The 72,089-nt window shown below is 34.4% G+C and overlaps 3 protein-coding genes across 4 annotated transcripts; all 3 read left to right on the forward strand.

The window, feature by feature from the left end:
- The first annotated feature begins 11,497 nt into the window (after window positions 1-11,497).
- On the forward strand, window positions 11,498-24,170 carry LOC105709594 (beta-defensin 110). 2 transcript variants are annotated; one of them, XM_012441533.2, is made up of 2 exons: window positions 11,498-11,611; window positions 14,475-14,747. In XM_012441533.2, exons 1-2 carry the CDS (start codon window positions 11,557-11,559, stop codon window positions 14,621-14,623), a joined length of 204 nt encoding a protein of 67 aa, XP_012296956.1. In that variant the 5' UTR covers window positions 11,498-11,556; the 3' UTR covers window positions 14,624-14,747. The 2 variants fall into 2 exon arrangements, with proteins under 2 accessions (XP_012296956.1, XP_012296957.1); XM_012441534.2 differs by lacking the exon at window positions 14,475-14,747 and adding an exon at window positions 24,028-24,170 and having other exon boundaries at window positions 11,511-11,611.
- A 4,486-nt stretch (window positions 24,171-28,656) lies between these two features.
- Window positions 28,657-29,611, forward strand: DEFB113 (defensin beta 113). Its single transcript, XM_012441535.2, has 2 exons — window positions 28,657-28,714; window positions 29,421-29,611. Exons 1-2 carry the CDS (start codon window positions 28,657-28,659, stop codon window positions 29,609-29,611), a joined length of 249 nt encoding a protein of 82 aa, XP_012296958.2.
- A 6,752-nt stretch (window positions 29,612-36,363) lies between these two features.
- DEFB114 (defensin beta 114) lies at window positions 36,364-40,354 on the forward strand. Its single transcript, XM_021665429.2, has 2 exons — window positions 36,364-36,421; window positions 40,200-40,354. Exons 1-2 carry the CDS (start codon window positions 36,364-36,366, stop codon window positions 40,352-40,354), a joined length of 213 nt encoding a protein of 70 aa, XP_021521104.2.
- Window positions 40,355-72,089: the final 31,735 nt, after the last annotated feature.

Here is a 72,089-nt window from a genome sequence, read left to right on the forward strand (position 1 = left end):
CATGTAAAATTGTTAAGATGGTCATTTTTTGTTTTTCCATAATAAAAAATCTGAAGACAATTCTTATACCATGTTAGATTTTAGCATGAAATGTAACTGAGGAATATTAGAATAACCCTGCAGTATGAAGAGTTTTACTCTTTGAAAGAGCCCAGAAATAATAGTCTCAAGGCAAAGTAACTAGAGCCATAGAGAAGACCTAAGACGGGCTTTTGCTTGCCCTAATTTTGCTTCCAAATGGAATTGTGGAGACTTTCACACTTTGATTTTGTAAAAGGGAAGACAAGGTAAGATAGTACCTACTCTTGTCAAAAACTTTCTGGGCAGTATTACTCCAAAGTAAGACATTACTTTCTCGTTTTAATGTCTGTAATTCCACAGGTTATATCCAATTTTAATCATGTTATATTCTCCTTACTAACTATATCACCTACAAAGTTTAAAGAAACATAACATTATTTGGTAAAAAAAAAAAAAAAAAAAAAAAAAAGAATAAAATTGATTGAAGAGGAAAAGTGAAAATAATATGGCAGTTTGGGGCACATAATTTGTTTTCTGGATCATCAAAATCTACCTTAAGTTATAGAAAATTGTGTCTCTGAATGCATATGTGGAAAAGCTTTATTTTCTAAAAAAATTATATTAGTAAAAAAAATTAAGTCCGAGTCTTGACATTTGAGCTAGTCTTGACAGAAGATAATAAAGAAATTGAAACTCAAGATAATTCTGTAGGAGTTTCTTATTTGATTTCAGGAACAGAACTAACATATCAAAAGCTGTATACTGTAATACAGTGTTACATAGATAAAGGATAAATATTTTTTAAAATAAATTTTACCTTACTTCATTGTAAGGAACAGAGTTCTCTGTTCTATCACAAAATAAAATTGTATGGAAAAAGTAGAACTTGAAACATATGAATAAAAGTTGAATACATTCAGAATGGGAAAGAGTAATAGAGTAGAATAATAGAAATCTTAGTGAAAAGAGAGAATAGCAAATTGCAAGATATTCAGAAAAAAAACAAAACAAAACAAAACAAAAAAACTTGTTTCCCACAATGCAGCAAGAGTTGAGAATATAAATTATGTGAAATAGAGGGTAAAAATATAGAAGTCAGAACTTCTAACATAAAACTCACTGAGAGCTCAGAAGAGAAAAATGAAAAAAATAGGTAAGTGGTGGCAGTTAAAGTAACAATGACTGTGAATATTTCAAAACAGATCCACCAAGCAGAATATGCAAAAATTATTCCATGCTTACTCATTTTAATGTAGTAGTAAATTATTGGAGATAAAATATTGAAAAAAGTCATAAAGATGGTATATTTCACCTACCAATGAGTTATAATTAGTAGAGCATAATTCTCGACAAGACAAGGGAACCAAAATATAGGAAGACAATATCTAGTAATTCATGAAAGAAAATAGCTGCCAACCTATAAACATGTATCAACCTACCATTGTGTATCTGGTAATATTATCATTTAAGAAGAACCAAATGGAAATACAGATTAATAAAACATGAAGGTTTACCACCAACAGAACTTTACTAATGTGAATTCTAAATGTTGTACTTAAAAAAGAAAAATAATTTTTGTATATGGTGATAAATAGGGGTCAAGTTTTATTCTTCTGCATATAGATAGCCAGTTATCACAGCACCACTTAATAAATAGGGAGTCTTTTGCCCATTGCTTAGTTTTGTTGAGTTTGTGGAAGATCAGATGATTGTATGTGTGCAGCTTTATTCCTGGTTTCTCTAGGGGTTAAAGTACCATTCAATCCAGCAACCCCGTTACTTGGTATATATTTAAAGGAAAATAAACTGTTCTACCAAAGGATTACATATACCCATAAGTTCATCACAGCACTATTCACAATAGCAAAAATATGGAATCAACCCAGATGCCCATCAACAATAGATTTGATTTAAAAAATGTAATACGGCCGGGCGCGGTGGCTCACGCCTGTAATCCCAGCACTTTGGGATGCCGAGGCGGGTGGATCACGAGGTCAAGAGATCGAGACCATCCTGGTCAACATGGTGAAACCCCATCTCTACTAAAAATACAAAAAATTAGCTGGACACAGTGGCAGGTGCCTGTAATCCCAGCTACTCAGGAGGCTGAGGCAGGAGAATTGCCTGAACCCAGGAGGCGGAGGTTGCGGTGAGCCGAGATCGCGCCATTGCACTCCAGCCTGGGTAACAAGAGCGAAACTCCGTCTCAAAAAAAAAAAAAAAAAAGTAATACATAATGTTCCATGGAATATTATGCATTTGTAAAAAGGATGAAATGATATTATTTCCAGCAACATGGATGTAGTTGGGTGTCATTAAACTAAAAGAACTAACGCAAAAACAGAAAACAAAATACCACATGTTCTCACTTAAAAGTGGAAGCTAAACATTGCGTACACATGGACATAAAGACGGAAACAGTAGACACTGGCTACTAGAGGGGTGGAGGGGAGGAAGGCAAGGGCTGAAAAACAACTTATTGGATGCTATGCTTACTACCTAGATGACAAGTTCAATCATACCCCAAACCCCAGTGTCACGCAATGTACCTTTGTAACAAACCACACATGTACCATCTGATTCTAAAATAAAATCTGAAAAAGATAAATAGTAATTGCAGAAATTTGGTTTAAGATTTGTAAGGAAATATAGAACAAATAAAATTTTAACATTATAATCCAAAAGTTGATATAAAAATGATAGTAGATTAGTTGTTGACTTTAAGAATTATTCAATTATTAGACAAAATTACTTGGAAGTATACATAGGGTGTGAAGATGTTGTTGAACTGTTCTAAAATCCTTTTACTAACTATTCAGGAGCACATTGTGATATTAAGACTTTAAAATTAAATCTGCATGTTAACAATAATAATTAAAAGAGGCAGAATACATACATAATAGAGAACAGTATACAAAGTATTATATTAATTTATATCTGTAATAAGCAACACATTGATAAACCAGAAATAATAAAGTCGTTGGGCCCCAAGTGATTGATTGAATGAAATGAGATAAACATAATTAACAGAAAGATGGACTTTCACTGAGCATTTACTTTTTAATATAGCTTTTCTTTCTAGATATGTTAATATTTTAAAAATTTGAAACATGAAATTAAATCAACATGAATGACAAATAATTCTAAACTTGGATTTAATAAAATAAATATTAAAATATTTTATTAACATAATCATTACCTCAAATGCTCATTTTTTAATCTTGAGAACATTTGAAATTTACTCTTAATTTTGAAATGTATGATACATTAGATACATTTAAATAAGGTTAACATAAGATAACATTTTTGATAATTTGTTAGAATAGCAGTAGAAAACCAATAGAGGGTTGCCTCAGCTACATCTGTACTTATTATTATTTTTATTCATAACATTATTCATCTATGCATTCATTTTGTTTGATTAGTCTTAACAGTCTTAAATTTTATTATTGTCATCAAATAACCAAGATTTCATATTATAGTTTTTCTTATTCTTCTTATTATTATTATACTTTAACTTCTGGGATACATGTGCAGAAAGTGCAGGTTTGTTACATTGGTATACATGTGCCATGGTGGTTTGCTGCACCTATCAACCCGTCATCTACATTAGATATTTCAAAATGTATTTCTCCTAAATGTATTTCTCCTAATTCTATCCCATCCTTAATACCCACCCTCCAACAGGTCCCAGTGTGTGATGTTCCCCTCCCTGTGTTCATGTGTTCTTGTTACTCATTCAATGTAAGAAGTTGATACTGGCACAGTACAATTGGTGTATTGGTACAGTGCATCAATTTCTGGATGCACACTATCTCCCAATATTGAATCAAGAATTCAATATATTCTTGGTTCAATATTGGGAGATAGTGTGCATCCAGGAATTGATCCATTTCCTCTAGATTTTCTAATTTGAGGGCACTGAGTTCATGGTAGTCTCTCAGGATCTTTTGTCTTTCTGTGGGATCAGTAGTAATATTGCCTTTGTCATTTCTGATTGTGTTACTTGAATTGTCTCTTCATTTTTCTTTTTTATCTAACTAGGGGGTATATCAATTTTGTTTATTATTTTGAAAAGCCAAGTCTTGGTTTTTTGCATGGATTTCTGTCTCAATTTCTATCAGCTTTTCTCTAATTTTAGTTGTTTCTTTTATTCTGCTAGCTTATAAACTGGTTTCTTTGTTTTTTTCTAGTTCCTTTAGGTGCAAATTAGATTGTTAATTTGAGATATTTCTAATTTCCTGATGAAGGCATTTACTGCTATAAACTTTCCTCTTAGCTTTCCTTTAGCTACATCCCAGAACTTTCGGTAAATTGTGTTTCTATTTTCATTAATTTCAGAGATTTTAAAAATTTCCTGTCCTTATTTTGATGTTCACCCAAGAATTATTCAGGATTAGGTCTTTTAATTTTTAAGTATTTGTGTAGTTTGGGGAGATCTTCTTGATATTGATTTCTGTCTTTATTATACTGTGGTTCAGAGTGTGCTTGGTATGATTTCAGTGTTTTTAAATTTATTGAGAATTGCTTTATGACTTAGCATGTGGTCAATCTTATAATATGTTCTGTGTGCAGATGAGAAGAATGCATATTCTGTGGTGACTAGGTGAGGTGTTCTATAGATGTCTGTAGGTCCAATTGGGCAAGTGTCATGTTTGAGTCCAGAGTGTCTTTGTTAGTTTTTTGCCTCTATGATCTATCTAATGCTGCCAGTGGGATGTCGACCACCCACTATTATTGTGTGGCTGTCTAAATCTTGTCATAGGTCAAGAACAACTTGTTTTATGAATGTGGTTGCTACAATATTGCATTCATACATATTCAGGACCATTCAGTCTTCTTTCTGAATTGTACCATTTATTATTAGGTAATACCCTTTGTTTTTCTTAATTGTAAAACATTTAAAGCCCATTTTATCTAATATAAGAATAGTGACTCCTGCTCTTTTATTTTTTTCAGTTGTATAATAGATCTTTCTTCAATCCTTTCCTTTGAACCTGTGGGTATCATTACATGTGAGAGTACTCTCTTGAAGATGGTAGGTGATTGGGTCTTGCCTTTTTATCTAGCTTGCCAGTCTATATCTTTTAGGAGGGATATTTAGCCCATTTACATTCAGGGTTAGTATTGATATGTGAGATTTTGATCCTGTCATCCTGTTGTTAGTTAATTTTTATGTAGACTTTGTAGTTGCTTTATAATGTCTGTGGCTGTGTGTTTACGTGAGTATTTCTGAGTATTTGTGTGAGCAGGTGTCATTTTTTGATTTCAGGTTTAGCATTCCCTTAAGGACATCTTGCAAAAACTGTTCTAGTTGTTATGAATTCCCTCAGCAACTGCTTATCTGAGAATAATATTATTTCTCCCTCACTTCTGAAGTTTAGTTTTATGGAGTATGAAATTTTTGGTTGAAATTTTTTTCTTTAAGGATTCTGAAAATGGCCCCCATTTCTTCTGGCTTGTAAGGTTTTTGCTGAGAGGTCTGCTGCCAGTCTGATTGGGTCCCCTCGGTTTGTGACTTTACCACTCTCTGTAGCTGCCTTTAGGATGTTTTCTTTTGCATTGACCTTGGTGAATCTGATGAACATGTGCCTTGACGATAGTCATCTTATATGCAATCCATATGAGATTCTTGTATTCCTTGAATTTGCATGTCAACCTCTCCAGTGGGATTAGGGAAATTTTCATGGATTATATCATCAAATATACTTATCAAGTTGCTTATTCTCTCTCCTTGTCTCTCAGGGATGTTAAGAAGTCATAGATTTCTTCTCTACATAATCCTGTATTTCTTGAAGATTTTGTTCATTTTTAAAAATTATTTTTTTCTTTACTTTTGTCTGACAAATGATTTGAAGAACTGGCTTTTGAGCTTGAGATTCTTTCCTCAGTGTTGTCTATTTTGCTGTTAATATTGCCAATTGCGTTATGAAATTCTTGTAAATTTTTCAGCTCAAGAAGTTCAGTTTAGGTCTTTCTTAAAATAGCTATTTCATCTTTCAGGTCTTGAATTATTTTACTGAATTGTTCTGATTACTTGGATGGTGCTTCATCTTTTCATTTGCATCCCCATGAGCTTTCTTGCCATCTAGATTCTTAACTCCATGTCTGTTATTTCAGCCATTTGAGCCTGGTTAAGAACCATTACTGGGGAGCTAATGGGCTCTTTTGGAGTTAAGGGGAACTGGCTATTTGTTTTTTGTTGTTGCTGTTGCTGTTGTTTTGTTTTTTATACTTTAAGTTGTGGGGTACATGTGCAGAACATGCAGGTTTGTTACATAGGTATACACATGCCATGGTGGTTTCCTGCATCCATTCCCTGGCCCCCATCATCTACATTAGGTATTTCTCCTAATGTTAGCCATCCCCAATCCCCCCATCCCATGCTATCCCTCCCCTAGCCCTCTCAGCCCCCAACAGGCCCTGGTGTGTGATGTTCCCCTCCCTGTGTCCATGTGTTCTCATTGTTCAAAACCCACTTATGAGTGAGAACATGCGGTGTCTGGTTTTCTGTTCTTGTGTCAGTTTGATGAGAATGATGGTTTCCAGTGTCATCCATGTCCCTGCAAAGGACATGAACTCATCCTTTTTTATGGTTGCATGTGTTCCATGGTGTATATGTGCCACATTTACTTCAGCCAGTCTATCACTGATGAGCATTTGGGTTGGTTCCAAGTCTTTGCTATTGTAAACAGTGCCACAATAAAACATACATCCCAGAGGAGGTAAAATGTAAGCTTTGGAAAATAATGTAAAGTTAGCCAACCAAAGAAGAAGCATAGTTAGTGTTGAAAATATTTCATACATAGCATGTTCCATATGCTTAAAGAAATGTACATGAGCTGAGCAGAGTGGCTTACGTCTAATCCAAGCAGCTGGAGATGCTGAGGTGGGAGGATCACTTGAGGTCAGGAGTTTGAGACCAGCCTAGGAACACAGTGAGACTATATCTCTAAAAAAATGTAAATTTAGCCAGGCATGATTGTGTGTGCCAGTAATGCTAGCTACTCTGGAGGCTGAGGAAGGAGGATAGGTTGAGCCCAGAAGTTGGCCACTGAAGTGAGTCATGATGATGCCACTGTGCTCCAGCCTTAGCAACAGAACAAGACCTTGATCCTAAAAAATACAAAAATGTAAAACAGTACAGTCAATGCAGAAAACAATAGGTACTTTAACATGGCTGACACATAGATTATGCATTTGGAACCTGTAGGAAATAAGAGAGAAAAATTAGAATTAAGGTATGTTTGGGAGTTTAGATATTTCTTATAGATAATAATGGATAGCTTTTCTGGGAATATAAACAAGAAATTTAATGATCAAACAGGATTTTAATACAATCCATCTAGCAGTTTGAAGAATTCATTGGAGTGTATTGAGAGAAAAACCCAGAAATATAAATTCTGGTCATAAAGACTGCTCCTTAAATTCAGGAATAATGAGCACCATGACAAACACAGAAACGCTGGGAAAGAGGATAGGATGAATTTAAAGTCATATGGAAAGAACCTATTTCGCGATGTATTAGTTTCTTCAGGCTACCACAAAAGTACCATAATCTGGCTGGGTTAAAACAACAAACACTTATTCTCTAAAAGTTCTGGAAGCTACAAGTCTAAAATCAAGATATCAGCAAGGCTATGCTTGCTGTGAAGCTTCCAGAGGTAAAATACTCAGAATCTACCATATTCACACATTTCCAGCATGCCATAAAATAATATTAACTATAGTCACTATGCTAACATTAAAAAAAAAAAACAAAAAACTAGTGGAGTTTCAAGATGGCCAGGAGATTCAGCACAGAATTGCTGCTCCCACCAGAGGGATCAGGATTTCCACTGAACCAGCATAGTTTGAACAGATTTTCACTGAGAAAATACAGAATATGGACAGAGAAAAGTAGCAGGTGCTGAGGTTGAGGCGAATAAGCTGGGGACTCCACATGGGGTACATGAACACTAGGGCTAGTTCCCACCTCAAATAGCTTCTAGGGTAGGGGTGAGAGACTACCCACTCTCACCTTGGACCTCTGGGATCCTGTCTGCCAGGGATTCCACACCCACATGAGGTTTGAGCTGACAGGAGAATCTTCCCAGAGATTAGACAGAGATGGGGCTTCAGCAGGCATGAAGCCAGACTTTTTATGGGAGAGCTCCAGTTGAGCTTTGCTATGGATGCCCATCCCAGGGCTCCGTGTCACTCTGGGAGGCTCTGTCCCTAGCTAACCACAAGAATGGGAGATAGCAGAGCCAGCTTCTCCATGGGAATGGGCCTGTAGGTCCTGCAGCCACCCCGTTCCCCTCCCCCTCCCATCCCCCGCCCCAGGCCCACCAGTCCCTCCCAGGGCTCCTGCCTGGCCACCCTACAGAAATATAGACACAGCACATGCTCCACTGCCCGGCCTGGGTGCTTTGTTTCAACTGAATGCGTTTTGCCAGCCTAGAACCCTTCGGATCCCACAAAACACCTGGAACCCAAACCTGAGAGTTCAGAGGAGGGAGGAGCCGCAAGCAAGTCTTGGTGTTTCAGGGCTGCAGCTTGCAGCTAAGGAGTGCCTGGGATGTCTATCAAGCACTGGAGCCAGGGAGTAGCTCACATGCGCAAAAACTAAGACGGGTGAGTTATGCAGGTTGGCCGGCTGAATATCTCGGCGTCTCAGTTGTATTAAACTAAGGTGAATCAAATGCTTAGTCTTGAATCAATTATGATGTCAGTGAATTCCACGCACCATTTTACTCATAGTAATCATCCATGAATCAGAGTAGATTTATTTATACTCAAGATAATCTAATACACAATAGGGTGTTTTATAATGGCTTCTAATTGGAGGCAACCATCAATGTCAATTATACCATCCATCAATGACCAGAATATATGTTTTTATTGGGCAGTAAACAGTTCCTAACTTTTATAGTTCTAATATTTTATATAATGTAATTAATATTCAGTTTTCCACAGTTGTTTGTTTACTACCCTATTATAAATTGCAGAGCATATTTTATTATAGATAAATTTTTTCATTGCTATCATTTCTATAAATTAGTTGCTTTGGAAGCACCTATGTATGATAGTGTTTTTATTTTGGTTTCGTCCAAATTGCATAGGCAATTACTTTATACAAACATAATATTAAAAATCTTTTTCTCAAATATATTACTGATATTTTTTAAATCATGTATTTAGATACATTTCATTGTTTCACATCATCACAGATTGTCATCTAATTTCTTGTTGATGCTAAGCAAAATGAGAATTTTTTTGTCATAGAATGTAAGAATTGCAAAGAATTACTAAGCCCATAGATCATCTTATCCAATTTCCCACATGTTAAAGTATTATAAATAAAAATATATTTTTGTCAGATTAAAATTTCTTCTATTTTCACTGATTTGGACTTATACTAATCTTCTCAACTTTTACCCTAAACTGTTATTATAAAAACAAATGTCTAAACACAGATTTTATACTCTTCACCAAAATTAATTCAAAATGGATCAGATTACTACACCATATAGCCTAGCCTAGGTGTTTAGTAGGCTATTCCATCTAGGTTTCTGTAACTCTATAATGTTTGCACAATTATGAAATTGCCTAATGACTCATTTCTCAGAATGTATCCCTGTCATTAAGAGATGTATGACTGTATGTGTATATATGTATATATGTAAATATGCACACATACAAACATTTATGGAAATTGGCTCATGACATTATGGAGACTGAGAAGTTCCATCATATGCCTTCTGCAAACTAGAGAACTAAGAAAGCTAGGGCTGGAACTTAGTCCAAGTCTGAAGGCCTGTGAAGTAGGTGGGGTGAGTACTGGTGTAAGTTCCAGAGTTCAAAGCCCTAGAATCAGGAACTCCAGTGTCCCAGGGCAGGAGAAGATGGATACCCCAGCTTATGAAGAGTGACAGAAAATTAACCCTTCTCTGCTTTTTCGTTCTACCTGGGCTCTTAAGGATTGGATGCTTCCGCCTCACATTGGTGAGGACAGAACTTCTTTACTCATTTTGCTAATTCAAACACCAATCTTTGCTGGAAACAATCTCATAGACACAGCCAGAAATAATGTTCACCAACTGTTTGAACATTCTTTACTAGTCAAGTTGACACACAAACCTAACCATTATACTAAAATGTGAAATCAATAACTGAACTCTGAGTTTTAGAGTTCAATTATATTTGTTGAAAAAATGTTACATGGTGACATAAAGAAATTGTCTTCCTCCTATCAACTAATGCTGCATTTTCCATTTTTTTTTCTCTCCCAGAAAGGAAATATAGATAAATCAATTCCTCATTTTGATTTAATTCAAAAGTTTTTCTTTGTATTTTATAATATGAAGCATTTGTTGTAAAGGATGACAGTTACTAGGGAAATAAGTTCATATCTCTTGATTTTAGTTTTCTCACCAGTAATATGAGTATATTTCATTAGAAATTGTAAGCAGCCTTAAATTCCTTATTAATATATGCTGCAGATTCTATGATTCTGAAACATTTTTCTTAGGTATTATAGAATGAGTGAGTTAGGTTTCCTAGACTAATATGTGGCCCCTTTCAGCAGCATTAGCATTCAATTATCTTGTTAGAAAAGCAAGTTTTGGTCCCTATTCCAGACCTACTAAATCAGAAATACTGGGAATGGGACCCTGCAATCTTATTTTAGCAAACTTTCTAGGGGATTCTGATGCAGCTAAAGTTTAGGAACCACTGTCCTAAAAATTGTCTTAACTATGTGGTAGGAAATAATTGATTAATTGTTTTTCATTATAACATCAGCTTCTAGGTACTGGGCAAAACTTCCATCTCTTTCTCACATATCTGAAATAATAGGTTTTTTATAAGCATGCAATTAAATCAGATATGAAACTTTCAGTTCCATAAACAGAATTTAAAACATTGAACCTGAAATTTTGAAATCAGATAATTATAGAAAATGTATAAATCATACTTAAAGACTTGTATAGTATATTCCCCACACTTATTGGTAAATCCAGAATTTACTGATTATTTAAATAATTACATATTATATTAATTGAAATAAAGTCATTTAATCTCCCTGATTCTCATTATTTTATCTGCAAAACAAAACTGATCTCAATGCAGGCATTTTCCATAAAATCTTATGATTAAGGCATTGAACAATTTAGTACTAAGGCATTATAATATTTAATATTAAACATAACATAGAATAGAGAAGAAGATTACTAGAACATTTAGCAATCCAAATACATATCCTCTATAAATAAAAGTCTCTTAAAGACTATGTTTTTATGAAAGTCTAGTTAAGGTTACACAGCAGGTTTTACTTTTATGAGAAAAATTTAATAACACTTTTTGAGTCCATGTTCTTTGAGGGTGGCACTATTCAACCAAGCATATAAATGTTCCTGCTCTTGATAAGCCTCAGTAGTTTAAAGTACTTCCCAGGAGAATCTATAAATAAAAGGGATCTCTGTTTCCTTATTTCAAAACAACTGACTTGAAAAGGAAGGTCTATTGACACTTTTTTTTAAGAAGCGCTCTACCATGAAGATTCAACTTATTTTCTTTATTCTGCTCTTTTGGGTCACAGTTTTACCAGGTAATATGCAAATATTTATGGGGATTTATGCTAACAAATTTGAGAAGACATAAGTTGTTTCTTGGTAAAAGTACGATAATAATATAGGGATTAAAATATCATTTTACAAAAATATAATGTGGTATTTTGGATTAGACAGAACAGATAATATAAACAATAGTGAAAAACAGACAAAAACAACAAGTGTGAAAACTGGTGAAATTTGAATAAAGTGCAGTTTATTAAATAATATTACATGAATATTAATTTCTTAATCTCAATAAACATTACCAGATTATGCAACATATATCATAAGGGGAAACTGGCTCCTACCAACTTTGCTACTCTTCTGTAAATCTAAAATAATATTGTCACAAAAAGTGGTGTGAGAGAAATGGTGGGAGATTTTACTTTGCTGAAAGTGATGATCAGAGACTTCAGACAGAAGATTGGAGTTGAACAATGTATTTGAGAGCAGAAATAATAATTTTTGATTTATCACAGTATCTCTAGACCAGCGGTTCTCACTGAAGAGTGAGTTTGTGCTCAAGGGAACATCAGGCAATGTCTAGAGACTTTTTAGCTCATCACAACTTGTACTACTGGCATAGTATCCATTGTAGATAGAGGCCAGGATGCTGCTAGATAGCCTACAATGAACAGAACAGCCACTTAGAGCAAAAGATTATCCTATACAACAGGTTAATATTGCTTAGAGTGAGACGCTGTGCCCTTGAGCTTGGCATCCAATTGACAGGGAGTATATTTAATTGATACTATTTGAATGAGGAGCTGAATGCTTGCAAAGGAGATTAGCAACCCAAGGACACAAGCTGGAGAATACAGGTAGAGGTCAGAATGAGGAGAAAGAAGACAATAATGTTTAGAAAGGTGAAATAAGACAAAGAATGAAAGAGAAGGGGTAGGGTCTGTTCAAGGTGGAATCTTGGACAACAGTGCAAAATGTGACAGAACTCTTGCCAAAAGTGAGTATAATTCAGGTGTCTGTCACTGGCAATCACATATGGGTTTGTATAATATAATAATAATAACTCCTCTGAAAACATAGAATAAGTAGTGATCTTTAGAAGTGAATGTTTAAACTGTGCAGATTAACTATATGTTCTTCTATGCTTTGTTTAAGTTGCTTCATACTCTGAATTGCTTCGGTTACATTGGGAAGAAAGCAAACATTAATAGGGACTTGGCTTTATTGCCACTGTACCAACGACATAGATAATGTATCTCTGAGTCTATGTATTAGCTAACAGGCATTACTACTCACCATTACTTGTCAGCTGTTGGAAATGCAGACAGACTGCCTAGGCAAAAAGGCCTGGCCTTTGAGAAGACTGATTGGGACATCAAGCACTAATTAATTTCAGGAAACGGAGGCATAATTTATTTGCTTTTATATATGAAAATATGTAAATCTGTCCTTTGGTCAGCCACCTGCAAAACATAGAATTCTGCCAAACTAGTTCTCCTTAACCTTAACACATGATTAGGGTGATTACTTATGGAAATTGATTTGCATACACAAAAGAAGTCTACAAGACAAAGGACTTCTGAAAATGCATCAGCCAGGGTACAATTTAAATATAACCTAAAAATAATTGATTTGGAATAGATCACATAGTCGATCAAACCAATGTCCCCAAACCCCTAAATATATTCAATTCTAAATAAGAAACCTCAAGTGAGAGTTCATCTTTAAGCTAAAAACCACAACATATACATTTTCTTTCAGCTTTGACTGTTACAAAGTTATTTTTATATTTTGTGAAATGTTGTGTATCTTATGATGTGCAAATTTTAGTTACAGTTTTGCTCTCCTGGACATGTCTTCTTGTGACCTGGCTGCAAATCTCTCACTCATTCTTTCATGATTGATGAGAAAAAATAAATTCAGAAAAGGAGTTAACAAGTTTTTTCTAGAAGTAAGTGAGACAACCAGTAGTTTAGGCTTTGTGAACTCTATGATCTCAACTGCATTATTTTAATGCAAAAGCAGACACAGACAATGTGTTAGGAATTGGGGGTGTCTGTGTGCCACTACAATTATTTCCACACACAGGTGGCAGGCTGGATTTGGCCCCCTGACAATAGTTTATTGATTTATAGCCAAAGGGTTTAATAGCATGAAGAATAATTGGGAGAAATTCTTTGTAAGTTTTTACTATTTTAGAAACTTTGTGATGGAAAAAGAAAAAGGTAACACTAGTAATTTTAGAAATCATGCGACCGCCACAATGGCTGCACTTTTTTTTCTTTATCAATGTTGTTATTAGACACATGTCTGAATTAGATAATTTCTTCTGGGAAATAAACCCAAGATATTCAGGGGAGTTGCAGGAATTTAGACAAATTCTCTAGTGTTGCCTAACTCTCAACATTTTAGAGAAACAAAATCAAGCTACTTTGAAAATCACTTGAAGAAGAATTCATAAAGCACAACATTCAGACTAAATAATCTTAATGAGAGCAGAAAACAGGAGTCCAAATTCAATTAGATGATCGTAGAAAGAGAGCCTGACAAAGTATAAATTATGATCAGTTTTTTTCCATTGACTTTGGGAACCATCCCTGCCTGGGTGACTGCCCAGTTTCTTGTAAGGCAGAAAATAGAAACACCTAACTTTGGTCCAAGACCCTTTTTATTTCTACAATGTGCCTTGCACCAAGATAATGTATCTCTGAGTCTATGTACCTCTTGCACCAAGGTACATTATAGAAATAAAAAGTTTAAATTCACTTAAACTTTCCTCAGCAGGTAGGTGGACATTTTCACTCTATAATCTTTTGTTTTGTGGACTTTCTCCTTTTGAAACATGGATATGTCATAGCTAGGTGGCTAATTTTAGTCATTCTTCCCTTCTTACAGCCAAAAAGAAATATCCTGAATATGGTAGCTTGGATTTGAGAAGAGAGTGCAGAGAGGGTAATGGTCGATGTAAAAATCAGTGTCATGAAAATGAAATTAGGATTGCTTACTGCATAAGACCTGGAACTCATTGCTGCTTGCAGCAATAACGATGACAGAAGAAAAAAGTCACAAGCTCCAAGAAGAGAAGACCAATGTTACCAAGTTTTCCCAGCTCACCCTTCAAGGCCTTGTGTACACAAGAACTAATAAAAATTCATGTTAAACCATTCAGAAATGGTCATATGTCATGCTCATACCTGGTTCCTTTACATTACATTTTCTCCTGATTTCTTGGTACCAGAAGTAGCAGGACTTGTTTTATGCAAGTTCCTCAAGTTTTCTGTGTGTCGTGTTTCACACGTTCCACAGGTTTTATGTGCCTCGTGTTAGTTACCATAAGTAATGTTGTGGGAAACTCTAGGTCAAAGAATTGAGTAAACATATTTCTAAGATACAAGATTCCAGTAGAAACGTGCTGTTATTTCATTAGATACTGTTCCACAGATTCCCCCCATGTAAATATATAATTCCACTGGGCTTGGGAGACTGGACATCTTTATCGTGAGAGAGACAGAGTTGAAGTGAAAGAATCACGAGTATAAGAATGGACGAGCAGAGAAAAATCACAACCAGCTCCAACTTCTATTCATATTTATTATTTAGTAAAGAAAAATGTGTGTCAAGAAATAAGAGAGGGACTAAAAAAAGAAGAAAAGAATTTCAGAAAAAAGAGGAGACTGTGCATAACTGAAAATTTAGACCAATGAAGTAAAAAACTAAGACTAATAGTTTAATCCAGCTTTTCAATCCTGAGAGACAACTCTGAAGAGATACATGACAAAAGGAAGCAGCAGTAACCTTCATTTTTCAATTTTACTCTGCCTCAGTTTCTCTCCTACTGCCTCTGAGGATCCACAGTATTCCTCCCTAAAACATCTCAGTGATACATCTGTACCATTCGGTTTCCATTCAGAAGAGCTAATTCTGTTATTTTTTGAGTTTAGGAATACAATTTAACAATCCATATTAATTCAAAATTCTTAAGAAACATCATCAATACTACAACATAATAATAAAACTGAATCCTTTCTTCCTACCCCTCAAAATAAAATTAAATAATCTTTTGACAAATTAACCAAAGAAAAATGAAATGTATTAAATCATACATATGGGTCAGAATTAGACTCAAAAAAAAGATGATAAATCAAAAAATTCCAAGGACTTTCTACTCTTTGGTATTTTTATTATGGCCTCACTGTGGATCCATTCTATTTTTCAAATGTAAATAGAAGATCTAAGTGTGCTCATATTAAGCATTATCTACAACAAACTATGAATGAGGAAATAATTTTTCTCTTAGATAAAATTTAAATAGTCTTTGATTGTTCAGTGTGCTTTCTTGCAATGTAAATAACTTCAAAGGTATTTTTACAATATTTGTTTATAACAGGGTTTCTCAGCCTTGGCACTGTTGATATTTTGGTCCGTCCAGGTAATTTTTTGTTGTGGGAGCTATTCTGCTCATTATATGTTTTTCAGCATCCTTAACTCCTACCCACTAGATGCAAATAGCAACCCATCTCCCAACTGTGATAATAAAAAATATCTATCTATATAGCCAAATATCCTATATGGGGGAGGGGACAAATTTACACTTGACTGAGAACTTCTGATTTATAAAGTCAACCACCCATTCTCGAAAAAAATTAAAAATGAAAATGGAAACAATAAAAAAAATCAGTGAGATTTTTAGGTGACCAATTACATTTTCTGTTTTGTATAAGAAATAGCTAGCTATTTAAATTTTTTATATATTATTACACATGGGCTAGAGGTTATAGACATATTGGTGGCTCCAGAAACAATAATTGGCCTAACTTTCAGATAATGAATATATTAGCTATGTCAAGAAAGAGATTAGCAAAATAAATGTTTAAAATGAAAGTTATAAAAGTTTGATTTGTATTTATTTTACTTAAGTAGAGACTGAGCCATCTCTCCATCAAGACCTCTAATGCAGAATTGAGAGGCCTAATATACTATTAATGTGGGAAAAATAAGAGTTGAGCTTGTTAGGAGCCACTAAGAAGATGAGAAAACATCTGACGCATCTCTGCACATAAACTAGGCTGTGCTAAAACTACTGGTGCACCCCCTATCTTTCAGTGCTTGACAGAGAGCACCAAAACCATCTCAATTTCTAAGATGGTCTTTACTTGTGTTCAATACATTTAAGCCACCAGCCTCTGCCTTCAGCTCAAGGGACAAATTAAATAATTGAAGGAGAATGCAAACCTACGTGCATCAATCTCAAAATTAATATTTTCTTCCTGAGGAAATCTTTTAAGTCTTTTCTGCATGAAAAAAAGACTGAAAACTCTGGAAGCCCCTTTGATGAAGTTCTTCACCCTGCTTCCTTAAAAAGACAAGGTGTTACTAATTATTCTGCTCCCATTTTACATGTGTCTAAGTTTGTAATTTATTAACAAAAGAAAGGCAAAAAAAAAAAAGGAAATGCTTAAAAAAGAAAAGATTTCTGCTGATTTTCTTGCTGATATATTATAATCTTTATTGTGTAAACTTACAAAAGAACTAGATAATCTTAAACTAATTTGTTCTAAAAAACTGAAAGTTTTATATTTTTCCCTCATATGGCCCACAATATAAATTTTCATAACACTATATATTTTCCTTCATGTTCAGTTTCTTGTGAGTCTTGAGTAGTGAGTTTGATGAAATAGACACCACAAAATGTTGGAAATTGTTGCTGTTATTTGGTATTCAATACCCACATGAATCAATTAAAAGCATTATATTGAAATTAGATTTATCACCATCAAATTCCCACATGAACTAGGAAGACAGAAATTAGAGTTCTACCTGATATCACATATTCAAACCCAATCTATTTCCGTATTTATTTTACCTCAATGTCCTTGGGCAAGAACAAAATCTAATTCCAATTAGCAATTTACTTATTCAGGCAATGTTTTGTAAATGGCTTACTTCTTGCCAGGCTCAATGTAATGGGATTTGGATTTGGAGACTGAAAAATTATAGCTCCTGGCTTAAGGAACTGATATTGATGGACTACAAACTGATTTTTAAGTAATATCTAATTTGATAGAGTTCACAAATGAATAAAGCTTGGAATATTGTTCCAAAAAGATCAGTGTCAAGGTATAACATGGATAATACTTAGGTTAGACACTACATTCAATCTATTATCCCTCATTTATTTACCAATTCAATAAATATCTATTGAACACCTACCATATGTCAGACTGCAATATGACTGGGACACATAGAAAAACAAAGCTAACAATGTTGTCTGTTTATATGGAGCTCAGTATAGTGAGTGGATACAAATATAAACAGTTAATACAATAAATAAACAAATTATCTATTCTAGTAGAAGGTGATAAGTGTTAGAGAAAAGGAAACAAAGTAGAGTGTAGTGGCCCATAATCCTGGGCTACAGTAATTTTAAATATGATTTTTCACAGAGACCTGTTATAAAGATTGAAAAAAGTGTTCATAAGAGCACACCTGAAATGTGTAGGGAACATCTGAGAGTAAAGAATTGCTGGAAAAGAGTAACTCAGGAGGAGAGTCCTGGGAGAGGAAGTAGAAGAGAAAATATCTTGACAAACTGATTATCCAAGAGCTAGAAAAGATCTTGACTTTCATTCTGAAAGGAATTCAAAGGGTTATAGCCAGAGGAGAGACACAATTTGAATTTTTTAAAAGGTCTCTCTGAAGTTCTTTAACAAGTTCAAAAGTTATTAAAATAAGCAGTAAATAATATAGGTGATAAATTATAGTAGCTAATACAAACAATGAGGAATGGTAGAATTCTGGATCTGTTAAAGGTAGAGTTAGCCAGATTTCATGAGAGATTAAATTTTGGCCATGCAGAGAGAGGGGTCAAGAATGACTCCAGGATTTCTTGTCTGAGCAGCTGGAAAGATTGAGTTGTGCCATTGACTAAAATGGGGAGGATATTAGGTGTAACAAGTTTGGGTTGGACGATTGCTTCAATTTTGGACATGTAAAGTTAGTCATATCAAATAGATTTGGCAAGTGGTTACAAGAAGAGACAGGAAATGAGAGTGGAGACAGTAATCTTTTGAGTTGGCAAGACAGGGTAACATCTAATGCAGAGATTGAGAGATTAGCTTCTCATTAGAGCGTGAAGATGCTTTTTTCATTCATAAGCAGAATGTGTAGAATACACAGAGGTAGATGCTGACTGGTGGGTTAATTTGGTGGTGAAAGTCTGTCAAGAGTCTTAGGAATCTCCAATTGGATCATTGAAGTGAAGGGAGCAAGATCATTAGCTGACAGTGAAGATGAGAAGGATGTTTTGGAATTGTGAGAAGAGCTGAGAATTTGTAAAGGAGTTTTCAAGGAAAATGTAAGTTGAGTAGACTCTAGGTATTCTTCACAACTGTCCTGTTTCCGGCATCTTTCTCCTGTCATTTGTTGATGATTTCATTTCTTCTTATATATTTGGACACATATGACTGCCATTTTTGTGAGTCAAATTTTCTTAAAAAATTTACCTACGTTATATGGTTCTCATTAGTAAACACAAATATACTCAAGTCTCTTTCATCTTACAAAAAACCTCCTTTATTTTGTCTTTTTTCTTCAAGCCACTTTCTAATCTGCCTTATTCTCTCTTCACGTAATTTCTTGTAAAGAATCTTAGACTCATGGTCTCCACTTCCTTAACTCTTTTACACTCTTCTCATCATACATTTGCTCACATCAATTAACTGAAACTTTTCTTGATCATGTTGTAAATGTTTTCCTAAAGCAAACTCAAAGGTTTATTTTAGTTATCTTGCTAGACTTATGAACACATGCTAGAATTGACTGCTATTGTGACAATTATTAATTGAATTATCTGTTTTTGATAGTTTTCTAAATGTCAATGGTCTCCAGTGTTTTGTCTCTGAATCTGTTTTCCTTGTTTTTATGTGCTTTCTCTATATTGTTAATGCCAATGACTTCTCCTATCAAAAGACATTTTCTCAATCTCCCTCTTAAACCACAAAACTGTATTTACTACCACTTAGGGAACTTAGTGGATAGCCTCCAAATTCTTTAATCATGATTTGTCCAAAATGAACTCATGTTACACACAAGGGCTAAAATCTGTCCATTGCCTTTTATTCTATTTGACTATCAAACATACGTCTGAAAGGCCAAAACATTGTCATTTCATTTTTAGTCATACAGTTTTACAAGCTAAAACACTTCTGGTCATTGTTACTCTTTGTCCCAGTTCTCTTTACCCCCAAATCCAAAACTTATCAATTGTGCTGCTTCTCATTCAGAAATATCTTCTAGGTTCACTTTCTCCTTTTTAAGTCCCACTAACTTAATTATCTTATTCATCATTTCCTTATTTAGACTATTTTAATAAACTTCCACATAGATTTCCTGTTACAAAAATGTATCTACTTCCTCCCTTAAAAGAGAAAAAAAATGGAAGGTGCTTAAAATCTCACCAGTTTTACCACTTCATTTCTGATAATATACAACACCTTAGCTTGGCAGGGCCTTTTGTCACCTGTGCCCGGTTTGACTTTCTAAAGTTCACATCCATATAATTTCAATTATGCTAAAAGGTCATAGGATTCTGCATAGATCACACATTCTTTAAAACACAATATCTATATTTAGGATATACCTTTTTGCTTGTAAGACCTTCTCTACACTTTCAGAAATATATGCTTTTATCTTTTGAAGATCCAGCCACCTGTCATCTCCTCAGTGAAGCAATGAAGCATGTATTTATTGCCTTTGGGTCCAGCAAACCTAGCTTTGTTTCCTACTTCCTCTCCTACTCTCTCTGAAATCTTATGCAGAGTTAATTTCAGTTGTCCTTTTACATGAAATGGGAAGAGTTATTGGAGGAGTAAATCAGATAATAAATATAACTGGCTTAGAAAAGAATCTGAAACCTAGGGAACAGTTAATGAAACATAGCTATTAGTAGTGGCTGTGGTAGTAGCAGTTAAAGTAGTAATAGTCAAAACACACTATTCCAGGAAGAGTTTACACCTTTTTATTTTGTGATTTAAGGACATTTTGCTTATATTTCAGAATTGCCTTTAGGAGTGATACATTTTTTTTTCATCTATGTCATCATTTCCCAATAAATAGTAATTCTCTTTGAGGGCAAAGAGCTTAAATATTTTATTTATTTTCATCGCCACCTAGCACAGGACCAAGAATAACATATTTGCTGACTAAATGTGTATTGTATGAATCACAGAGAGCATTCTCTTCATTTAACAGTAGAAGTGAGAGAAAAATCTGTAAATTAACAAATGGTTATCTTAATCTGCCATAAATCTACAAATGACTCATTTATAGTGACGATGAAAACTTCATAAAATTATAGGCCAAACAATATTTCCTTATCTGTTTTCTCATTTGATTGCCACACAACCCTCTGAAGTATTATTAAATGCATTTTTCAGTTAAGGAAACTGCAAAAAAAGGTTAAGTCATTCGCTAAGTTGAGAGGACATAACTGATGAATAGCTTGTAATAAAGCATAGAAAGTTTTTTATTATATAATATAAATTAGGTTCCTATCTATAATAACATATGTATTCACTCAGTCTCTTTTTTTAGTTATTTAGTATATTTATTGTATATATTGTTTCAAGAATTTTCAGCACATAGCAATACTATTTGCTGAAATAAATTAGAGAATGAGATATACAGTGAGCCTGCAAACTGTAACTGTAAGACCAGAAGTATGTGCTTATCTATAGCAAAAATGATAGCAGGAGTTAAATACTAGTAACAATGTGATGGCGGGGCATAAATAGTGAGTAACTGATCCACTTAGGGTAAGGCTTTATAAGGTTTTACTATGAGATCCAAAAGACAAAGACAAAGTGAATGAGAATAATCCGATTTTTGAAGGCTTATTAATTTTTCAACACTATAAGAGCAGCTTGCATATTTTATCTCTTTATACCTTTTGAAATCTCACTAAAACCTCAGTTTAATGAGGAAACTGAAATCCAGCGATCTAGATAATTTGTCCTATATAGCAAAATGATAAATAATATATCTAAACATGAAACTTCCATCCAGCAAGAGCAAACATCCTCCAAAACATAATTCCTTTTACTTTCAGCACTGCCTCCCTCTACTTTCAACTCTGCAGGAGCATCATGAGGTGGGTGAAGCGGTCACCCTCAGAGATGTTATTTGCTAGGAGATAGAGAGATATATGCCAGACATTTCTCTTGGGAGAGTGAAAAACTGCCCAGGGGGCTTGGAAAAACTAACATTGAATCATGGAGAACACTGAGCTTTTAATCCTTAGTTTTCTAAGAGATTTGTCCGTATCTATGTGCTTGCAGGATTGTGTTGATGTCCACAGCACATCTCCACTCTATTTATGGTACCTAACTCTTGATAAGACTCCAAGAAATCTTTTGGAATATATTCTTGTGACTGAGGCCCTAAACTAGCATTTGGATTTCTCTCTTTTTATGAAAAATAGTTATAATGGGCTCAATTTCTCCAGTGATGTACAAAATGTGCAGACGTGTGAGTGAAAGTGATACTATCCATCTTTCCTCCAAACAATTTGTTTATACATTTTATGTATCACCCAGTTTCATCTCACATAGATACTCATGCACTTATGGATGACATTTACATAGCATTCAACACTTTAAAATTGTTTTTATACATATTGCATAATCAATTTTCATAACAATACAAAAAGATGTTAGTTTCATTCGTAATTTATGCATGACAAACCTTTGATTAAATAGTGAGCCATAACTGTGAATAAATAATAAACATTAGAACCAATTTTACAATGCATGCTTTTTGTTTTTGTATGGTTCTATAGATTTCCTCATAACTCAAAACATTCTTATTCTTTAAAATAATTAGAAAGTCAGAACAAAATTGGTACATTTTAAATGCACCTATTATTTCTATAAGTCTATACCTTTTTGTGATTTGAATATATCTTAAAAACCACCATAGATTTTGTGAGTTGAAAATATATAATGGCTCAGGAATATTGATTGGCTTAAAAAAGTTTCTATCCCAGCAACAGTTATAAAAAGTAAAATGCAATTATCATTCTCTTCCTGACTTTAGATTATTTCAACTATCTGTGAAATGACTTTAGATTTCAACAAAATTCACCAGTGGTGGGGATTCTATCATCATAAATTAGTTTATCATTCACTAAATATATATATATGTATGTTTACATGTCAAAATCCACCTGACAGTTTCTTCCACCTTACATTTCATTATTTTCTACCAACTTCATTTAGGGCAATAAGTGAGTGCTTTAAAGATTTTCTCTAGTCTTTCTCTAGTTCTTGACCTAATGCCTGGTGAATACTGGGTACTAAATGCCTACCATTTTTAGTTGAAATAAAATATCTTTCTAAATTTCAATTAGATTCTATGTAGACAATTAGGTTCTATGGGTGGATATTACATAATTCAAATCTGAATTCAATTCAATTCATTCTCTAAATTTTAACAAAAGTATTTTGCCTCATTCTTTCCTGTCACATATACACACACATAACAAACTTTAATATTCAAGTATCTTTCTGATAATTATGTTTATCATATTATATTATCCAGATAGGTAGAAAAACTGACCAAAGATAGGTAAATAGATTGATAAAATTGAAAAGTAAAAATATGCCTGACTCCAAAGTCTCTTTTCTATTCTAAAGGCATTATCAGAGTACAGTTGAATGCTTAGGAACAATAAAACTTTAAAGTAACAAAATAATTTGCCTCCATTTACTATAATGTATGAACATAAAACTGTAATTTTTGAATCTCAGAACATCTTTCTTTTCACTCTCTTAGATGATTCACAAGAAACTATAATAGAATACTAATGTGAGACTCCTCTTTTTACTAGATATGTAGTATACATCAAAACTATGTTTCTCTATGTATAACTAAAGTACTTTAGCTTTTAGTTTTCTCAATCAATTGCCCTATCAGTAAAGTTAGTACATTAAAAGCCTTACCTAGTTTTTCTCCATGATTACTATTTGTGAGACCACTATGTCCAAATATGAAAGAGATAAAGAACCAAAATAAATTATAGCTATTATAGAAGGGCTTATATATTTAGCTCCAAGAACAAAAGTATCACAACAAATGTTTGACAAAAATACATATAATTAGGTACTAAACTGTGTGTTACTTCCTCATTGTTTCTGTAGACTGAACCAGCTAAAGTTTAGAATCGATGAGCACTGCAAGATAAGGTCATACAAATTTTTACAAGTAAAATGGTAGTAGCTCAGTCATTTTCTTAAATGATTCATAAATTCTGCTACAAAACAAATCTATGTTCCATTCTCTCCATCTTGAACACACACGATGTCATAATGAGAACAGTTTTTGTCTTTCTTTAGCAAGTAAATCCCTAAATTACTAAGAGACTAATAACTTTAGATATTTTTCTTAATTGCAGCCAGAAGCAGTTTTGAACCACAACAACCAAAATATAGATTTGAGAGATGTGAAAGAGTGAGAGGAATATGTAAAACATTTTGTGATGATGTTGAGTATGATTATGGATACTGCATTAAATGGAGAAGTCAGTGCTGCGTATAAACTCTGGAAAAAAGAATTACTATTGAGCATCAAGTCTGGAACAGAGATGCATGTTTTTCCCTCAAGAGTAGGTAAAAAAAAATATTTGCAATATTTAATGAAAATATGCACTTTTAAATTCTAAATATATCTATTTACATACAATTAATTTAGTCTCTACTTATTCATTGGGGATTTTTGTATTTCAAATGGATAAACACATTAAAGAGACAAGAAAATATATTCTAATTATGTTTATAATCTCGTTATTTCCACTTTGACACTCAGATATTCATATTACTTACCTGAGTTACTCTGCTCCCTCTCTAAATAAGTGTATGTGTCCCTATTGCCAGATTTACTATGAGGATCATGGTTGTCTTCATATACCTGGTTTCCACACCAAAATCCCTCTAAGCCATCTGCTTTTTTTTTTTTTAGACTCTCGCTCTGACACATGTCACCTAGGCTGGAATGCAGTGGTGCGATCTGGCTCACTGCAACCTCTGTCTCTGCCTCCGCCTCCGCCTCGTGGGTTTAAATGATTTTCCTGCCTCAGCCTCCCGAGTAGCTGGTATTACAGGCACCTGCCACCAGACCTGGCTAATCTTTGTATTTTTAGTAGAGACGAGGTTTCACAGTGTTAGACAAGATGGTCTCGATTTCCTGACTTCATGGTCCACCCGCCTCAGCCTTCCAAAGTGTTGGGATTACAGGCGTGAGCCACAGCTCCCAGCCCTATCTACTCTTCATTAACAGAAAATGTGTTTCTTCCCTTTCAAATATGGTAGCTACCAATTTTGATCTGTCTGATGTGTTTTTGTATACATTTAACGATTAGAAAGCTTGTGAGATGACACAATTTATCAGTGCTCCCTCCGTAATGCAATTAAGCACTATTCATAACACGGCAAAGGGATAAATAACAAGATCTGAGAGATAGAGCCCCTTTTAGCAGTGTGATTCTTTTTTCAAAGAAAATCTCATAAGGAAGTTTAGGAATAGGTACCTTTGTCCCAGCAAAGTAGGGCTGGTGTCTGGCCAACTCAATTTTATGCCCTCAGAGAATGTTTCTAATGAAGGAATTTTGATTTGGTTGGGACAAGAATTAGAATTGCATAACCACGGAGAGTTTTGCATAATGAACCTCAGTTAGCTGATGAGTAAACCTGACCCACAACTCAGCACAACTCCTGTTCCTAAGATCCATCAGGAAATCTAGTTGAGCTAGTTTTGTCTAACAGGATAATTTTAGAAATATTTGTAAGAGTGTTTTAATTTTCAGAAAGAGCTCTCATGGCTGTGCAGCTGATGTTCATATGGAAAACTTGGGAAATGTCACAGTGATCTTAGGAAAGATGAAGATATAGCAAAGGCAGAGATTATGTAATAGCAAAAATGAGGACTTTCTTGGCCACCCTTGGGACAATATTATTTACCCTAAAAATACTCACTAAGGAAGGATGTCTTTTTTTGTTTCCAACAGTTGTGCTATGGAGGTCAGAGACGGGGTGATGTTATCTAGTTTAACAAGATATTATTGTTGTTGTGACATGCACCATGCACTTATAATTGTCTAGGTTACTCTAACTGAAATATTTAAGTTAATTTTTTTATTTCAATGTAGACATATAAAATTCCATCTAATCAAGACAAGCAGTAAATTTCTGGATAGAAGGTCTACAGAAAAATATCTTACTGTTTTTGTGAAAAGATAGTAATCTTTCTTACTACTTGCCCTTTGATGATAACACATTTAACCAAGCATAGAAATCTTTTTATTCTTAATAAGCCCCAGAGAAGCAAAACTTTTCTGTTCCCTCACTTCAACACCTTGCATGTGAAGAAATGTCTTTTAATACCTTTCTACTAATAAATTTTCTACCATGAAGATTCTTCTTTTTTCTTTTCTTTTTTTTTTTTATTATGTTCTCTTTTAAGATCAGAATTCCACCATGTAATATAAACTTTTATGCAGGGATATTTTGATTGCTGAATTAGAGAAGGAATCACTTGTTTATTTCTTGACAAAATAATCATAATACTCTAGGAATTAGAAGATCATTACATTAATTACATCACTATTATTTAGTTACAGTTATTTAGACTCTAATCTTGTTGACACTGTAAAGTGCTGGAGAAAATATTTGAATATAGCTTTCAGCACCATAAATTTAGCCATGTTAATAGGGTATAGCTAGAGTACGAACTGTTTACCTCTTCCTTATCTTTACCCTTATTGTCAATGAACTAATTCCTATTACGAAGAAAAGTACCTTATTATTCTCTTCTGGGTAGTGCAGGAATATCATGTCCATTGACCTTTCTTTGAGAACAACTTATACTACTTTACCAACTATGAGGGAACTGAATACAGAATGCAATAGCTTATGTAAGAGCTATCTTTTGGTGAGACTTCTTTTTTTGTTTTTGTTTTTTTTTTGAGACAGAGTCTCGCTCTGTTGCCAGACTGGAGTGCAGTGGCGTGATCTTGGCTCACCGCAACCTCTGCATCCCGGGCTCAAGCAATTCTCCTGCCTCAGCCTCCTGAGTATCTGGCACTACAGGCATGTGCCACCATGCGCAGCTAATTTTTGTATTTTTAGTAGAGATGGGGTTTCATCATGTTGGCTAGGATGGTCTCCATCTCTTGACCTCGTGATCTGCCCACCTCAGCCTCCCAAAGTGCTGTGATAACAGGAGTGAGTTACCGTGCCTGGCCGAGATTTCTTTACCTAAAAAATATGTCATCAAATCAATTACTAGATATCCTGAATTAATGTCCAAGTACTAATTATCTGAAAATACATACAAGTGTTGAAGTAATTTCTATTTGAATTTTTGCTGGAATTGATGACTCATACTTTTTTTTTTTTTGAAAAGTTAACGCATATTTGTTTTTATTTATAGGTAACTACCACATAAACTATAAAGACAACAAAGGATGTTAGAATGGAACGTGCCAACTCAATATAAGTGGTTTATTTTATACAGATAAATTGGATATGGTTGCACTCAAGCAAAAACGGGCCCTATTGTCCAAGGTCATTTTCTTATGCATGATATCACTATGAAACTGCCCACTTTTTAAAATTTGCCACTGCTATTTTTCTCTGTTTATATACAATTAGTCTATTAAATTTCCAATGGTTCAAATGGTTCTTACAAGCATTTCATAGAGAGAAAATATTGACAGAACAGATTTTTCACGGTTTGGCTATAAATAGATAGATACCTTTTGAGTGAGAAATGAAGTATACAGAAGACAAGAGAACTGGACTGCTGCTTTTTAAACTCAGATTATAGAACATATTTCTAATTTGTTTCTTTCGATGTCAGAGGGAGTTAAAATATAAATTAAGTATAAATATAAATAGTGACATTCTCTAATGATAAGACAATATCATTAAGTTGTAAGGATACATCTTTTTGGATTTAAATACTCAGCTCTAGATTTGTAAAAGTAGACCAAATTGTTTAAATTCATTTATTGATTACTTATTATTTTTTACATGTTTTCTACTTGATCCTTGCTATTAAAACTCTGAATATGGTTGATCTTACCAATATGGCCTTCAAGAAGAGAATCCTAAGGCTTAGATAGATAAATATTTATCTCAAATATATAGATGGTAAACTAAGAACCAGACCTCAAGGTTAGTTTTCCCTGTCTAAATCTAGTGCTCCTTAGATTCTTAACACACTGCTTTCCTCTACTAATAAGATAATCTCATGACTGAATCATCATTACATGGCATGTAAATAATGATTCTGATTATTCTGGTACCACTATGATTTGTTAATATAACAGTATTAAAACAGTGATATAGAAATATTTTATATTTGTAGAAAAATTGAAACCCAGAAACAGTGCCTGGTTCAGGCCATGTATACAGAGAATAACCACACATGATAGAAACCCATCACACAGCTGTGATCATGAGGAGGGTGGAGGTTAAAAGAATGAGCTCTGTTATTATATAACCTGATAATCAATCTCTACTCCACCAATGACTACATGTATAATTTGTGAGCCATTACATAATCTGTCTGTGTCAGTTTTCTCAATTGGAAATTAAAAAGTTCCTATGTTATAGAATTTGTCATGAGAATTAATCTATATAAAGTGCCTGGAACAGTCCCTGGTACATAATAAATACTCAAAAAAGCGTGTGATTGAAAACATAAATGATATTGATTACGTACTTTCAATTAATTAGTGACCAAGAATACTTTAACCCCATTTTTTACTTAGAAAAATGAAAATGAATTCATGTTTGATTCACTGAGATTGTAACAGCACTAAACTCTCTACTACATTTGTTTGCTATTTCACAATACTTAATGAATATGCACTCAATCTGGAAAGGCAACATTAATCAGAATTGTAATCACTCCAAGAACGCTATAAAAACAAGAGCCCCTGTTTCTTTTACCAAAGAACGTTTTGAACTCTGAGACATTTTGAACTCTGTCCCAACTTTGCTTAGGTGTAACTGCATCAACAATGAAGATACTTTGTATTTTTGTGAACTTTGTCTTCACTGTGTCTTGTGGTCCATCAGGTAATATTTGTTATTATAAAAAAGATGTGAAGGGCAAAATGTTCTTATCAATGCTTTACTCCAAAAATAATAAAAACAAACAAATTATTGTTAGGAGATTTCATATGAACTGCTTTTAAGGCAAGTTAGTCTGTTTTTTTCATGGAGGAAGAAATGAGAAGAACTCGTAGTGGAGAAAATAATGAAAAAAAAATTCCACAAGATGTAGAATTAAATCTATGTATTTTGTTGTTTTGTGTGATAAGACTATAACTTTTTAGATACTTCCTACTGCCTTCACTTTCAAAATCAATTGTACAAACTGGTACTGTGGCTACTGTCAAAATTAAGCTTTTTACAGCCAACAGAATGATTGCTAGGGGTCGAGAAAAAAGGGGCTGGAGGTAGATGATTATTTAAAAGACAAAACATGTAGACTATTTCTTCCATGTCCTTTTCTCTTTGCATTTGAAGAAGCATACACAAATTAGATATTTTTAAATATTCTATTTACAAAACGATAATTTAAAAAGCTAGTGGCAAAAGCAGTATTGTTGGATAAATAAGTATATTGAACCAGCTGATAAAGGGAAAAATCTCAATAGTGTTGCTTGGGCATGATTCAGAAACAGAATAGTATAATTCTCCATTTTAAAGAGTTTACTTTATTCATCTCTGTATCTAAGGATATTAAATCTGGACTTATGTCATAGCTACTTTTTCCTAGTTCCACAGAAAAATACAAGAGAAGTTGCAGAGAGAAAAAAAGAATGTCAACTTGTTTATGGTGCTTGCAAGCCTGAATGCAACAGCTGGGAATATGTGTATTATTACTTCGGTGCTAACCCCTGCTGCGTGGTACGGGAATACAAAAAGCCAATCATTAACAAAATCACTACTAAACTTCACCAAAAATAAATTATAATTATATAACACTATATAACATTACATCATAACAATGTTATTAATAAAAATGAATTTTTGTTATCAATCTATATTTAAGTGGTTGACCTCTGGCCTTCTGGATTACACAATTATATCATGAGTAAGTGAGTTCAATATTGGCTTAGTATAAGAAAAAGAAAAAAAAGAGTGATAGCATGTTCTTCATTAGATCAGCAGAAGTTTATTTCCATCCACGTGACAGAGTACTTTTGATCCTTTACTCTTAATCTCTGTCCTATTTATTTGCTTGGTAAAGAAATATTTATTTTCTTTTATGTACCTTCTCATAGTTTTCATATATATGTGTTTTTTTCTTGGACACAAAGTTATACAGATACTAATCACAAAATAGCAGAATTTGATAAAAATAATTTTAAGAAAGAGCTAACCAAAATGAAAAGAGAGTAAAATGAAATCTATTAACACCTTACCCATGTAAAAATACATCATAAAAGAAAAACAGCAGGAGGAAAAACACCAAGCCTTTAGAGTAATTATGTTGGAGAGATGAGTTCATGGGTGATTTATTTACTTCTTTATATTATTATATTGTTTTACATATGTATTTATTATTTTATTATCAGAATAAAAGCAAATTAAAACATTTTAAGAGCTTTTTAAAGTTTAAAATGATATGAAAATTTAGAACAATACAGAAATGTTCAAAGATAAAAAGAAAAGTCACTTCTAATTCTAACATCCAGAGCTGACTATTATAATCAATCTTGAGCATACCAGTTCAAAGGTCTTCTCTCTTGGTCCTCAAGAATTTTATTTAACTTCTCTCATCTTATACATCAACACTGAATGCTTCTGTTTTTGTCCTTGTCTTCAGTTAATTCATTGGGTTTCCAAGTTTCCACATTCCACATTAATTTCTATTATGATATTAAAATACTTTTAACATAAACTTTCTTATGAATTATAAAGCATCGGTAAAACTTGGCATTCAGAATTTAAAGTATCCACTGAATGTATTTCTTACTTAAATCTATAACAACAATCTGGACAGTATACAAATTTAGGGCAGAGTTCTGACTTAGAAGAAAACAAAGAATTTCAGTGAATTTAGGTTTAAGAGGAAGAGACAACTTGCAGGTTTCTTACTTGAAATATTTGCCTAACAATGTGATCACTCATTAGAAAATATAGTAAGAGGATCAAACTTGGAAAGAAACACTTATGACATATTAAGTTTACACTTCCTGCTATACTCATGTGTAAAGCACAAGAAAGAAGAATGTGCTTTCAATATAGATTTGTTGATTCATTAACTAAAGCAGTGAGATAAAATCACCCAATAAAAAGCTATAGACTGATGTGGAAAAGTCTGAAGTCCTAAGAAATAGGATTTACATAATTCTATGTGGAAATTGGAACCCACAAAGGAGGATAAGAAGGAGTTAGCCAATATGAAATCACTCCTAGGCTGTGTCTTCTTAGGCGAGCTTTCAGACATAGAAGAAAATAAGCCACCTCATACCCTATTATGTTCTGTTAGTTTTCATCACACATAATTCATGAGCGTAATAAAATGTTGTGTTTTTCTAAGGCTTTAAGTCATCTAGTTTTCAGAGTAGTTTATTGCACAGGAATATTAACCATAACAGAGCTTAACTTTCAAATTAGAGAAGTTTTTGTTCGTTTGTTTTTTGTTGCTGTTGTTGTTTTAAGTAGCAATAAGCAATAAATTATGGGCAGGGCTTCTGGAAAAATGGAGTAAAGGTTTCAGAAAATCTGCTTCTCCATAAAAGTAAGAAAAATACTGTCATAAAATTGTGCAAATCCACTTTATAAAGAGCTCTGTAAATTAACTAGACTTGCAAAAAATCCAAGGAGCCTTTATTCAAAAGAAGTTACTGAATCTCAGTAAGAACAATGAGATTTTAATTGCCTTACTTCCATTCCCCACTTTCTAGCTCCACAGTAGCCTTGAAAACAGGCTGCTTCCCAGCCATGGTAACTGTTAATATATAAAGAATACAGTATCTGCAACTAAAAACAAAATACACATAACCCAATATAAAAAGGTGTAAATATTTGAATAGCTATTTCTGTAAAGAAAACTTACAAATGTTCAACAAGCGTATGAAAAGATGTTCTACTTTAACTGCAATCAAAGAAATGCCAGTCAATATTTCAGTGAGATACCACATCCCACCCACTATAATTAAAACAACAGATAATAACAAAAGTTGGGAAGATGTGGAGGACAAATTGGAATTCTCATGCACTGCAATCAACTAAGTAGAAAATGGACACACAGGAAAAAAAAAAAAAAATGAAAACAAAAGCTGATTCTTTAAAGTAAAAACTGTCCTTCAGAAACCTCTAGCCAGATTGATCCAAAAGATAGATAGATAGATAGATAGATAGATAGATAGATAGATAGATAGATAGGATAGAACACAAGTTATCAATATCAGAAAAATGCACATCAATGATAGACTGGACAAGGAAAATGTGGCACATATACACCATGAAATACTATGCAGCCATAAAAAACGATGAGTTCATGTCCGTTACAGGGACATGGATGAATCTGGAAACCATCATTCTCAGCAAACTGACACAAGAACAGAAAATCAAACACTGAATTTTCTCACTCATAGGTCGGTGTTGAACAATGAGAACACATGGACACAGGGAGGGGAGCATCACACAGTGGAGTCTGTTGGGAGAGGCTAGGAGAGGGACAGCAGGGGGTGGGGATATTGGGGAGGGATAACATGGGGAGAAATGCCAGATATAGGTGATGGGGGATAAAGGCAGCAAACCACCTTGCATGTAAGTACCTGTGCAACAACCCTTCATGATCTGCACACGTGCCCCAGAACCCAAAGTACAATTTAAAAAAATAAAGTACTAATAAAAATTATATATATATATATGAAATAAAATAGGAGATATCATTATAAATGTATCAAGTATTAAAGAACAATAAGGGAATATAACAAACAACCTTATGCCAAAACTTTGACAACTTACATGAAATGAAAAAATTCCTCAAAAGACATGAGCTACTCAAATTCACTCAAGAAAATATTTGCAACTTTAATAATCCTATGTCTATTTTTAAAACTAATTTATACTTAAAAATTTTTCTACATCAAAAATTCTAGCTACAGATGGCTTCGTTGGTAAATTCTATCAAATATTTAGTAATGAAATTATACCCATTATAACACAAACACTTCTGTATAACTGAATAGAAGAGAACATTTCCCAAATTATTTTAGGAGGCCAGCATTATTCTAATACTAATATTTAAAAATAAATCACAAGGAAACTACAGATAAATCATCCTTACGAATACAGATTCAAAACTCCTTAACAAAATATTATTGAATAAAATGTAAATTAATGTCACACTCAGGAATCCATCATTATAATTCCAAATAGTAAAAGAAAAGAAGCAGGAAATTAAATTTTAAAATGGCAAATTAAAGAATAAGAGAGCTGAACATACTGACATATTGACTCTTGGAAGAGAAACTTGGAGTTCACTATATCTAACTCATAATTAGACACACACACACACACACACACACACACAAAAGACCTCTCTATACACTGAAGAATACCTTGTTGAAAGGAATTTTTAAAAACACATAAATAATATAAAGATAAACTTTGTTCACATATTGGAAATGTTAAAATGTCAAATTTCATCAAATTAATATATAGATTCAACAGAATCCCAACAAAAATTCCAAAGGGCTTTAAAAATAGATATTGACACTCTGACTTAAAAATGGATATGTAAATTTACAGGACCCAAAAACTACCAAAATAATTTGAAGATAATAGAACTAAGAAAATTTATCGTACCCGATTTCAGGTTTTACTAATTACAGTGAACAAAAGAATTTTGTACTGACATAAAAGAGTAAGATATAGATCAATGAAACATTACATAGAACCCAGAAATAGACCTTAATGTGTATATAAAATATATGTAAAATCAATTGACTTTTTACATAAATGCCAAAGAAATCCAAATGGATTATATCTCCATTTTAGGAATATGTATTCTAATAAAAATGTTGCATCTTGGAAATTCACTATAAAACAAGAGATACCATTCTTCCCTCATGAAGTTTTTAGTTTTGTTTGAATAAAGTTACAATCGAATTGAATAATTAAAATCCTGTGGAGAGAGCTAAGATTGCTGGTATAGGAACTTTTGCCTCCGGAAAAATAGCAAGGTTTCTTCTTCAAGATATAGGGAGTCCTAAGGCATTCTACTTGTAGTAGAAAGCCCATTCAGCTCACATTCATAGACTTTACCAAAAGAATTCCATTTCAGAGAAGAAAAGATGTGCATGACAACCAAGGAAATCCTACAATATAATTCAGTGCTTCATCCAACATACTAGTAAAGTAAGCAGCATAAATATCTAAGATCACAAAGACAAACAGAAAGCTAGACCCTGAGAAAACAGACCAAGGAAAAGAATATAATGTAATATAAAACAAACAAACAAAACCTCTCTAAAATGTATTTATTGAGGGATTCAAGAAGCCTTTACATCTATCATATAGGTCTATTATTCTATGGCATAAGAATAATCAGAGAACAGAAAAGGACACTAATATTTCTTTTTCAGTACACACAAAAAAATTGCTTAAAATGCAAAGCATAAATATAAAAGTAAAAGATTTATTTAAAATAAAAAACAAATAGACATAAAAGTAGGAGAGAAAAGATAAAATTATAGCCAAATAGCTAAATATTTGACTTAAAAACAGCCCCAAAAGAGAGAAAATAGACAAATTAGGAGGGAAGAACTTATCAGAGAAAAAAATATAGAAAGATAAGAAAATTTCCCAGATCCAAGGAAATATTTAAGCTCATCAATACCAGAAAGATAACTTATTCATAAGAAATTTACACCAAGAAATTTGTGAATCGTAAAGTTTGGGAGACTGAATCAAAAAAACCAATGTCCTAATGACATCAAGAGAGAAACAAATCAAAACATTTAAAAGGAGCTAGCCCAGCATTAGAGTTTTCATCAGGAAGACAGGATCCAGATTTTAGTGGAGTTAACAGCTTCACAGTTCTGAAGAAACATGATTTTGAACCTAGATATAACACCCAAATAATTAAATGTGAGGGCAGAATATTTTTTGCACGGAAATTCTAATTTTTAAAAATCTTTTCAAACATTTCTGGAGGGAGAAAAACGGGAACAACCACCACCAAAAAAAGACACAAAATCCATATTAAACTCAGAAAGGCAGGTTTAGAATGAAGCACTCTCAGGAATCACCTATGCTACTCAGATAAACTTGAAGATAGGGAATGCCTATTATTTATTTTTTCTTCTTATATGCAAAGAAAACTTCAGGAAGAAATACTTTTCAATAATGACATAACCAATCATTAATTAAAATAAAAACAAAAACACTTAAGATATAAGAAAAGAAAAATAAAAAAGAAATTATTGATAGTAATAATGTTAATAATAATGTCAACTTGACTTCGAAACCAAGAGCAATTCTCTTTGATTAACCTAAGTTTTGTGATATTGGGCACATAGAAAAAGGCAATATAATTGATAAATCTTATTGTATTACAGTCTAAAAATAAAGCATGTGTTTTGATCCTAATTATACATAGAGTACACATATTATCTTACACAAGACAAAAGGAAATGTTTAACAAACGAATGACATGAAAAGTGGGGAGAAATGCTGGAGTAATAGGCAAGAGGGCTAATATTTTCATTTTAAATGAGGAAGACAATATCGCAACTACAGTTGGTAGGAAAAATATTAGTGTTTTATTGACGATAACCTATAATATTTTTTAAAAAATAACATAATTTCAAAATATTTGATTAAGATAGCCTAGAAAAAAATGTAAGTAATCTAAATTTGTAGTTTTCTTAATAGAAACCAAGAAATATACTCTGGTTGGTAAGACAAGATAATATAATAAACCAGATCCTTATTCTTATGTTAGTAATCACCAGACGGCCTGAAAATAGGGAAGTTAGAGCAGGAAATTACTGCTATTTATTTTAAAGTATCTTCTCATTATTTATTCTGTGCATGTAATAAAATATTTAAATGTTAAAAAAAATGAAGAATTATGGAGCTTTACTAGGAAAACAAGAGTTTCAGGAATATTTAAGTTGCAGCTGAAAAATGTAACAGAAATTAGTGACAAAAGTAAGACTTAATATTTGGGTCTTGTAAATGAAAAGTTTGGTGAAAATTAATGGGATAACATGATATAATTAAGAATTTTTGATATACAGGCATATTGATGAATTGACACACCAGATTAGTGACTACAGTAAATTTCGAAAAGTAATCAACAGGTTAATGGACAGTGTTCAGTTGTTTTAGTTCTAAAGCAGTAAATAAGTATTTACCTTAAATTTATTCTATGCATGCCCCTTTGTGTTGATCATTAAATATTAATTACCAATGATATGAAGATGCCATGTTTACAGCTATCATTCATAGAGGGATTCCTCCTAAAAGCTCAATTATTTTCTAGAGTTTTCAATTTGGGTAATTCTTCCCACAGCCATAGTCACTGGAGCAGAGACAGGTACACAAAATTAAAACAATTTCCGGATAAGGAGAGTTTCTCTTCCACTAGGAAACTGTAATAGTAAATGTATTTTGACATTTACCATTTGTTTTTTGGAAAGTTCTCTAGTCTCTATATTCTGTTACCAAATTTTTCAAAAGCTTCTTTCTACAGAATGAGAATCTTTTACTATCTCCTCCATTTTCTGTGTTATGTGACCTTCATTCTACCAGGTAAAATAGATGTCTGTGTTATATTTGTGTAAAACTTCTCACTAGAAATAGAAATAATAAATTATTAATTGTAAAAGGAAAAATTTTTATGCAATCTTATCAATTAAAAAAGGGTCTTGATTTTATTGAATCTTGGTTTTCTCATTGGTAATTTCATTATACTGGTGTTTTTACCTAAATCATTTTCCAAATTAATATGCAGATAAAATGAGATAATGAAGATAAGATCTTTCATCTTTTTTGGACTGAGTTTTCTTTCTAGATATTTAAATTCTTAAGAAAGCTATAATATATTAAATTTATTTTTAAAACTCAGAACTGAAGGTTTAATAGTAATTAGACCCCAGAGAAAATGAATGAACTGAGAACAGCAGTGTATATTTCTTGGAATATCAATAAAAGAATCTATAAGATGATTCAAGATATAGTCTTAGAATATACTGAGCACTGAGGTACAATAGGAATAGAAGGGCAAGTGAAGAATCTGTAGCTCTAACATCTTTGTCAAAGTAGTCAATACATTAGTAAAGGAGTGCAGCAATGCACCTATAAATCAATTTTTTAAATAATAAAAATGTGTACTACAATGAAGCCCATGGATATTAAGAAAATATTTTGAACTGAATGGTAATAAAAATGAGATAAATCAAAGTTCATAGTAGGGTTTACAAGAAATTAATACAGTTATATCCATTATCTAAAAAGAATTAAAGTTAAAAATGTAACTAAAATTTTAACTGATGAAGTTAAAAAAGGAAAATCAAATTAAACTGACAGTTACAAGCACATAAGACATAATTAGATATAATAAACAGAAACAGACACCAGAGAAAATAAAAAGGCCACATTTTGTTTTTTGAAAAGACTAACAAAATTAATAAAGCTTTGACACAACTGTAAAGAAAAAGTAAAGGCAAAACCAAACTTTATCAGAGATATTAGTATATATGCTACAGATATCAAAATGATCATGTGAGGGTGTTATGAACAAAGGACATTTTTCATCTGTATTCATGAGTGAGGTTCACCTTTAACTTTCTTTCTTGTAATATCCTGATCAGCTTTAATAGCAGGTATTGTTGATCTCATAAAATAAGTTAGAAACATCCCTTTATTTTCTATTATCTGGAAAAGTTTGTGTATAATTGGGTTATTTCTTCCTTAAATGTTTAGAATTCAACAGTGAACCTATTTGGGCTGGGTATTTTCTTTATAAAAACTTAATTATGAATTCTATTCCCTTAATCAATTTAGAAACATTTAGATTTTGTTTCTTTTTGTTGTTGTCCAGATTCATTATGATCTATCTTTTTTCAGAAATTATCTACATATAAATTTTTGAATAAGTCAATGGAGAATAGAGAACCCAGAAACAGATAAAGCTGGCACTAAAGAACAATGTGATAAATAAGCTTTTCAATAAATAGGGCTGGTTTCATCGCATAGCCATATGAAGAGAAACTGAAATTATCACATCCAAAACCTTATTCCAAATAACCTGAGATGCAAGCATGAAAAAAGTCAAAACAATAAGCCATACAAGTTAACATAAAATAAATTACTAACAATTTTGACATACAAGTTGTACGATTTCTTAATCAGTAGAAAAATAATACTGATTACATTAAAACTAGTAAATTTTTATAAATCAAAAAACATCAAGTAAAAAAGGCAAGCTCTATATTGAGAAAAGTACTTGTAATACATTTAGCACACAAAAGGAACACAACTAGAATATATAAAGAACATACATAAAACAATATAAAAAAGACAGACCACCCAATAGGAAACCAAAGATTGATCACTTTCTAAACAATAGATATCTATTAGGTCAATGAACATAAGAAAATATGTTACATTTTCTCAGTAATTGGAAAAATGGACATTTTATTGTGAAATGTAAATGAGTTGAGATATATGAGGTATCTTTACATTCACATCATAATTACTAAATTAAAAATATCAAGCATTTCTTAGGTTTTAGATGTCCGAAACTATTACATAATGCTGCTGAAGTTTAAGTTAGCACCAACGATTTGAAAATATGTTTGGCATTATCTATTAATGTTGAAGCTATGCAGACACATTACCATTGTATTTCACCCTTAGGGATATGCCCAACAGAAATGCCTGAGCATGTGCCCCAAAAGTCAAGTACAAAAGTATTCAAAAACTGGAAACAACCTGATTATTCATCAGTAGATAAGGCTAAAATGTAGTATATGTATATAACAGGCTACTATATGATAATGAAAATGAAAGAACTACAGATATGAAAAATAAGAACAAATCTCAAAAAACAAAATTGTGAGTGAATAAAATCAGATGTAAAAATATATATGCTGTACTGTTGCATTCACATAAGCTTTAAAATAAGCAGACTTAAATAAAACAAAAATCAAGACTTTTTTTTTTTTTTTCAGAAACAAGAGTGAAAGGAATAGTAATTGGAAGGGAACACAAGTGTGCTGGAAATGCTCTATTTCTTGACTTGAGTAGTGTGTACATAGGTCCCTAGTGTTTAATAACACTCCTAGCTGAGCATTTATGTTTGGGCACTCTTCTGCAAGTTTGTTTTATTTTCTTTTAAAGGTTATACATAAAGAAATAAAATATAATAAAGTACATGATTTTTCTATCATACATTTTTGTAATCTAAGCTGCTTTTGTTTCAAAAATCCATAGCTATATTCATAAAATGCAACTGATAGCTGAAAGAGATCTAGAGTTTGTGAGAATAATTTTCACTGTATGTTTAATGTTATTATATGCTAACAACATTAAGCATACAGTGAAAATTATTTAAAGAGGTGGAGAAAAGATTTTAATAAACAGTGTGGAACAATTATTTAATCATTTAGAAGAAACGAAGTTAACTACATATCTGACAAATATGGTTCATATAAAGAGAAAAATATTATAATAAATAAAATATGATGAAAAACATCTATGCAAGAATTTCTGATTTTAAAGGTAGAATAATACATTAAAATAGATGATTTTTGTACATTTCTGCATATAAAAATACAGAATTGTTTACATTTTTAAATTGAATATTTATGTATCTTGTAATAAAACTGTTATTGTTTAAAATCCATAACTAACAATATAAAAAAACAACAACTAAGGAAGACTAATTGGTGAGAAATATGACAGATAAATGTTACTATCCACCATATATTTTTTAAATACTTTTACACTTACTAATTTTTTAAATTCCAATTATATAACCAACAAAGTATATTAAAAATTTTATAAAAAGAAGGAAAAGTATTAAACACAAAGAGATAAAAGTTAAAATTTCAATGGGGCAAAATCGCATACACTTTTGTGACAGTACCAAAACCCTAAAATTAAACTTTTTTACAACTATCATAAGGACATGTCATATAAATATTAAAAGATGTAACCCACATTATCATAATCCTAAAATATTAAAGACTTTAGATATGACATGACTGTCCAAAAATAACTGAAAGATTATATAAATTGTCCTGTCGCTCTAAAAATATCTTGAATCTTTTTGAGAAGTTGTAATATGCTTTAAGAGAAAATGTAAAAATTCTTGACAATAAAGGAAAAAAAATGTATGCTGAGCTTGCTAAAACCTACAGTAAGAAAAAAATATATCCATAATGTATGTCATGAAGTTTTAAATAATATGTTAATTATTATTTTCCAAACTTGGTACAATGTACACATCATACTTTATGAAATCAGAAGTAATCTATGCTTAAATAAAAGATTAGTAATTTCAGTTACTCTTCTTTTACTGTAACCACATGTACCTTGGTGGATGCTGATCGTTGCACCAAATGTTATGGTCACTGTAAAAGAGACTGTCTTGATAGTGAAAAGCAAATAGACATATGTTCCTCACCAAGAAAAATTTGCTGCACTGAGAGGTTGTATGAAGAAGACTATATATTTTGAAAAGGAAGATATATCTCTGAAGAAAGAAGTTACATGTGCACTAGTACAGAGAGAGATGGGAATATAATTAGGACTTCTGAAATAAATAATGAGACATATAAGCCAATACTGCTATCTTCCTTTGTGGGTGTTAATTTCACATACAATGAAATGAGATGGAAATTCTTTTGTTTTTCTGAACTAACAGTTTTGATATAAGTATATCTGGACCTATGTTTGCTCTGAGTGAGGTCCAGTTTTAATCTGTCTTGGGCCACCTAAACTTATAAAATTGAATGTTTCCCAATTTAGCCATGATCTCATTAGAAACTCAATTCATGGAAATCAATATTTATGGACTTACCAGTTGTCTAAATGTCACCATCAGATTATTGGAGTCAAGACACAAAAAGCCTAAGCAAGAGCTAAAACTATAAGTTACAGGAGAATATAGATATACTTACTGGCCCTTCCTCTATCACCTCACAAGAAACTCATTCAAAAAGGGATATTAGATCCATTTTTGATTCATTAAGAACTGAGTTTAAATACAATCTAAGCATTGATCCATTAAGAAGAAATGGGCTTAAATACAATCTGAACTTCAGACAAAGAATTTAGACGCATGAAACATTGCCTGGGCTTATTAGCATTTTCTTATTTAGCTCTGGATGGAATAGGAAAATGCATTAAGGTCTATTATTTAAACCTCAATATAAATATTAGACATTACCAGTAGTTTCCCTAATATTAAAATATGGTGAAAAATATGAAGACTAGAATGTGTTTTCTAGCAAAAAACAAAGGTTAAATTTACCCTGTTACCAAATTTTACCAGGTAACCAAACATAATTTGTTTTTAAAAACTACCAGTTCAGGATAATTGTTTTGCTTTTGTTGTTTTTATTAGTATTTTTAATCAGAGGTCTTGTGAACTTGGTGGGAATGTCTACCATATAAACTAAAATTAGTGATCGAAACAGGAATCCTATGCTAGGTGATACTGAAACACCACGGATTGGGTCGAGATCCCGTTGCCTCCTGCACAGAAAGCCAGTCACTGAGATAATAAATATAGTCAAGGAAGAAGGCGTTAATCAGGTGCTGCAGCCAAAGAGATGGGAGCTTAGCCTCAAATCCATCTCCCTGAATGCCTAAAACTAAGGTTTTATATACCAAGGAAAACCATGTAACCACGTGTAAAAGAAAAAATGGTAACTAGGGAGGGGCACCAAAGCAGTCATGATGAATGAGGGGTCAGGCATCTCATTGTCAGGATGTGGTGATCTGGTGAATTTCAGTTCCTTGATTCTTTTTTTTGAGAGGCCTGAAGGGCCTTTTCTGAGGAAGGAACTCAGATAAAACAAATGTAAGCTTCAAGTTTTAAAATCAGAAGGGTCAATTTCTATGTTTATCCAAAAGAACAGTCTATGGGACAATTGTATTGGTTTCACTAGGACAAAGATCAAATACCTATTGGGGATGTGAGTGATTTGTACAGTAGCCCTCCCTCTTATGTGTGGTTTCAATTTCCACAGTTTTAATTACCTGCAGTCAACAGTCTGAAAATATTAATTGGAAAATTCTAGAAATAAACCACTCAAGTTTTAAATTTTGTGTTGTTTTGAGTAGCATGATAAAATCTTGCACCTTCTTGCTTCATCCCTCCGGAGACATGAATTATCCTTTTGTCCAGTGTGTCCATGCTGTCTGTGATACCCACCTGTTAGTCACTTTGTAGCCATCTCAGTTATCAGAGCACTGTCACAGTATAGCAGTGATTGCATTGAAGTAACATTCTTTTACTTAATAAGGGCTGCAAAACTCAAGACAGTAATGCTGGCAATTCAGATATGTCAAAGAGAAGATGTAATGTACTTTAAGTGAAACTGTAAAAGTTCTTGACTTAATAAAGGGAAGAAAAATGTATGCTGAGCTTGCTAAAACCTATGGTAAGAAAAAATCTATCTGTGAAATTGTGAAGAAAGAAAAAGAAATTTATGCTAATTTGGCTGTCATACCTCAAACCACAAAAGTTATGGCCATAACGCATAATAAGTACTTAGTTAAAACAGCAAAGGCATTACATTTGTGAGTAGAAGACATGAACAGAAAATGTGTTTCGATGGATGGCAATGTGTTGTGCCACAAAGCACTGGTCCTAAAGAAGACTTCAGCAAAGGATCCCCTGAAACTAATTATGCCAAGCCTACTGCAAGTAAGGCATAGTTACACCGATCCCAGAACATACAGTCCAATAGTAGCCTAAGGCTGTACCCCAATGACTGTGTCATTCACTTCACTTTATCTCATCATATAGGCATCCTATCATCTCACATCATCACAAGAAGAAAGGTGAGTGGAATACAGTAAGATATTTTGAGAGCGAGGGCCAGAGACTACATTCATTAACATTTATTACAGTGTATTGCTTTAATTTTTCTATTTTATTATTAGTTTATCATAAGTACGAATATATAGCTTAAAAAAAAGTGTATATAGGGTTTGGTACTAACTGAGATTTAAGGCATCCACTAGGGGTCTAGCAATTTATCTTTTGCTGCTAAGGGAAGACTGCTGTCTTTCAAAAAACAAGTTTAAGGTAGTAGAATGCACAAGTTAGAGATAGGAAGATAGGTAACGTCTGTGTCAGTGTCAATCAGGAGCCAGATATGAGGATCAGATTCAAAGATTTGAGAAGACACAAACGTTTAAAGCACACCAGGGATGAGAAATGAGTTTAAGAAGTTGAACGTAGTGAGAAGTAAGCAAATAATTCAAAATTTACAATAACACTTTGAGAAATGGAATTCTAGGAAGATTGTGGCAACAATATGGTTGTCTCATCCCAAACGTAGAACAGACTTGTAACATAGTAGGTGTTAATCAATAAATGTTGAAAAATAATGAAACATCCTAGACATTATTACTTATTTCCTATATTCTTAAGCAGGCAACATTTCATTCAAGTTGTTATGATTTTTTTTCTGGATCACATGGTAAGAGTATGTTTAGTTTTTATACTTACTAACGTATTCTTGTTTAAATATAATGTATATGATGTATATGTATTATCCATAAACTCATTTCAAAAAAATAGTGGCATTTCATCTGTGAATACTTGGAAAGCTGTCCAATAGGTCTTCCTCTTTGAAGCTCAGCATCGTCTCTGATCACCAACCACTCAAACTGACCTAACCTTTATAAGCATATACAAGAAAATGCCAAGCAAGATAGATGGCATTTACTGGATTCCCTCTCTGTTTTTCCTTATAAGGGTTCTAGTAGACATTGCTTACCTGGGAGGCTTTTTAAAACACAGATTTATGGTTTTTAATTTAATTTGAGAGCTGTTGGCAAATTCTGAGAATTCTGGAAGAATGCATTTCTGCTTTTAATTCTAGAGTAACTATTGTTGACTCAATTTGTAATCTTAAACAAATTATTAAACTAGCTCTCAGTTTGTCATTCATAAATAACGAATACAATATAGAAATACAAATAAAGATATAGTCTATGTTATTCAGTCCTGCAAATGGGAATTTCAATCTTAATTCATATATTTCTCAACTAAAGTGGTTCTTATACGTAATTCATAATAGTACTCATTAAAATATATTTTCTTCTTTTAATTTCTATTATTCTGAAACTCCTAGCAGACTTTTCTCTTCATAGTGGCAAGAGTGAGTATGTGAGAAGTAATTACATTCTTGATACATTTTAAAGATAGAGCCAAAAGAGGTGCTGGAGACAAACAATGAGGATGTGACTTACATCATTGCATGCTATGAATGATGCTAAAGTTTTTGTTTGAGTAGTTATAAAATACAGTTGCCATTAAATGGGAGATGAAAACCGTGAGAGGTACAAGTTTGGCAAGGATGTGTCTATCTATCAAGGGCTCAACTTGGCCACATGATGTTAGATATTTAATTGAAAAGATCAAACAGTGAGTTGAATATTTGTATAAAGTTCAAGAGAAAGGTCAGGCTAGAGATTTTTTAAAATGGAATTATCAACTTTTAAATGACATTTAAAATCAGCAGATAGAATGAGATAATATCTTCTTGGGAATGAATATTAGTAACATTTCTAGGATTAAGACTTGTCTTTAAATTCCAGAATTTAAAGACAGCTGAGATGAAGAGCCAGTATAAGAGACTAATGAGAAATGGCCATAATATTAGGAGGCAACCAGATAAGTGTGGTATCCTGAAACTGACTTAAGAGCGTTTGTCAACTATTGCCATAAACCAAGGAATATAAAGACAAATAAATAGTCAATGAATTTAGCATGTGAAAGACTTTAAAGACCATGATTTAAAGCAATTGCAAAAGCAGAGAAGCAAAAACCTGGTTCAAGAGAGAATTAGAAGATGGAAATTGGTGAGAAAATATAGAACATTATTTTAGAGAGTTTTTCAGTAAATGGAATAAAGAAAATGGTTTAGTAATTAAAGGTCAGGTGGGGTCGAGACAGATTGTTGTTCCAATATTTACCGCTGAAAATTTTAAAACATTTTTAAGCAATGAAAAATTGGCAAAGAAAATTCATGATGAGGAGAAAAGGAGAGTTGCTAGAGTGACATCATTGAGTAGATAAGAAGGCCACACCTAAAGCAAAAGTGGAGATGTTGCCTTTAGCTAGGATCACGGTAACATAGAGAATTCACTCAGAGCAGTATAAGAGAGAACCGAATTCATGCCCGTGAAATAGAAGAATGGCAATTGTCATGAAACTTGATAAAGTTCCCTACTTACTGCCCCAATTTTTTTGTGAAGTATAAATGTCATCAGCTAAGGTTTAAAAAATAGGAAAAGGCTGTGTTGATTTTAGAACTGAGGAGACAGCGTGAAATAATTAACTAACAGAGTAAAAGAGTGAAGGAACCAGGAAATGTGACAGGATTGCCAGGCAGCACTAAGAACCATGCTCCCCACTCCTCTGAAACTAGTGACAGTGAATTTGTGCTGAGAACAGTATGTTTTTGTGATTTTCTCCAACCAAGATCATTTGTGGGTGTGCAGTCATGATTTAGGCTGAGATGAGACTTGTTCATTGTCATATCTAAAAGTTGATCAATGATTGATGAATCTTCAGGCTCAGCATGTATAAAGTTATAATAATATTGAGGATGGGTAACTGAACAGGTCTCTCAAATGGTAATTATGCTGTAAATATTAAACTACAGTAATTTTATTAGTCTTTCAATCTTTTATTAATTCATTTTTTAACTCATTCACTCATTCAAACATTTTTTTTTTTATATATATATATATTTTTTTTGTTTTGTTTTGTTTTGTTTTGTTTTTTATTGCATTTTAGGTTTTGGGGTACATGTGAAAAACATGCAAAGTTGTTGCATAGGTGCATTCATGGCAGTGTGATTTGCTGCCTCCCTCCCCCTCAACCATATCTGGCATTTCTCCCCATGCTATCCCTCCCCAACTCCCCCCCCCACTGTCCCCCCCACTCCCCCGCAACAGACCCCCGTGTACAGTGCTCCCCTCCCTGTGTCCATGTGTTCTCCTTGTTCAACACCCTGCTATGAGTGAGAACATGTGGTGTTTGGTTTTGTGTTCTTGTGTCAGTTTGCTGAGAATGATGGTTTCCAGGTTCATCCATGTCCCTACAAAGGACGCGAACTCCTCATTTTTAATGGCTGCATAATATTCCATGGTGTATATGTGCCACATTTTTCCTGTCCAGTCTATCATCGATGGGCATTTGGGTTGGTTCCAGGTCTTTGCTATTGTAAACTGTGCTGCAATGAACATTCGTGTGCATGTGTCCTTATAGTAGAACGATTTATAATCCTTTGGATATATGCCCAGTAATGGGATTGCTGGGTCAAATGGAATTTCTATTTCTAGGTCCTTGAGGAATCGCCACACTGTTTTCCACAGTGGTTGAACTAATTTACACTCCCACCAACAGTGTAAAAGTGTTCCTATTTCTCCACATCCTCTCCAGCATCTATTTTCTCCAGATTTTTTAATGATCGCCATTCTAACTGGCGTGAAATGGTATCTCAATGTAGTTTTGATTTGCATTTCTCTAATGACCAATGATGGTGAGCATTTTTTCATATGTTTGTTGGCCTCTTGTATGTCTTCTTTTGTAAAGTATCTGTTCATATCCTTCGCCCATTTTTGAATGGGCTTGTTTGTTTTTTTCTTGTAAATCTTTTTTAGCTCGTTGTAAATTCTGGATATCAGCCCTTTGTCAGATGGGTAGGCTGCAAAAATTTTTTCCCATTCTGTTGGTTGCCAATTCACTCTATTGACTGTCATTCAAACATTATTATCTATTCTGTTTCACTATACAAATTGTTGGCCATTGAGCAGCAAGCAGGATCACTGATATCATCAAGAAGATACTCAAGTGAGTGTGAAAGGGGAGGTAATTAAAACACCTTATGCAATTAACTATTGAATTTCAATTGTACTATATAACATTTAAGTGATTTACTGGCATGATAAGAAAATATGATGTGAAGAACTGTATTACCCTGTAAGAGCTGCCATAACAAAACACCACAGATTGGATGGTTTAAACAGCAGAAGTTTATCTGTCACAATTCTGGAGTCTGAAAGTTTGAGATCAAGATATTAGCAAGCTTAACTTTTCCTGAAGCCTTTCTCCTTTGCTTGCAAGGCTTTTTTTCTTGCTTTGCGCTCACAAGGACATGTGAGGTATGCATCCCCAGTATCTCTCTTCTTATGAAGACGTGATCCTATTAGATTAGAGCCCCACTCTTGTGTACTCATTTAACTTTAATTCCCTCTTTAAACATCCTATCTCCAAATACAATCACATTAAGAATTAGTACTTCAACATAAGAATGACATGTTTGTTTACTGTTCAGTTACTGCATAATAAGAACCTATGGAGTAGGAAAATAATTTTCTGAAAAAATGAGGTTTAAGTTGTACTCTGAAGAATGAGTAGAAGAAGGTATATTTCTCAATTCTGATGCAAAATTAGGGGGCAGCCTCTAAAACCAATTTCACATCTGATCCCAAATTGCAAGTCCAGGGGTCTCCAAAACAGCTCTCAGTTTTGATAATTCACTAGAAGGGCTAAATGAATTAAATGAAAGTTATTATATTCATGATTATGGTTTAACATAGTTACATATATATTTAAAATCAGTAAATAAAAGAGACACATAAGGCAGGCAGAGCTCTGGGAAGTTGCAAGAGTAGAGCTTCCAGTTGTCCTTTTCCAGGGCAATCAGAGACAATGTTACTTTTTTCAGGAATGTGTGGTAATACACATGAAGTATCACTGTAGTCAGACTACTACAGTGTCCAGAAATTTAAATGGATACTTCATAACCTGAAATCTCCACACTAGATCACATTGCTTGACTATCTGGTGTGACCCCAGATGTTCAGGCATACAGAGACACTTTATCAAGCATGACATCTTAAGAACTTAGAAGTTATCTCTCAGAAGTAGACAGCAAAGACCAGATCTCTCTTTAAGCAAGGTTAAATTCTTTACAACACACCTAGCAAAACATCACTGGGCTACAAAATCCTTACTTTACATTAAGGCAATTGAGAAACAAAAAGTGACAAAACAACGAAACAGCTGTGGAAGAGTCTGGAAAAGAACATACACCCTGGAGCCATTCTCCTCTGCTATTCCTTCATTGTATCTCCATCTTTCCAGAGAACTAAAAAAAGTATATCAAAAAGAAGGAATCTCCCAAGGGGAAACAGAGCTAGCTGCAAATTATATGCATACATACGTGTGTGTGTGTGTGTGTGTGACATATACTTACATATATTATTATGTATAGATGCATATTTTGAAAGAGAAAGCAGGAAAATTAGAGAATATTGCCCAAAAGTACCTTCTTCTAGCTTCGAAACAGTACAAAAAATCTTCATTGCTTTTTTTAGATTATTGATTGAGGGAAAAAGAGAGCTGAAAATGAGTACCAGTGTATTTACTGTGAGGCCATGAATATGAGGAACTAGAAAATAACTTTTAGGGATTAAAAGGGTTGGAACTGGTTTTAAAGAGGAGGTGTTTATCTGAGACACATTTAGCCAAAAATGTATGCCTGTTGGTAGTAGAATAGAAGATGATGGAATTTTGTCAGTAATAATGCGTAATTTGATTTTTGTTTTTGGAAATACTTGTTTCCTGTATGGTAAATCTTGGTATCTAATTTTAAGAGAAAATGTGTTAAGTGTAGAAATAGCATTCTAGCAGAATTAATCTTTGGGCATGCACCATCACAACGAACATTTTTTGCAGAATGCCTGTTTACCCACATAATTTAATTTGAAAATGCAACACAAAATTTTGGGGTCCATGTAAGGAATCATTATGGGCCAGGGAAGATTTAGAATGTGTATGGAAGAGGTATATTACATAGTATCTTGGAAGGAAGGTTTTAATGATTCTATTGTTACTATGAGTGGTTGGTGATCATCACAAATATAAGTCTTATCCAGAATGTGAGGGAACATGTTAATGATAATTTGTTTCTGCTCACGTCAAATTTATGGCTAAGAATTTTGCAGCATAAAGGTTGAACAACACATGCAATCATTTGTTGAACTCTCAGGCATTAATCACCACCTTCCTAGAATGTAATCTATTTTAGTTTGACCATTGCTCTCCCATCTATGCACTGCTACAAGATACAACAAGGTACTACAAGAATGAGTATGGAAGAGGTCTATTACATAGTAGTTTGTTGTTCAGTCAGTGCATGTTAAGATTCTTCATAGAGCCTGGAAACATTCCTTCATGTCCTTTACTCCCAAATGCCTACTCCTCACAAATTTCAGGTCTTGCTGCTATTTAAAAAAAAAAAAAATCAGGAATGCTTTTATTACTCATGAGGCCATGGTTCTTCAAAACCTGTTTTTATTGAAACAATATATATATATTTTGTCTCTGCAGTTTAGCCATTTTCTTTATTGCTGATTTTGTCATTACTACTGATATTGCATCATTGTGCTGCCTGTAAAGGAAGGTTTTAATGATTCTATTATTACTGTGAGTGGTTGGTGATGACCACAAATATAAGTCTTATCCAGAATATGAAGGAACATACTAATGATAGTCTGTTTCTGCTCATGTCAAATTTATGGCTAGGAATTTTACAGCATAAATGTTGAACAACACATCCAATCATTTATTGAACTCTCAGGCTTAAATCACCACCTTCACAGAATGTGATCTATTTTAGTTTGACCATTGCTCTCTCCTATCTATGCACTGCTACAAGATGTGAGGGTGGAAGAGAAGCCTGCAGTTTGACCAAAAGAGTAGTCTTATTCAAAGACTGTCATCCCTTCTCCTGCAGAGCTTAAGACCAATCAGGGAGAGTAAAAAATCACTACAGCCAGCAATTACAGACAAGAGAAGACACTGACTAGTCTAAAGGAGCCATTTAGCATTTCAAAATGAGGATCAAGAATCTGGAAAATTCCCAGAAGATAAGTTTATTCATCCTCAGGAACCCCTGACAGATGAAGGAAGGTGGGGGTGGAATAGAATGAGTGGAGAAAAGTTATATTACATATTTGTTTATAGTCCAGCCAGTGCATGTGACAGTTCTTCATAGAGCCTAAGTACCAGCAGGTGGAGAAGGAATGTGGATCACTTCAGTGTTGTAGGCTGGAGTTGACACTGCTATGGACATACAGATGTGCAAGAAGTCCCCATTCCGTGAGACCAAGCATGCAGCTCAAGTTTAAGGACTAGCAGTGAACCATAAGTATCTCTAAGTTCTGAACTCTTTTGCTGTCAGATTTAGGTGAAAGTTGCCCAGTGTCAGCTTGTCAGTATGATTTTGGCATCCTTATCTTTCATTACCTTGCATAAGAAATCCTGTGGCAACCAGCAAGCATGATCTACTTTTTTTAGTTCTCTGGAAAGATGGAGATACAATGAAGGAATAGCAGAGGAGAATGGCTCCCTTTAACCATGAATCCCAGAACTTCCTCAGATGTCTGGTTAACAGGAGGCATTCTGTGGGAGGCTAGAGGGTCAGAAAATTGCCTAAAGGAAAGAAACCACGTCAGCACCTACTCAGGTCCAGGCAGAAATTGGGATTCTTCACTCAATAGCTCTCCCAACCCAGACAAGTACAAGGCAGCAGAAGATAACTTTGAAAAAATTCACTCCAAAATACAGGGATGGTCAGGAAGCATGGTGTGGTGCAGGATCCAGGATACCTAATCTGTGTACATACATCTTTGTGCAGTTTTATGTATACTATCTGCAGAAAGAATGTGAATATATGAAATTGCTGGGTCAAAAAATATGTGGATTTAAAAAATTTATTCGAGGAGGGGAAACCTTCATTTCCTCTGTGGCACTTTCACTCAGTAATGATCAAGCTGAGGTGGGGCATGAGGCGGTAAAGCAGGTGATGGTTCTTCTTCCCTTCCTTTTATATGCTCTTCTGTGTTGAGTGGGGTCAAAGCAGCCCTGACTAAGGCCCATAACATTAGAGATGTTACTTGGACCTATTGCCCTTGTGCATTATTGCATTTAAAATTTCTCACCACTTGTTCCCATAGCTCTACGTCTAATGTGCCTTCTTCCAGGAACCATGGGTTATGGGAAACAACAGTTTGCATTAGTTTCTTTAATTGAGCCTGCAAAACCGAGACTTCACTAGCTTTAAGTAGCTGTTTCAATACTTTTATATACAGTTTCTGTTTTGCTGATATTGTTGGCCCATGATGAAACACTAGCCTGAACAATTCCCTCAAAATTGGAAATCCTGAGCAGGCACCAATGACTTACTGACTTACTGACTGCCCAGTCTCTTCACCTTCGCTTTCAAGGGTTCCATCACAATCCATTGACGCGTTCCTCACATGGGGGTACCAGCTGCCAAGACTGACCCACAGACTCTGGCTGAGTGACAAAGGAAAGTAGTTCACAGACACAGGTGTTTTGCCTGTGAGAGCATGGCTAGAGGACCCCATGGCTTATAGACCCCAAAGAGGGAGTCTGGCAGCCCCGATATGCTGTAGATGCTCATATTTATTTTAGAACACGTTTAATGACAAAAGTCTGGAGCAAACATCATTTGTGGGTAATTAACATTGTCAACCCCCCAAGTAGAGAGCAGTTCTGTGCATGAATGATCAAAGGATGGTTTTAGGACAACATGAGTAAACAAGCTATTTAGATAAACTCCTCCACATTCTCTTGTTATATGCTCTTTGCTATGAGCTCAGGGTAAGAGGATTAGGCTGTCTTCAGCCATAATCCTTTCCCAAAGCTTTTGCAAGATCTTACAGCCTTCCAAGAAGGTTTGTGCCTTTCCTATAATTTTTTCCATCTCCCTGACTGATCTACAATCCCAAGTTGCTTGGTTTGTCAATTAAATATAATGAGCTTTATTAGACTTTTAAATCTTTAATAAAAACGCTTTTCTCTTACCATCTAAAAGCAGAGACATTATTTTATTTTTATTTTAACTTATCTTTAGTTGGCCATGTAACTGCTACCCTCAAGTACTTCCAGTCATATTTTGCTTTGCTTTGCTTTGGGTTTTCTTTTATAAGATCTGGAAGTAACAAAGTATAACTTGGATCTCTTGATAAACATACTCTTTTTAATAACTGTAGCTAAAATATCTCTTTAAAGAACATCCAAATAATCCAAGAAAATGCTATTTCCTTATTAAAATGACTTACTACTTATTGCTAGCATCATCATTTGACATTTTGCAAACATAGAATTTTTATCTGCCTGTATATGTGTGTGAATGTATGCATGTGTTTGCTTATTCTGAAATTATCTTATACCTCAGTGTCCCTAATAGCTACATTGCATATAAGAGATGACAAAGAGGTGTTCACACTAACCACAAATCATGGAGAGAAATATGTTCTAATAACTAAAACCACAAATTAGGAGACAATAATTTATATTGCTTCTTAAATTCACTAGTTTATTAATTTTGCATAGCTATTTAAGAAAGAGAAAAATGAAAGCAAAAGCAAAGATTAAATTCTCATGCTTCTACTCTTCAGACCTCCAATAGGAGATTCTCAGTGGCATGCATTTCCCAGACAACTAGTTATAAAAAGATAATTATATACTGTGGATATCATAATCCTTTATATCCCAAAATTAAAGAAAATGAATGTCCAGCACTTTTTATCCAAGCACTGCTAAACAGGAGTGTTAACTTTTGATAAACTTCAGTGACTAAATTTGCTTCACTGCATGGAGAGAAGTATAAAAAGATATGCTCTCTACCTTTCTCTTATTCAAAGATTGCAGAGCTGCTGATTTGACTGACAGTCTTCAATCATGAAGATTCCTGTCTTTCTCTTTGTTTTATTTTTCTTTCTGGCCCCATTGCCACCAGGTAAAATGTAAATATTAATTGAGAGGATAAAATGTCTTTCTGGAGAATTACATCTTGGTTGATGTCAACTAGAGACAAAAGAGTTACTAAACTGTTAAGAGAGTGGTTGGTTATGGTCCCATGAGTAAATCACAAATAAAGAAAGGACTGTGATCTTATTAAAAAGTAAGGCTGGCCAGGCGCGGTGGCTCATGCCTGTAATCCCAGCACTTTGGGAGGCCGAGGTGGGTGGATCACGAGATCAAGAGATCGAGACCATCCTGGTCAACATGGTGAAACCCATCTCTACTAAAAATACAAAAAATTAGCTGGGCATGGTGGCGCGTGCCTGTAATCCCAGCTACTCAGGAGGCTGAGGCAGGAGAATTGCCTGAACCCAGGAGGCAGAGGTTGCATGAGCCAAGATAGCGCCATTGCACTCCAGCCTGGGTAACAAGAGCGAAACTCCATCTCAAAAAAAAAAAAAAAAAGTAAGGCTCCTGGCGAGTCATATTATTGTGGGAGACAATTTAAAGACCTTGATTAAATGACTACAGGCTAGTTGTCCAGACTGACTACTGAGATAGAATATTAAAGTATATCCATCTGGATCCTTGAGATGTGATGGGCACTGTATAGTACAGTAACAGCTGGTTTTCAGTAACCTAATGATTGATTTAGTTATATTATGTCGCATGATTTACTTTAAGAAAAATACTTCTTAAAATGATGTTTTCAACTATTAAGAATTGAGAACTTTAGTGGCTATATTACCTCAGGTCCAATTACATAGCAATTAATACTAATCAGATAATTAAACTTTGGAGTTATTGATACCTCGGTTCAGATTTAGCTTATGCCATGTATTGGCTATATAAATCTATCAGATTATTTAAACTCATTCAGCATCAATTTCCTCATTTGTGAATTAAATATAGTATTTAAGTGTACCTTGTAGTATTATAAGATTAATGATATTTAAATACACAAAGTGCCTAACATAAAGTATAATTAATATTAGAATATTCTTAAATAGTATTATAATTATTTTTACATTGTATTGAAACACCTTAAAAAGCAACTAACTTCTAGAAATCTCATTGCAAAACTCTTTCTTGACAACTATTGCAGGAGACAGTGGAGGTAATATTCACCATGTTGGATTTCACATACTTAAACTGTGTACCCTCATTTGTAAACTTTCACTGTACACATTACTGTTAGGTTGGATCAATAGCCAAGGGAAGTATCTTGATGGAGGTCATTGAAAAGAGCAGTTTTAACACAGTTCAGGGTACTTGAGATAGAAAAAGTATTTTTCTTGTGTATGTTAAGACCCTGTAAACAATCATTTTACACACATGCAAGAAAATAATTCCACTCACCTTAAGAAAATAAAATAAACAAAAACTAGTAACTCTAGGGTGTTCTGATTTAAGAGTGGTCTAGAACTGCAACAGTTTCCTTTTTGAAGTCCAACTTCACTCCTTTGCAGCACACATGAGACCAAAGAAGTCTAACTCTAACAATAAGTCTGGCTGCGAGTAAACTCAAACATCTAAGTATTTTGGATAAAAGACTCAAATCATCTGAATTATTTATAATTCAAATAAAATATGTCACATGATAATTAGGAGGATTGTTATTTTATTACATTATTCTAAACCCACGGCTACTGGAATTAACAATCAGAGTTTGTTTTTACTAAAAGCAAACAGGGATGATCTTAAAATAAAGAAGACTGTTATTTAGTGCAACCACATTTGGATAATAAAATTAGCTCCAGTTTTGTTATCATCATTTATATGTATGCCTCATGTCACTTGCTTTGGGAGAAAAGGTGAAAACTTTCATGACATTTCAGTATCATTATAAACCCAAGAGACATTGTGAATGTATATGCATAGTTTCATCTAAAACTGGAAAAATTTGTGTTTCCTACTTGTACATAAATATACATTTTTGTGTTATACAATAGCTGTTATCTAGAGAAAAGCTATTTGTTGTTTTTGTTACTAGTGGAAAAATGCTAATTTACAATTCCCACTTAAATAATGCTATTCTTTTTTTAATACTAGTGCTTGACAGCTGTCATCTCTTATTATTTGTAAATTCCAATTAAGTCAACATACATGCTTCACACCCCTCATGTAGGACAGTGTAAATTGAGGATGCATTTTTAAGCTGGCAAGATAATGCCTTTTCCCTCTGGCATCAAAGGCAATAAATAGCATCTCTCTAGATAGTACAAATAAGGAGATATCCATCATTAATTTATACAGTGAAAAAGCCTATCTCCTTGCCTAAAATAGATGGCAAAAAATTCAAAATAATATGTATAATTTTTTTCCTAAAATGTCTAGTTACTCAAAGTAACAGTGAGACAGTGTGCTAACATAACTTCACTGAAAGCAGACAGCATGAATTGGGTTTTCAGTACCATTGACGCCATCTCAGTTGAATCCTATATGTTCAGAACCTAAGGAAAGAGCACTCTTCACATACCTTCATCACTGATGTTTGACAGTTTACCATTACATTTTTTTTTAATTTTTTTTATTGCTGGACACAGGGAGGGGAGCACTACCATTACATTTAATGCTTTTACTTTGGGTATCTTCCTCCCTATATGACCTTTCTAAAAATTTAAACATTTCTTGAAGAGATGAAATACTAAGTCTTACGGCCAGATATAGATGAGTTCATCAGTTGGTATATGCTATGATAATGCAATACTGAGTACTTTATAAAGAAGATTCTGAAACAGGGAAACATAGGGAGATGTTGACTGATATCAACCCCTTCTCACTGAACTTAAGTCTCATCATTCATGACAACACTCATTCTCTCAGCAAACCAGTCTCCTTCCTAGTCTCAAATCTTTGTGAATATTAAAAGAAACTTTCTTGGGGGAGATCCAAGATGGCCGCTTAGGAGGAACTCGGGAATGCAGCTCCGAGAGAAAGCACAGAGGGTGAGTGGACGCCGTATTTCCAGACAGATTTTTACTGCCCACAGAACAGGAGATTCACACGCAGAGAAGCCACACGGGTCGCCAGCGCCACTGGCGCCGCTGGCTTGAACGGCGCAGCCGCTGGGCCGGCACCCTGAGGCAACAGCTCACTGTATAAAGTGAGAGAGTCTGAGTCCCCTATAAGCCAGCAAGGGGAGCTGAAACGGGGAGCCAGGCCAGCGCCACGAATCTCAGAGCCGCGGCTTTAGCCAACGCAGCGGCTCCGGAGGCAGATCGGATGAGACGGTGTCCCCTCTTACCCAGCAAGAAGACCTGAAACACAACTGAAACCGGGACGGTCCAGCTCTGTGGAGGAGGGGCGTTCTCCATAGGCACCCTGCTGTTCTGTACCAAGGCAATCGGCCACTACAGAGACTCCGTCACTACAGGGGCGGGCCAACATAGCGGAAGCAGTTCTAACTACACCCAGAAGTTCACACGGAAGCTGGGTGGAGCCCACAGCAGCTTAGCGAAGCCTCTGCAACCTGAGTGTGACTAGGCTGCCACCTTGTGGGCAGGGAAAACAGCAACCGCACAGGGGAACATCAGAAAACAGTAACTCCCTGGGACAGAACACCTCGGGGGAAGAGCAGGGGGTTTATGAGTTCTGCCACAGCAGACTTAAAATTACCAAAATCAGAAAGACAACAACTACAAAGTCAGCAGGTGGAAAAATCCACAAAGATGGGAAGAAACCAGCGCAAAAAGGATGAAAACACCCAAAACCAGAACACTTCTCCTCCTACAAGGGATCACAACTCCCCACCAGCAAGGGAACAAGACTGGACGGAGAATGAGTGTGATGAAATGACAGAATCAGCTTTCAGAAAGTGGATAATAAGAAACTTCCGTGAGCTAAAAGAACATGTTCTAACCCAATGCAAAGAAACTAAGAACCCTGAAAAAAGACTTGACGAAATGCTAACAAGAATGGACAACTTAGAGAGGAATATGAGCGAATTGATGGAGCTGAAAAACACAACACGAGAACTTCGTGAAGCATGCACAAGTTTCAACAGCCGAATTGACCAAGCAGAAGAAAGGATATCAGAGGTCGAAGATCAACTCAATGAAATAAAACGAGAAGGCAAGATTAGAGAAAACAGGGTAAAAAGGAATGAACAAAGTCAACAAGAAATATGGGACTATGTGAAAAGACCTAATCTACGTTTGATAGGTGTACCTGAATGTGACGAAGAGAATGCATCCAAGCTGGAAAATACTCTTCAGGATATTATCCAGGAAAACTTCCCCAACCTAACAAGGCAGGCCGAGATTCAAGTCCAGGAAATACAGAGAACACCACAAAGATACTCCTCTAGAAGAGCAACCCCAAGACACATAATCATCAGATTCACCAGGGTTGAAATGAAGGAGAAAATACTAAGGGCAGCCAGAGAGAAAGGTCGGGTTACCCACAAAGGGAAGCCCATCAGACTCACTGCAGATCTCTCAGCAGAAACCCTACAGGCCAGAAGAGAGTGGGGGCCGATATTCAACATCCTTAAGGAAAAGAACTTTCAACCCAGAATTTCGTATCCAGCCAAACTAAGCTTCATAAGTGAAGGAAAAATAAAATCCTTTGTGAACAAGCAAGAACTCAGAGAGTTCATCACCACCAGACCAGCTCTACAAGAGCTCCTGAAGGAGGCACTACACATAGAAAAGAACAACCAGTACCAGCCACTCCAAAAACACACGAAAAGGTAAAGAGCATCAACACAATGAAAAATCTGCATCAACCAAAGGGCAAAACAGCCACCTAGCACCAAAATGACAGGATTGAATTCACACATAACAATATTAACCCTAAATGTAAACGGACTAAATGCCCCAATCAAAAGACACAGACTGGCGAATTGGATAAAAAGCCAAAACCCATCAGTGTGCTGTATCCAGGAAACCCATCTCGCATGCAAGGATACACAAAGGCTCAAAATAAAGGGATGGAGGAAGATTTACCAAGCAAATGGAGAGCAAAAAAAAGCAGGAGTTGCAATTCTCATCTCTGATAAAATAGACTTTAAAGCAACAAAGATCAAAAGAGACAAAGAAGGACATTACATAATGGTAAAAGGATCAATGCAGCAAGAAGAGCTAACGATCCTAAATATATATGCACCTAATACAGGAGCACCCAGATACATAAGGCAAGTTCTTAAAGATTTACAAAGAGACTTAGACTCCCACACAATAATAGTGGGAGACTTCAACACACCACTGTCAATATTAGACAGATCAACGAGACAGAAAATTAACAAGGATATCCAGGACTTGAACTCAGACCTGGAACAAGCAAACCTAATAGACATTTACAGAACTCTCCACCCCAAATCCACAGAATATACATTCTTCTCAGCACCACATCACACCTACTCTAAAATTGACCACATAATTGGAAGTAAATCACTCCTCAGCAAATGCAAAAGAACGGAAACCATAACAAACAGTCTCTCAGACCACAGTGCAATCAAGTTAGAACTCAGAATTCAGAAACCAACCCAGAACCGCACAGCCTCATGGAAAATGAACAACTTTCTCCTGAATGTTGACTGGATAAACAATGAAATGAAGGCAGAAATAAAGACGTTCTTCGAAACCAACGAGAATGAAGACACCACATACCAGAATCTCTGGGACACATTTAAAGCAGTCTCTAGAGGAAAATATATAGCAATAAGTGCCCACATGAGAAGAAAGGAGAGATCTAAAATTGACACCCTATCGTCAAAATTGAAAGAGCTAGAGGAGCAAGATCAAAAAAACTCAAAACCTAGCAGAAGACAAGAAATAACTAAGATCAAAGCAGAATTGAAGGAGATAGAGACACGAAAAACCCTTCAAAAAATCAATAAATCCAGGAGCTGGTTTTTTGAGAAGATCAACAAAATAGATAGACCACTAGCCAGACTAATAAAAAAGAAAAGAGAGAATAACCAAATAGATGCAATAAAAAATGACAAAGGCGATATCACCACAGATTCCACAGAAATTCAAACCATCATCAGAGATTATTACAAACAACTCTATGCACATAAATTAGAAAACCTGGAGGAAATGGATAAATTCCTGGACAGCTGCCTCCTGCCAAGCCTAAACCAGGAAGAAGTCGAAACCCTGAATAGACCAATAACAAGGTCTGAAGTCGAGGCAGCAATTAAGAGCCTACCACCCAAAAAAAGCCCAGGCCCAGATGGGTTCACAGCCGAATTCTACCAGACATACAAAGAGGAACTGATACCATTCCTACTGAAACTATTCCAAATAATCCAAAAAGAGGGAATCCTTCCCAAATCATTTTATGAGACCAACATCATCCTAATACCAAAACCTGGCAGAGACTCAACAAGAAAAGAAAACTACAGGCCAATATCCATGATGAACATAGATGCAAAAATCTTCAATAAAATAATGGCAAGCCGATTACAACAGCACATCAAAAAGCTTATCCACCATGATCAAGTAGGATTCATCCCGGGGATGCAAGGCTGGTTCAATATACGCAAGTCTATAAATGTAATTCACCACATAAACAGAACCAAAGACAAAAACCACATGATTATCTCAATTGATGCAGAGAAGGCCTTCGACAAAATTCAACAGCCCTTTATGCTAAAAACCCTCAATAAACTAGGTATCGATGGAACGTATCTCAAAATAATAAAAGCTATTTACGACAAACCGACAGCCAATATCATACTGAACGGGCAAAAACTGGAAGCATTCCCTTTGAAATCTGGCACTAGACAAGGATGCCCTCTCTCACCACTCCTATTCAATATAGTACTGGAAGTTCTAGCCAGAGCAATCAGGCAAGAAAAAGAAATAAAGGGTATTCAATTAGGAAAGGAGGAAGTCAAATTGTCTCTATTTGCAGACGACATGATTGTATATCTAGAAGACCCTATCACCTCAGCCCAAAAGCTCCTGAAACTGATAAGCAACTTCAGCAAAGTCTCAGGATACAAAATCAATGTGCAAAAATCACAAGCGTTCCTATACACCAATAACAGACTTAAAGAGAGCCAAATCAAGAACGAACTGCCATTCACAATCGCTACAAAGAGAATAAAATACCTAGGAATACAACTAACAAGGAATGTAAAGGACCTCTTCAAGGAGAACTACAAATCACTGCTCAACGAAATAAGAGAGGACACAAACAGATGGAGAAACATTCCATGTTCATGGTTAGGAAGAATTAATATCGTGAAAATGGCCATACTGCCCAAAGTAATATACAGATTCAATGCTATCCCCATCAAGCTACCAATGACCTTCTTCACAGAACTGGAAAAAACCACCTTAAACTTCATATGGAACCAAAAGAGAGCCCGCATAGCCAAGTCAATTCTAAGCAAAAAGAACAAAGCAGGAGGCATCACACTACCAGACATCAAACTCTACTACAAGGCTACAGTAATCAAAACAGCATGGTACTGGTACCAAAACAGAGATATAGACCAATGGAACAGAACAGAGGCATCGGAGGCAACACAACATATCTACAACCACCTGATCTTTGACAAACCTGATAAAAACAAGCAATGGGGAAAGGATTCCCTGTTCAATAAGTGGTGTTGGGAAAACTGGCTAGCCATATGCAGAAAGCAGAAAATGGACCCCTTCCTGACACCTTACACTAAAATTGACTCCAGATGGATTAAAGACTTAAACATAAGACCTAACACCATAAAAACACTAGAAGGAAACCTAGGCAAAACCATTCAGGACATAGGCGTAGGCAAGGACTTCATGACCAAAACACCAAAAGCATTGGCAACAAAAGCCAAAATAGACAAATGGGACCTAATCAAACTCCACAGCTTCTGCACAGCAAAAGAAACAGTCAATAGAGTGAATCGGCAACCAACAGAATGGGAAAAAATTTTTGCAGCCTACCCATCTGACAAAGGGCTGATATCCAGAATTTACAACGAGCTAAAAAAGATTTACAAGAAAAAAACAAACAAGCCCATTCAAAAGTGGGCGAAGGACATGAACAGATACTTTACAAAAGAAGACATACATGAGGCCAACAAGCATATGAAAAAATGCTCATCATCACTGGCCATTAGAGAAATGCAAATCAAAACTACATTGAGATACCATCTCACACCAGTTAGAATGGCAATCATTAAAAAATCTGGAGACAACAGATGCTGGAGAGGATGTGGAGAAATAGGAACACTTTTACACTGTTGGTGGGAGTGTAAATTAGTTCAACCATTGTGGAAAACAGTGTGGCGATTCCTCAAGGACCTAGAAATAGAAATTCCATTTGACCCAGCAATCCCATTACTGGGCATATATCCAAAGGATTATAAATCGTTCTACTATAAGGACACATGCACACGAATGTTCATTGCAGCACAGTTTACAATAGCAAAGACCTGGAACCAACCCAAATGCCCATCGATGATAGACTGGACAGGAAAAATGTGGCACATATACACCATGGAATATTATGCAGCCATTAAAAACGAGGAGTTCGCGTCCTTTGTAGGGACATGGATGAACCTGGAAAACATCATTCTCAGCAAACTGACACAAGAACACAAAATCAAACACCACATGTTCTCACTCATAGGCGGGTGTTGAACAAGGAGAACACATGGACACAGGGAGGGGAGCACTATACATGGGGGTCTGTTGTGGGGGAGTGGGGGGGACAGCGGGGGGGTGGGGAATTGGGGAGGGATAGCATGGGGAGAAATGCCAGATATGGGTGAAGGGGAGGAAGGCAGCAAATCACACTGCCACGTATGCACCTAAGCAACAACCTTGCATGTTTTTCACATGTACCCCAAAACCTAAAATGCAATAAAAAAAAAAAAAAAAAAAAAAAAAAAGAAACTTTCTTATCCCAGTGTCTCCTGCTAGGGCCTTTTCACTCTTCTAATAAAAGAGATATCTAAAAAGATTAAGCAAGATAGCAATTTAAGCAACACTAACTAATCTTCCCATTTTAAATCTTAAACCAAAAATGTTTAAATGTTTACCTATTTTTGAAATTGAAGAAAAAAGCCTTTAGGAGGTGATGGGATCATAGGTATTTGTATATGCCCAAATTAATCAATTTGTACACACTAAATATGTGCAATTCTTTTTATAGCAACCATACCTCAGTAAAGCTGTTTAAAAACATTAAGTTTGGTGGGCAGTTAGGTAAGTAGCCATAAAAATATGCAGTGTTCATTCCAGAACTACTTGGAACCTAACAATTTTTATTTAGAAGTTCTCAGGAAAAACTAAGCTTTAACAACTAATGGATAAAGCCAGAAGTTGGAGAGGAAACTGACAATGAAAGAAAAAGTATCACAAAACAATCATCACCAGAAAAGTAGCAAAACAAATGACTTCCCAAGTCCCTACCCCAGAATGCAAGTGTCATGCTTATTTTCACATCAACAACTGATTTAGCCCAAGTTGGGACCTTAAGGTACTTAAAGTGAGTCAATGGTTTATGTGCTTTTTTTCCCTTTTAACAGTGAAATGTGCCATGACAGGCACCTATAGTTGCTTTGTCATGAGAGGTAAATGTAGACATGAGTGCCATGATTTTGAAAAACCAATTGGGGTCTGCACAAAACTAAATCAACTGTTGTGTCTGCACAAAACTAAATCAACTGTTGTATGTAGAAGTTTGAAATAAAAATCAGCATCCCTGAAAAGTAAAGCACAGTGAGTACAAGGATTAGTATTAAATGGAACTGAAGTACCAACCACTGTCCAGTCTGTGATGTTCTCTTGGTTACATAGCATCATTTGAGGAGCTATGTTTTCTCCTAAGGATCTGAGAGTAGTGGGAGCCATCCAGTATATAAAGGAGCTCTAGGGAAACATTTCATCATTTTGGAATCAATGTTCTACTAATTAGCAGAAGAAAGATAAATTACACAAAGAAGTCTAAATGACACAAATAATTATTATCAGGAGTCTTCAAATCAAGGTATCCAAACTAATAGGAGTTTAGAGAGATCAAAGAGAAGGAACAAATAGTACTTTCATCAGGTCATGGATCAAGAGATCTTATTCACTGCAAGCAGGGAGCCATAGCATCAGTTCAGTCCATCAGGATTTTTGTATTTGTCTCTTGGACAGGAAATTTTAAAAAAGAGGCCATATATGAAAGTAAGGTATAGGTGTATGGCAACTGAAACAGGAAACTGGAGAGGTCTGATGAAAGATGGAGATGTCTCATAACTAATATGTACTGAATAGGAAATACAGAATTCAGTGTGATTAATACAAAAATAATTAAATCACAAAAATCATTAGGAACTTTACTGATAGCAATATCATCTTTATAGCTAATACTAATGTAAAAGCTTCAAAACATTTTGAGATACAGAAATGTTTTTGATGATCACAAAATCTCTATGAGATAATGCAGTGTCTGTGAAACGTATAAGATAACTTCAGAGCACAGATCCTGGAACCAAATTCCTAGAGTTCTAGTTTTGAGAGCAAACACTGTACATTTCTATTAGATTAACCTCCTTGTTAAAAATGTTTAGAAAGTTTGTAAGATCATACAGCTATTTAATAAATTAAACAGATTGATAACTAAAGCTCTGCCTTACAATGAACACAAGTCTGCATGCTCCCTTACTTTGAAATCATCACAGGGAGCTTGAGGAAGAGGGTGAGGTAAATACTGAGTTGAAAATGGAGGCTGCATCTGAAACTAAACAACAGACATAAGAAACGAGAAATAGGCAGCCAGGGGTAGTTTGATTGCCTGAATGTCCACATTTGACAACTAGCACAGGTTAATAAGCTGCTGAGATAAACTTCTAATTAGATTGCTCTGACAGTCATGTAATAGATGCTTAAAGTTTCATTCCTTTTCTCTTTTATCACTTTTCCTTACACACACAACTTTCCAGATTAACTCTAGCAACTGAGAATTTCATAAGAGAATAGAAAAGATGTAACTTCTTGCATAATTAGCTTTCAAACCAATTTTTTTCTTTAACTGAGTTTAAATCCATAGAAGCAAAAACTTACTCTCCAGCCTATAGCATTAATTCCTAGATCTTTTTTAATACAGACCACTTTTACAGTCAAGAAACAACAGATACCAGTGAGACTGCAGAGAAAAAGAAATGCTTTTACACTGTTGGAGTGTAAATTAGTTAAACCATCATGGAAGACAGTGTTGCAATTCCTCAAAGATCTAGAAGAAGAAATACCATTTGACCCAGCAATCTCATTACTGTGTATATACCAAAGGGAACATAAAACATTCTATTATAAAGATACATGCACATGTATGTTCACTGCAGCACTATTTACAACAGCAAAGACACAGAATAAACCCAAATGCCCATCAATTGTCAATGATAGACTGGATAAAGAAAATGTGGTCCATACACACCATGGAATACTATGCAGCTATAAAAAAAGAATGAAATCATGTTCTTTGCGGGGACGTGAATGGAGATGGAAGTCGTATCCTCAGCAAACTAATACAAGAACAGAAAACAAAGCACCACACGTTCTCCCTCCCTTATGAGTGGGAACTGAGTGATGAGAGTGCATGGACACTTGTCGGGGAATAACACACACTGAGGCCTCTTGGAGGGTGAAGGGAGGGACAGCATCAGGAAGAATACCTAATAGATGCTGGGCTTAATACCTGAGTGATGGGTTGATTTGTGCAGCAAACAACCATGGAATACGTTTACCTATGTAATAAAACTGTACCTCCTACACATGTACTCCAGAATTTAAAATAAAAGTTGAAGACAAAAAAAAGACCACTTTTACACAAAATGTCATGTTTCTTCCATAGGAGAATATTTGCAATTGTAGCATCTAAAAAGTTTAAGGAACTGCAGAATGACTAGAAAGTAATCTACATGTGTATACAAACATGCATACATACACATGTGTGTGCATATAGATATGCCAGATATTTAACTAGGTAGATAGATATACATACGTTTTTATTCATTTACCCTACAGATAATATTTTTGTGCATTTGAACTCACCAGTCACTTCCAATCAGCTTCCTGATGGATCTTAGCAAACAAATTAGTTGCCATTGGTATAGATAGTTTTAGAAAATGTCCATAAACTCAGTGTTTCTGTATCAGAGTCACCAGGGCACATGAGAGTCAAAAATCTTGTTGGCTTAATCTGTATTATAAAATAAGTCATTTTCACTAAGATTTGAAAATGATGAAATGATGAAATCAACTAGTCAGCCAAGCTGGCTCTATTCTAGTTCTGAAGTCAGAACCCATGCACATTACCATGAGGCTGAAAAAAGCCATCACTTAACTGAGAAATGGGCAACTTTACTGTGAAGTGTTTATTACTGATACCTGACTAATGGATTGTCTACTTAACCTTCTGACAGCTGCTAAAGAATATTATTAATGCCAATTGTGACAAAAGTTATATAAGTGGTAGTGATTCATCCACTTAAGTCAAACGGTCCCATCTCTCTCTATCTCAGTTGAAACTTTATTTCCTGAGTATCTTGTTTTCATCTATTGCTAGCAGAAACTTCAACAAGTTTCAATAAATTTGAGTCCCAAATTAGAAGGTATTAGATTTTAGTCTCTTCTCTCTCAGAAAGTCACAAGAATCCTTTTGCTGTCTTTGGCCATACTGTGTTGATCAGCATTCAATGTCAACTGTTCTAAAAAAAAATGAAAACAATATAAAATAATAAAATTGACCTTATGTCACCCAGAAGAAGTTATTAAATAGGCCACCAATATGGTCATGAGATAAGTAAATGAAATAGGGTAAGATACATTGGCCTTGCTAATTTGCCAGTTTATTAAATTATCAAATGACCAGGTTGACAAGTCAAAAGTTGGGAAAACAGAAATCTTATAGATCAAAAACTACTATTTTTAGCAGACGATAAGATAAAATAAACGTGAAATGTTTGCCACATTTAGAGAGAAGAGAGCCAGAAGTTAACTGAGTCCCTCTTTAACATAAATACCAATTCAATAATTCCTTAATTTTAACTAGTTATAGAGAGTAAGCATACAAACTCAAATTACTTTCACTTTTTATGTCTCCTAGTTTCCATTTAATTGCATTTTAACTTTCATTTAAAAATGTAAAACTGCAATGGAGCCTCACAGTGTAATATTAAACTTTCTGCTGGCCAAGTTAAAAAGAAAAAATAGCTGTATAGCTTCTATTTTTTAAATTTAAAAATAAGCTTTAAATTTTTCCATTCTAAAGTTACATTCAATTTTATAAAATCTGAAATGCTGGCAACTACCATAGAAATTAAGAGCATCTTGCAAAATTATCTATTTGAAAACTGGGCAGTGATGAATCAGAGACTTTCTCAAGGTTCAGAAAAATATATGACCAGAGCCTCAATCCACAGGCTTTGAGAACAAAGGAAGAGGTTTGACTTTCATTTCCACCTAGGTGTTTTTGTGTCCCCTGCCAACGGGGGTATTTTCTATCTGACAAAACCTTGAGTCATAAAGAATCTTATTCTGGATGTTTTCCTCTTTATCTTTTGTATATGAGAGACAGAAAAGACAGAAGTAGGAGGGAAAATTTGGCAAACATTAAAGATTATTTTGAGGAAAAGTGAACTTCAGCTCTCAGAGGTGGAACTTGAAGAACAAATACAGCTGGTTCATCCTTCTTGGTAGTTTCAGGGATTAAATTAACTCCAGAAGCTCAATGGTAGTTGTTCTTACGTCTGAAAATAATTTATATTAAATAGTGAATAGATAAGCCTTTTACCTAATGCAAAAGGTGGAGAAAAGATATTTAATTGGCTTCCTGTTGTCCAGAGGGTAATAAGGAAAACTAGCATATAGGCAAATAAATCAGCCAGAGGCCACAACATGGGATGAAGAATGCTTAGGTGATGTGGACACAGGGAGAAGTTGCTGGAAGGCTATTGTAATAACCCATGTTATAGGCATAGATACCTGATCTAAGAGGGTCAGAAGGACAGATTTGAGACATTTTAGCAAGTGTTTTATTCTTAAATCATACTCTAGATTGAATAACACAAATACTAGTAGAACTCTAAGAGAAATTCACATTATGTCATGTTTCCACTTGGAAGTGTATAAATAAGTAGATACCCTCTTCAAAGAATGGAAGAAAAAGATCTTATTCTTCTAATTCACCTTAACAGTATTTTCAAGTTTTCAAGGATAATGGTGAAACCACAGAGTATTTTTTATGAGGACTTGACCAATTTTAGAATTAACAGGTTATAGAAGAAGTTCTGAAATCTTCCCTGAAAACTTTCACAAGTTTTCCATGGTCCTCAGGATGTAATGCAGGCCTCTTGACCAGGCTAAACAATCTACTCCTCACCGTACATGTGATAGCTTAGTTATTCCCAATTTGTTTTATAGGTACAACTTAACACTTCCCTCCAGTCTTTTACACATGCAATTCTCTCTTCCTAGAGCATCCTCCATCCTTCCTCAACTAGCTAACTAGTCTTTCAAGTCATATCTTAGAAACCATCACCTATGAGAAAACTTTATGTATCTTTCTCCCCACTCCAAGTGATCTACCTAATATTCTATAACATCACTATAACTCAGAACTGTAGGTGCCTATTTAAGTATTTTATATTTGCATGTCACATTAGGCTATAAGCTTCATAAACATGAAAACTCAGCTTCTTATTTACTACAGTATTCTCAATACCCAGGGTCTCTTCTAAGACAATTTGTCAGTAAAAATTTATGGAATAAATAAAGGAATAAAAGAGAGAGAGAGGCATATTGTGAGAGGGAAGAAGAATGGAAGAAAACGTAAATGTAACATTTACACCAAACCCAAAAGACAAGTAAATATCCAGGCCCAAAGTCACTAACAGTGATTCAACTGCGTTGTGCAGCCTGTTTCTATCTACAAAGAATACAATTGCTTCCTTAGCAAGGATATGAACAGACTTTGGTGTCTAATTGAGATAGGAGATCAATAGGACTTGCTTACCAGACCCGTTACAACCCTGCTGATCAAAATAGGATGCTGCAAAGAAATTGGCCAAAACCAGCTAGAACCATGATGGCAAAAAAGTGACCTCTAATTACCCTCCCTGTTTATTTTCATTTTCATGCTGTAAGACACTACCATCAGCACCCGGACAGTTTACAAATGTCGCCACTGCAACAACCTGGAAGTTACCTTATATGGTTCCAGGAATGCCTCAGCTCTTTTCCAGGAAGTTCATGAATAGCCCACCACTTATTTAGCAAATAATTTAAAATGGGTATAAATAAAGCTAGCCAGTGATCCACAAGTGCTACTCTAGGCCACTCTGCCTACGGGAAAGCCCTGCTCTGTCATTGGATCTGCCATTTTGCTGTACACTGTTGCTCTAATAAATTTGTTTTCTTTTGCTGTCTGCTCATTCTTGAATTCTTTTCTGAGTAGTTAAGAACCCCACTGTGGTAAGCCTCAGCTTTGGGGTTCACCATCATAATCAAGACATGAATATTACCATCCTGTCTCCTGGTATATCTTTTTTTCTACCTACAGACTGCAACCACAACTGGAAGTGAACAAGCTTACTGTGAAAGGCAGAAGAAAAAGTTTAGCATTTTTCTGATCCTGGCTCATGTACATACTCAGTATTTCAATGAACAAAATAACACCAGCAGTGAACGTGCACTGCCCCTGTGCATATGTGTTGATGACTTAGGCATTGATCGAGAAACCAGTACTTTCATTGTGCTTCTAAAAGTAGTAGAAAGTAGTGACTAAGAAGCTAGAAGTTTCTCTGGGGTAAGAGATTTCTGTGGGAGTAGATAAAAAGGTGAGAAAAGATTCATGGAGATTAATTCTTCATGCTTTAAAATTTGATTGCCCAGGTTTGAATACAGCTTCACTATATCCTTAGCTATGGGATTTGAAAGAAATCATCACAAGCTCTCCAAACCTCAGCGTCCTCATCTATAAAATTAAAATTATACTAACTGCATGTTTGACATGTTTAATATGAAGGTCAAATGAAATAAGTCAAGTACAATTTATATGCAGAGTAATATGTCAATAATGTTAAAATAATCATTACTATTATCATAATTATATCAATAATACTATAGTTGTTTGATGTTTCAAATCTGCATATATATATATGTGCAGAGGTCATCTGGTAATAATAAGAAAGCAAGTCATCTGTAGAAAGACGAAAATGAGTAAGATCTTCAAATGTGGATAGGATTGAAAAATCTCAAGGAATGTTTCCTATGGCAAAAAAGTCATCCTGGGATAATTCAACCTTTTGGTTTCTCCTTTATTTCTTGTCTATGCTCTGAGTAAGGAAGCAAGCTAGGACTAGTACAATTTTCTCAGATGACCTAGAAGCATTAGACAACTTGACATAGTAATAAAAACTTTCTGGATTGTATAAGATGGCCAGGATAACTTAGTTATGAAAATCAAGGCCACATAACTTTAACTATAAGGTACAAGGTGGTTCTCAAGTCATAATCTATCTGCTGCTTCTTGGAGAAGGAAGAAAAAGCAGCAAGCCAAAATAATAAACTACTACAGTAACTGTATTTATATAAACAAATGTGACTCCTATAGTTAAATCTTTTGGCAAATGTAGTAATGATGATAATAATCATTACAGATAGGAGAAAAAAGCTTTAATGTTCTACACCACAGTAGGATGACTATAGTTAACAAAAATGTATTATGTAGTTTCAAATAGCTAGAAGTACATTCCTGAAACAAAGAAATAATAAATTTGAGATGATGGATATGCTAATTACTTTGAATTGATCGCTATATTATACATATTGAAACATTACTACGTACCCCATGAATATGTACAATTATTATTTGTAAAATAAAAATATGGTTTCAAAAACAAATTACTTCTTATTTCCTACACATTTTATTTCCAAACATAATTAACTGTGTAGGTCTGGTGTGTCATAACAGAATCATAAACACATCTGCGGTTCCCAGGAATACATGGTTGATTGACTTTTTCCAAATATTTTCTTTACTAATTATATCTACTACCACTAATTAAATGAAAAGAAATGAATTCAAAATCTGTGGCTCTAACCTTCATTTTCATTTTCATCACAAGATGCAACTATGGTTATTTGATATCTCTTATGAAAATTCTGTAGATTCTTTAAACTGAACACTACAAGAATAATTCTTTTCTCCTTTCTCACCTCTGATAAACTGATTTTTCCTATACTGATGAGCATTACAGGCATCACATTCCACCTAAAGCACAGGAATGCTCTCTCATCCTCTTATGTAAGTACATTTATTCCAGTTCCTAATAGTTCTTGAAAATGCTCTTTCCATTCTTGCTAACACTGCATTGATCAAGCTCCCACTGTTCCCTCTGCCTGCCCCACATTCATGAAAAATGCTTACAATAATGTCTGCCTTTCGGGCAAGTCCCTACCCAAGTTTTAGAAAATGTCAATAAGATGCAAATCCATCACCACACGCCAGCATCTGAGTTAGCACTAAGTGCCACTCCAATGCTGAATAAAAGAGACTATAGGTTTCAAGAAGTCTGTAACAAACATGTATTTATTAGTATGATCAGTGCTAAAATCACATAAACCCAGGTTCTAACCTTTCCTTGAGGCAAAGTGTTCTGGGAAAAAATGTACTGAGAAAATGGCATTAAAATTAGGATGTGAGGAATGAGGAAAAGTTAGGTAGAATGTGTGTATGTAATTGGGGAGTAGGGAAGGTTGGGGGGAGTAATTTTGAGATGTTTCCAGTAAATGGAGCAAATGAATATGTAAAAGTTCTAAGGCAGAAAAGAGCAAAGACATATTATATATAACAGAGAAAGTTTACTATGGTTGGAAAAGAAAGCAAATGTAGTACAGAAAGAAGCTAAAGATGGAAGTTTAGGTGAGTCAAGGTCATGAAGGATCATATTAAGTATATGGGGAATTTATCCTGAAGGGAGAAAAAAGGAAGTCAAAATGGGAGGTTCCCTTATCATAACCTTATTCTATTTTTGTCATGTAATTTCTGCCATAGCTGTATTTCAGCTTTAAGCTTTCCTTTTTGCTATTCTTAAAATTACCTTGACAATTAACTACTAGTTCTCACCTATTTCCCAAAATTACTGCTGAACTGTAGTTTCATGACCTGGAATTTTCCAACTAATATTTCTTTCCTTCATGCCAACCTTGGTCTCTGATTTTAAAATCTAGATGAAATCTGGATATATCACATTTCCTTGTCATGATATTTAGACCATGGAGATCCACATGTGCTTAACGAGGAGCTGAATTGTCTGGACTCCTCATTCCCTCTAGTGCCACATGGCTAGCGCTTCTGAATATATGACATTTGTCCTCCCTGATTGGCTATCAGGGATTAGTTGTAATAGACTGTTGTCATAGCCTGTTATTCACTTCTTACTCCAGTAGATTACCATGAATTGTAACTTCATAGCTTCACCAGAATAACATATAGAAAAGAAAATTTGTAAGATCACCCTAATTTTTAAACATGCTGATGATTCCTCATTCATATAGAATATTGAGTCTGCCAGTGTCACCATGATCTATTCTTCCTCTCATTAACTTTTCACATCCAGTGACATTCATAACTCCGAGACTGTGCTTATTGAGTTATATTTTAATAACTTCCTTTAGTTTTGATCTATAAAGTTCCTCATTTTTCAAAATACGTAACTGTTGTCCTCTATAAAGCCTTGCCTACATTTTCATCTTTGGTATAAATAATTTCCATAATATGTTATGATACTCATAAACCACTTAAGAATATTGTCAGGATGCAACAATGCTTGTGTCACACTCCATAGTTATAACATAGAAACTTACTCCCCATTATATCTTACACACTGAAATTAAAATTTCTAATTGAGACATCTAAAACAGTACACCAATAAGAGAAATATTGAAACAAAACACTTTGTGGCTAAAAAGCTGATGTTTATGGAATCCTGAAGGAATCTTGATTAACTGGAATTTTCTTATACAAAATGTTAGTAAACATACATACTCATATATTTTCTTTGAAATATACTATCTTCTGTGTGCTACCCTAGTCACATAGACAGATGTTATCACACACTTACATGCACACACTTTTTCTAAGTTGTCTCCTTATGAGTTTTTCTCTGGCACAAGATTAAAATTTAATATATAAAGATAGAAATTATGTCTGAGTGATTTCACTGTCCTTCCATATTTGGCTAGTAAATAGTTATTGAATAAATTAATAGAACCACCACAATATTCAGCATAAGGCCACAATCAAAATAAAAGAAGTATTATATATACCTATAAATTAACTTTATAACGTTTCTTTGGTTGGAATATTCCTAATAAGCATATCAAATGATATATTTAGATCAAATTTTGAAAAGTTACCTCTGCAAAGTCTACTAAGGATATATTT

The sequence above is a fragment of the Aotus nancymaae genome, unplaced genomic scaffold (assembly GCF_030222135.1).
Source record: "Aotus nancymaae isolate 86718 unplaced genomic scaffold, 86718_ANA_hifiasm-v0.15.2.pri h1tg000040l, whole genome shotgun sequence".
Lineage (NCBI taxonomy): Eukaryota > Metazoa > Chordata > Mammalia > Primates > Aotidae > Aotus > Aotus nancymaae.

Bases quoted from the DNA above. Each gene is read 5' to 3' on its own strand.
- DEFB113 (XM_012441535.2), top strand. From the start codon at position 28,657: ATGAAGATACTTTGTATTTTTGTGAACTTTGTCTTCACTGTGTCTTGT. The intron at 28,715-29,420 runs GTAATATTTGTT...ACTTTTTCCTAG, and splicing joins TGTGTCTTGTGGTCCATCAG to TTCCACAGAAAAATACAAGA.
- LOC105709594 (XM_012441533.2), top strand. From the start codon at position 11,557: ATGAAGATTCAACTTATTTTCTTTATTCTGCTCTTTTGGGTCACAGTT. The intron at 11,612-14,474 runs GTAATATGCAAA...CCCTTCTTACAG, and splicing joins TTGGGTCACAGTTTTACCAG to CCAAAAAGAAATATCCTGAA.
- DEFB114 (XM_021665429.2), top strand. From the start codon at position 36,364: ATGAGAATCTTTTACTATCTCCTCCATTTTCTGTGTTATGTGACCTTC. The intron at 36,422-40,199 runs GTAAAATAGATG...CTTTTACTGTAA, and splicing joins TGTGACCTTCATTCTACCAG to CCACATGTACCTTGGTGGAT.